At 42.1% G+C, this 72,089-nt stretch overlaps 1 pseudogene; it reads left to right on the forward strand.

Annotated features, from left to right (window-relative positions):
* Window positions 1–4,393: 4,393 nt before the first annotated feature.
* On the forward strand, window positions 4,394–30,461 carry LOC144256021 (two pore channel protein 1-like; annotated as a pseudogene).
* The last annotated feature ends 41,628 nt before the right edge of the window (window positions 30,462–72,089 follow it).

A 72,089-nucleotide genomic window follows, 5' to 3' on the forward strand; every position in this document is an offset into this window, starting at 1 on the left:
AGAGGCATCCAGAGGAAGCCCATTTTCACAGGAGAAAATCCCCCAGTGAAAAGCATCAGAATAGATACTAAGAAAAATACCAACAAAAACAGTGTGCTCCCACTATGTATCTACTCCACATGCAAAAGTTAGAAAGCTAGATAATACAATCCTGGCCACAGGTAGAGCTATTCAGAAGAGCCACCTGGCAGTGCTTAGTCAAAGAAGTAAACATGCACACTTTGACCTAGAAATTCCACCTGTGTGTAAACCAGGTGGTGCTTAAGCAGTTTCACAAGGGTACATGCACAGGGAAATTTATCCTCAGGTTCCTTATAGAGTTGTCTATGCTTACAGAAGGTTGAGGGCTGTCAGGGTGCCCACAATTGGGAATGTGAAATGCTTAAAAGGTAATGGATGCCAACCTGGATATATTAATAGAAATCAATGAAAAACAATAGATTTACATGACAGTAAAATCCCTGAGTTCAAGTTCTTTCTATCCTACCTACCAACAATCATGCTTGGTTAAGACACTGACATACTTCAAGGCAAAAAAAGGAGAAAATATAATGTCATTATTACTTTTCTTAAATGCAAAAAAAAAGGAAATGGTAATATTTACCCAGCCATGACCTGTTATGCATAATATGTGAGATTATTGTGGACATGTTGGTAAATGATTATCTACTCAGATACGTTCCGTGACTCACCAAATGCAAAGGTCCATGAAGAATTACCGTCTCCATACATGAATTCATCGTCAAAAGCCTTGACACAACAGGGGCTTCACAAAATGGCTTCTTGGCCAACTTGATGAGTGTGTCCTCGGACAATGCTTCCACCTGAAAGATGTCACCAACTTGTTCTCATTCACATTTCCACAGTGCCCCAAAAAAGAAACAAAGTCTGATACTCTATTGAGTGAATCCTCAAGTGGACCAAACACCATACTTCCTTCCATATTTTAGAATTAACAAATGCAACTTCAACTCAATAACTTGCATTAGGCAACATGCAACCACAACCTCTTACACGTACTCTTTTACACACTCACGTGTCCTAGGTTCTGATCTAACTGTCCATTGAGCAGTCAGAATATGTGCTACTTCACATTCCTTACAGGCGACCATCCCATTCTCTGCCAAGCTGAATACAAATCCCTGGTCACAGGAGAATGGAAGCCTATCTCCCACAACAACATGCATCAGGAAACATCGGGGTTCTCAATAAAAACTCTGGGGACACCCTTTTGAAAATCACTTAACCCCTGAAAAGGCGCCTGCCATTCTCCTTGCTGTGGGGGGCGGCGTATTTGATTCGATTTTCAAACACCTCTTCACAGTTAAGAATATCACTGCACACACACAAAATAACAACAATTATTATTATTATTATTATTATTATTATTACTTTAAAAAATCACTGCAGAATGGCACAGAGTAGGGAAGCAGCTCAGGACAGGACACCTGGGAAGTTGAGAGAGTGCTCCCCTCACCAGGACAGAGTAGCAACCCCAGGGGCAGTCCCCAGAGACCCACCTCCTCCAGCCACACCCTACTGCCTACAGTTACCACCCAGTTAGTCCCCACCAGGGGTTCAATGCACTAATTAGGTTAAGGCTCTCCTCACTTGCACTGTCTCACAAGGGAACTTTTGAGGGACACCAACAAACCATCACATCTGTGAGCTACAAACATCTGTACCCTCACCCTTTCTCATAGGATGTATTCCTGAGCTGTCAGCCCTCAGGCCTTCTGTAGTTTCATGGATTGGAAATCTCACTTATAAATGGTGCATTCAACTGAACACACTGCTCTACAGGGAGTCAGGTATTTCTGGTCCTATATACACTGGACAGAGAGATGTTGAGGTCCTACTAGGTGTCAGGTACTGTTTAACATTCCGGGATACAGCACAGACCTGGCCTTGGCCTCCCAGAGTCTGTCATTTAGCTACTTGTTTATGTGGAGCCTGAGATTAAGCAAGCTTTGAGGGGAGGGGAGGGGTATGTGTGTGTGTGTGTGTGTGTGTGTGTGTGTGTGTGTGTGAAGATTGTCACCATTCACAGATTACATTTAACTAATTAGTGTTGGGAGCATCAAAGGCAAATGAAACAAAATCTCTTCCCCAGGGCAAAAGAGGGGAGATAGGGTGCATACTCAAATTTTAGTAATTTTATAGGTTACTTCCGATACACTCTTATAATTTTCCTCGAGTCTCTATGGTTCTACCCCTCATAAAAGAAGTCTGTATTTGTTGTAGAGGGATCTTTAAATAATATATTATGGAAAACATCAAAAGATAATGCCTTGCTTAAGAAAACAGCAGGCATACTAATGACCATTATAAAACATTGGGGTTTTTAAAGTCAGCATCCTGTTTTATACACAGTCTACTGGTAAGAATTACGCTTCCCACCTGGTGTGGTGGTGCAAAAAATATGTGGTTGGCCATTATTTTTCACATCCAATGGACTGTTTTTTTTTTAGTGGATTGATGTTATATTTTTATGAACAAAACTTCAGTTTTCATGAAGTCCAATATTTCTATTTTTTTCTAGTTGCCTGTGCTTTTGGCATCTTATCAAAAAAAAAAAATCATTGTCAACTCCGGTGTCCTGAATCTACTGCCCTATGTTTTCTTTTGTAGGTGTTGTATTAGGTAAGAGTTCAACTTCATTCTTTTGCATGTGTATGTCCAGTTTTCCCCAAAATGATGTGCTGAAAAGACTGTTCTTTTCCTCACTGAATGGTCTTGTGTCCCTTATCAAGAGTTATTTGATCACATACACCAGGGCTTACTTCTGGGCATTCTATTCTGTCCCTTTGGTCTCGGTTTGGCTTCCTGTCAACACCGCCCAAGGAGCGGAGGCCACACAGTCGGCACTGCGGGCCAGCCTTGTGACTGGAGAATGATGTGAGCTCTGAGGCGCAGGCCAGTGTTCTGCCAGGTTTCCACTTAACACACTGAGGAGACTGAAGTACATTCTCACACAGCTGTATTGCCAGAGGTCCGTGAGGCGAGGCCGCATCCTCTGAGTGGGGTCTCACAGGCGCCCATAAATGCACAGGCTGAGCCTTGCTCCTTCCTGGAGGCCTGGGGCTGCCCTGCAGGTGGAGGTAACAGCTTTCCAACCTGCCCAGGGTCCTTGGTGGGCTTGGAGCGGTTCACCTCCTCTTCTGTCCTCTGCTGACATTAAGAGCCCTTGGGATTCCATGGGGCCAACACAGGTCATCTAGGGTGACCTCCTTATTTTTAAAGTCACTTGATTAGGAACCTGAATTACATCTGTAAACTCCTCATTTGTCTGAAAAGAAATAGATTATACACTTCCAGGGATAAGGGATAGAATCCTTGGGGCTGTAATTCTGCCCATCTTTCTCTCTCTGACCTTGACCTTGCCAACCATCAGGTCCTAGCAGATTCCTGCTGAACCATCCAGAAGGACAGTATGTGCCTACAATCCAACCAGCAGACAGACAGACAGTTTTAGCAGCTGTCTCCTGACAGAGCATCTCTCAGAGAGGGGAAAAGGCGGACTTGCTGTTTAATCATATTTATTTTACAAGCATTGAAGGATATAAAATTTGACAGTAATGGTAGCCTAAATTTAGACGGGTTTTTTTTTTTTAAATGGAAAGCTATGAGAGGTATTTCTAGATATTCTGCTCTTAAGTATTGGAACCCACTTTCTATTCTGGAATCTTCTCTGAGTCTTGATTTAAGGGCCTGCTCTGTCTTTGGGGGGGGGGGAGCCGTGGTGGGTTCTCCCAAGCACGCTCGTCGTCGTTTGGCCACAGGAAACAGGAGAGGCAGGTGATCAGCAGTTGGCATCGCCGTACCCTCCACGTGCCAGTTCTTTGCCTGTGTGGATGCTGCAGTGGAGGGAAAACCTGTGTTTCTTTCTGGCGTCCTGTTTGTTATGGATCTGCCTGGTTCCTGGGGCTGAAGTGATGGAGCCATGCTGCTCTGAGCAGAAAGCCCTTCCAGAGTGTGGGCGGGGCTCTCCCTGCACAAGTCCCTGAAGTGCCTGGGGAAGGGGAAGGCATCTGTCATGGAGTGATGGGCAGGACCTTCAGTGTAGCTCTCGCTCCTTCTGGGGCTGGCCCTGGTGAAAACATAAGCCAGGGAAGTCCCTGTCCTGCTGTGTTCTCGTGGGTCTTTTCTTCCAGCCCTCCAATCCCTCCTGTAGGAAATCCAGTTTCCATGGAAGTGGTTTAACTGTCGCGTCTCCTCCTGGCCAGGCGTTCACTGTGGGTGCCCCTTTCATTCTTGCTGACGTCGGGGGAATCTATGTTCGCCTCCCGCCATGCAGCGTGACCATGCTTCCGGTTCCCTCCATCGCTCAGGGCAGGTGGCTCTCCTCCTAGGTCTCCATAACTGCATGCGAGGGAGAGAGTTGGACAGCGACATGGCTCAGGTCCTGACCATGTTGAATGCTGGTGCCTTCCTAAGGCACCGAGAATGTCAGAAGGGCAGGTTTGGAGCGAGCTTCAGCATTAGGGACGGGGATGGCTCTGAGGACCCTTCGCAGCCCACAGGGGAGAGGTAGAGTGGGCAGGTTTTCCAGGGCCTGTGGGAGGGGGGATGTCGCCTGAGGCCAGCCTGAAAGGCCACAGAACCAGGATGGGCACTGGGAAACATGACCCAATCCTCCTAGGATGCCTGCCTACACCTTGCATTGGTTGTTCTCTTCGTACTTCATGACCTGCATCATCATCAACAGCCACATCTTCATGTCCGTCTTCCTGGCCATGGTCTACAACAATGACCTGCAGGTAAGTGCCTGAACCTGGAGCTGGGGGACGGGAGGTGGGAGCGCCTCTGCTGACCCTTTGGAGGCGTCCCCTATTGTTTACTTGGGTGGAGCTGAGGGCTCCTTTGACGTCTTGCTCCTTTCTGCTCCACGGAAGTCTCTTACCAGTCTTCCTGGTGGGGCTCAGGATGTATCTGAGGAGATCCGAAGGACAGTGGTTAGCCAGGATACCTACCCTTGTGTGGCAAAGCTCCTGGCTCTGCTTGTTGCTTTTAATGCCTCCTGAAGCTCATGGCTCTTTGCAGTGTGCATGTGCAATGGGACTGGGGATGTTCTCCAAGCTTCCACCCCTTCCCCCTCAAACAGAAGGGAACACTCTAGAGCCAGCCCTGTGTGCTCTGCTTGTGACCAATGGCCACCTGTGGGCAGAGGCTGGGCAGAGGTTTCTGAGTGCCCGGGTGGTAGGGAGCTGCATTTGCCTGGAGCTGCCCAACGCCCAGCCGTCCCACTCCCTCACTGCACGGACCTTCTTTTACTGTAAAACTTACTGCACAGAGAAACCTTTCCTGAAAGGTCAGTTTTCCTTCTGGCTCTTGACTTTTTGGTCCTGTTTTGAATTTCCTGTTGCTGAGGGGTGTCCCCACTGGGGGCAGGTAGAAAGTTGGGGAGAAGGACAGGGCTTGCGGTAGAGGGCAAGAGAGCAGTGGAACTGAGTCTCAGAGCTGGACTTTGAAGACATTTGGCTCTATCAGGGTCCCAAGGAACCTCGGGGCCTCCTGGTGCCAAGACCAGGCCTCCCCTGGTGGAAGAGGCTGCTCCTCAAGGTCTGGGTCTCTCTTCACTTGAACTGCTGGACAAACAGTTGATGTGCCTCCTATGCCTCGAAACCAGCCTTCCTTAACATGCATCATCCAGCACACATGTCTTAGATGTGCTTTTTGTGCCTGGAACCACCCAAGGTTCTGCGGAATCCACAGTGACTGAGACCCTTTAAGCTGGTACCGTCCAGCTGTGGGAGCCCATCACCTGGTTGCCGTGTTGCAGGACAGCCTCAGGGAGCAGTAGGACTGAGCGCAGAAGCTGGATGGCTGGTTCTAACCTGAGGGGCGTTGTTGAGTTTCCTCTCCTTCTGGAAAGTTCCCTGTGGTCAGACCAGATGGCAGCTGTAGGAGTCCAGCTCCCACAGGGGGTCTCAGGAGACGAACAGATGGTGAGGAGTTGTCGAATGGGGGTGGAAAGACAACACAGACACCAAGATGAAGGTGCTGAACCCAATCTTTACTTGTGAAGTTAATCATATATACTTTTCATTTTGGCAGGCTCACAGTACTTTGTGGTTACAAAACAGAAATCATTATTCAAAGAAGCAAAGTATTACATAGCTACAATTAGAATAGAAGAATGTATCTTGGCTTATGCATAAGCAAGCATTTTTACTTTCAGTTCACTTTGCTTTGAGCTGTTTCCACTTAGTTTTTAATAAGTTAGAAATGTCCCAGACTACTGGCCTACACCTTGACTATTCTTTCTTGACTAGAATTGGTGCCACCGTTATGGTAAGCGGTTAACTTTGAAAGAGAGGCTACTAATTTTAATCAAACAAGAGCAAGAGCACAAACCATTGTGCACAGGAATAAGAACAAGTTGCCCAGTACTAAGCACTAATCTGTCTTCTTAACATTAATTCTTCTTCTTTAGATTTTAATTTAATTTCTCAAAAACTTCCTCGACTGTTTTTCCTACAGGGGGTTTCTCATTAAACATTAACAATTTACGTTCCACAGTTGAATCATTGCATTTAGAGCAAACAGATCTATTCTTTAGAAGTACTTGCATTAATTGGGAAATTCATGTTTTTTTCCTTCATACTTAATGGTCATATGAGAAGTCGCAACTAGACTTATTAAAGGAATACAAAACCAAACCAGCCCATTCCCAGAAACATACTGCGCTCTTCCAGATGATGGACGCCTGGCGCCATCCACCTCAGTAGGGCCTTGCCATTGCCTGAGTCAGGGGAGGGGGCAGCAGGCAGCCTCGGCTGTCTCCTCGTCTCTCTGGCTGTCTTAATGGAGCCCTGTGTCCCTCTCCCAGTGTCTCTCTCCCCTCAGTGGTGCCCCAGCCCCTTCCTTTCTGGAATCCTTCCTCTGGGGCGGAGTGGAGTCTGGAGCCTTCTGCTGTCGGTCTGTTTCTCACCACAGATTGTCCTCCACAGGTTCCCTCATTGACACTTGGTAAGATGAGTCTGTGACCGCAGGCGTGGTCAGCAAAATTGACGTGGAACAGGGAGGGTGACGTCCTGGTCATTGGCTGACCCGTCAGTGACTCTCCCTGAACTCCTCCTTGACCCCCACGTGTTTGGTGTTGAAGAAACGGACATTTTCTTGAATCTTCTCTTAAAATACCCCACTCTGCTTTTCTAAGAATGGGGTTCGAAAACCGGCCTCTCTGAAATGTCCCCAGGTGCTGGAGGCATTCCGCCTTCTGAAGTTCAAGGTGGGCACCAAGGTTTCGGTGAAGGAGGCTGTGTGGAAGCAGCTGGTGAAGGTGGTGGTGCCCAACATCAGCACCTCCCACCTGGAGCTACTTCTGAGGACCTCAGACGAGGGACAGAGGGACACGTGGGTAAGGAGCCATCACCTCTGATGGCCCTCTTCACTGTGCTTCCCAAAGCGATGGGAAGCTGGGGATGTGGCTCAGTGGTCGAGCACCTGCCAAGCGTGGGTGAGAGGCTGGATTCAAGTCTCAGCACCACATAAAAATAAATAAATAAAATAGGGGTATTGTGTCCATCTACAACTTAAAAAATAAAATAAAATAAGCGATAGGAAAAGCAGCAGTGCTGCACAGTCACTCAGGATCTGAGGTGTTGGTCCCAGGATCCATGTAGACACCAAATCCCAGGATGTCAAGCCCCATGGGGGGTATGGCAGAGCAACTGCACAAAACCCAACACATCTTCCTGTACCCTCAGATCATCTCTAGATTTCTTCTAGTAGTTAATGCTGCGAAAATCCTTGTTACACTAGTAGTGACAGGAGAAAAAGTCTGCAAGTGTTCAGTGCAGACACATTTTTTTCCCTGAATATTTTTTACTTGAGGTTGGTTGAGTCTGGGAATGTGGAACCCACAAGACAGAGGGATGACTGTTATTTTAATTAAAAAAATTTATAAAAAAATGGTAGTGAAGATTGAACCCTGGGGTACTTAATCACTGAGCCACATCCTCAGCCCTTTATCTTTTTTATTTTAAGATGAGATAGGCAGAGTTGCTGGAGCTTCACCATGATGCTGACCCTGGCCTTGGCCTTGTGATCCTCCTGAGTAACTGGGATCACAGGTGTGAGTCGGCAAGACAGGTCCTCAGCATTTAGCCGGCTCTATTTTGTCACTTGAATCATGATTATAAGTTAAATGAGACCAAGGTTCACCTGATTTGCAAAAGGAATTAGTCATGGCCTTTTTTATAAAGATCCATCCATGTGGTGAGGAGAAGATGCCAGCAAGCTGCTGGGTTGAACAGACTCCCCAATATTTTGCCTTTAACAAACAGCTGCCTCAATTTAAACATCACTCCTGGGCCAACCTGTTTTTGAGGAAGATAGCGAGTCAAATTTGCTGGCTTGCGGGTGGTTGATTATGTTTTTCAGGCTACAGCAGAGCTTTCTGCTGACTGGTGGCTCCTTCCTTATGTGCTACTTTCAAAAGACAGTTTTAATAATACAGGTCTTCAGTTACACACCTCACACGGTCTCACCTCGGAACAGGTGAAGGAGGGAAAGTGTGCTGTGGAGCATCCCACATCCCCACTGGGTCAGCAGATGTGAGGACTTGTGGATTCCAAGGCTGACATAGGAATCCTGTTAGCACCCAGAGTGTTGGAACTTGAATCCACTGTTAAACAGAGAAGCATAAAATATAAGGGCAGAAAAAACGGGTAGAGTAGAATTATTTGTTTTTCCTTAGTGATATTTACTTTTTGTGGTCTCAAATGTTTTCTTAATCTTTCCTTTTTTTAAAAAAATTGATTTTTTTAGTTATAGGTGGACACAGTACCTTTATTTTATTTTCATGTGGTGCTGAGGATCCGACCCAGTGCCTCATGCATGCGCTCTACCTCTGAGCCACACCCTCAGCCGACAGCTTAATCTTTACTTTTTAACTGATACATAATAACATAAAATTGTGTATATTTATGGGGTACCCTCTGATGTTTTGACACATGTGTACATTGTGTAATGTCTTATACTTGTTAATAAAGAGAGTATGAGGCAGGCAGTGTGGTCTACACTAAGGATGGGCCAGCCACAGTCCACTGGCCAAGTGGGGCTCCCTGTTTTTATAAATGAAGTTCTATTGGAACACAGCCATGCGCATCCATTCATGTGCTTTCCATGGCCTCTTTCATGCCCTAATGGCAGAATCAAGTAGTTCTGACAGAAATGATGGCCTGAAAAGCCTAATGTAGTTACTATTGGACCTTTTAATAAGAGCTTGCTGATGCCTAAACTATGACATTACATGGCAGATGGGTACAAATTCCTTCTTAACAAAAAATTACTACGGTCTTGATTTTCTTTGGTCTGTCCTATCTGCTGAATCTTCTGGATTAACACATACACATTCAATTCCATCCACTGATGGCATTTCTTTAAGTTATATGCTGTCACTGGACATTCATTCTTTAACTGCATTGGGAACTGGCCAAGTGGGAGAGAGGTGACAGGGTGGTGGGGACATAGGACCCCAGGCATTCAGCAGCTCTTGGGACCATTGGCTCATCAGTCAAGTGGGTCCAAGTGGTTTGAGAAAACACACCTGCTTTTCGGCCTGGGCTAGAGGGTGAGCGTGACAAGGCCATGGGTTTGAGAGTTCGTGGGAAAGGACAAGGCAGTCAGGTGGGTGGAGAAGAAGGTCGGGGCCCAGGTAGAAGTACATGGGTTTCACCAGCTGCCATGGTGCATGCCTGTAATCCCAGCACTCAGGAGGCTGGGGCAGAAGATCGAAAGTTTAAGGCCAGCCTCGGCAATTTAGAGAGGCCCTAAGCAACTTAGCAAGACCCTGTCTCAAAATAAAAAAAATAAAAAGGGCTGGGGATGTGGATCAGTGCTTAAGTGCCCCTGGGTTCAATACCTGGTACTAAAAAAAGAAGAAGTATATGGGCTTCATACGCTTTGGAGGTGGGGAGAAGGACCGGCAGGACACATCAACGTGGGCAGCGAACCTAGGTGGGGGGGAATGAAGGGACAAGAGACACGAGGGAGGACAGCAAGACAGGAGTTCTGATCAAGCTGCAAACTTTTATTGTTCACACAGGGGTATTTATATGCTGGGGATGGGGAAGCTCTCTAATCAGCAGTTGCTGGATGTGGGTGGTAAAACTGCCAGCTGCAAGATGTCTGATGATCCTGATAACTGCAGGATATTCCAGGGAGATAGGTAGCTGCAGGATGTCTCCCAGGCAGGATGTCTCCCAGGAGGCTGTTTCTTGTAAATGTCAGGCTATTCTTTGAAGGAGAATTTCCTTCTAACCCCTGACAGGTCAGGGGATGGCCTGAGGGCACAGTGAAGGGCACTGAGTGAGTGGGTAACATGCAAATGAGCAGAATACTGTCCTGCTGCCTTAAGTGGGTGGAGGGTCTGAACAAGGGCAGGCAGGTGGGACGCTGGGGGACAGCAGTATGGCTTCTTGCCCTCGGGCTCCCCCTTGTGGGGGCTTCAGGTCTTCCTCTGTGAAATGCAGAGCTCAGAGTCTACACCAAATTGACTTCACCCTGGACCTTAGTGAAACACGGATTTGGTGTCATTTTTCTGTTGCACACAAAACGAACTTTCTCCGCTTGGCTGACCTCCTCAATGTCCAGGTGGTCACCGTCAACATCAGGAGACATCTGCTAGAAGCCTGGGTGCCATGGGTGTACCAGTCATCTGCAAGCCTCTTGGTCCAGAGGATGGTCTGGCAAGGTGAATGACACAGGGACAGTTTTGCTTTAAAAGAAGATCCTGCCCACACCACCTGCGCTGAGCATGCCGCATTGCTGAAAGGACAAACCTACAGCCTGTCACTGCTTTGGCTTCTCAGGGAGGCCTGGAAAGGGGTCAGGACACACTGTGTGGGCTCTCCTGGGAGAATAGGCTTCTAGAATGTGCTTCTTCCAGTGATGTCTCCCAGGACACTCAAGGACCATGGAGAGGTGTGCTCCCTGAGCCAGGGAAGCTGACCCCTCTCTGAATTCAGGAGGTCCTGGCCCCACCAGCGTAATCACGAAGTTGACACAAATCTGGCACTTGATTCTGTGAATTATGGTCAGGACTGATGAGTCAGCTTTGTTGGGATAACTGCTAAAGGAGGACTGTGTATCCCTTAATTTTCTAGCCGATGGCTTCTGGAAAGAGCCATTTATCCTGGTTTAAGGCCTTACTTTTAAAGTGTGCGACCTATTCTCAGCCATAGTGGCCTCTTGTTTTCTTTACATTTAATGTTTCATAAAAGCAAATGGCTCCAAAGCCCCTGAGACAGGTGAATGTCCCTGTTAGTTGCCTGCATTTGGAATTTATCAAAGATCTTTACACGGAGACTCTTTTCTGTCAATTCCAATCTTGAATCACAGAAGTGCTCCTCACAGGGGTGGCCTCTCCATGCTGTCCCCTACCTGTGCATATGGCAGGCTCCCTGGGGCACCTGAACACCTGGGGCAGCTGTGCAGGAGCTGGAAGGGGGAGCTGAAGTGGGGCTGGCAGGCTGGCTTGTTCACCCACTTTGTCTCTAAACTTAGGAAGCTAGACCGGCGGATCACCTGGAAGGTGTGCATGGGGAGTAGGTTTTCTGAAGCTCTCTTATTTAAGGCTGCAATTTTTCCTGGGGACATCCTGGACCGAACCCTAATCACCTCCCTGCCCCCTGATTCTGCCTCAGCTTTCATCTGACCCAGGTCCTGCCCCCTAGGGGAGCCTGGGGAAGCTGCACCTCTCTCCCTCCTTCTTGGTTCCTCTTGGGAAAGGAAGGCTGCACCAGGGTCAGCAGAGGCAGATGAATTACAGCTCTGCTAGAACCTTCCTGGGTGAGGAGTGGTGTGTGTTGGGGATGCTGAGAAATAAAGTCTCTCCGGTAGGGCCCTAAAGAGGATCGCAATCCTTTCGCTGAAATGTGGGGTGACAGGGTCTCTCTCTCCCCCCAAGGCAGGATCTTTGTCTGGGTTTATGATGCCATGTTAATTGCCTTGTATGAGAAGAACCCATTCGTCTCCTACACTGAGTGGCTTTTCCTTTCTCTGTAGTTCTTTAGATCCTCCTGAAGTTCTACTCGCATGAGCCCAGAGCCTATTTTGAAAGGAAGCAATTCTGGAACTGGTGAGTGTGTGTCCTAGGGAGGGGGTAGGGGACTTCCTGTCACAGTTCAGAGACATGGCTGCAGGTCTCCAAGCTCCACCTGTGTAGAAGCATCTTATAATGAGCTCTTGGAGGGGAACCCTCTGCGTGGGTAAAGGCCGAACTTCCCAAGGTCAATTTGAACTGTCTAATTAAAATGAGAACCACAGACCTTGTCATCTTGGAGTTGGGAAGGATCTTTAAAAGAAGGAAGCCCAATGTTTTTCTATACTTTCTCACAATACTTCTTTTTTAAAAAAGTATTTTTGTTCTTTTTAGTTATAAATAACAGTACAGTGTATTTGGACCTATCATACATACATGGAGCATAATCTCCCATTCTTGTGGTTGAACTTGGTGGTATGGAGTTCCACTGGTCGTGTATTCATATATGAACTTAGGAAAGTTACGTCCAATTCCTTCTACTGTCTTTTCCATTCCCAGCCCCTCCTTTCCCCCCACTCTGCCCTGTCCAATCTGGTGATCCACCCCTATCCCACCTATGGTCACTCACAATACTTCTGACACCAAGTGTGTGTTATTTTTTCTCACACCTACCAACTGTCCAACTCTCTGGTCGTCAATTTTGTGTCCTGCAATTCAATTAAATTTGGACACAATTTGTCCACAGTTAGCATCAAATACCACAGGTTGAGCGCTGAGCCAAGACTCTCTCCAGACACCAACTGCATGTCCAGATTAACACCTGTGCTGCTGACTGATCGCCTATAAATCAGAGGTGACCAGAAAAACACTTCGGTTACTAGATTTCTGGTTGTTGTACAAGGGTACAGCTCAGGTCAGCCAGACTGAGAGGTGCAGGGTGCAGGAAAAGGGGTGCGCAGCTCCCATACCCTCTACAGGTGCGCCCTTCCCTGCCCCTCAGTAACCCAGAAGCTCCCCCAACACTATTGTTTTTTGTGGAGGCTTCGTTATGTGTGCATGACGGATTACACATTGGCCATTGGTCATCAACCCAATCTTCAGCCCCTCTGCCCTCCCCAGAGGTAGGGGACAAGGATGGGGGTGGGGCTGGAAGTTCTAGCTCTCTGATCCCCTGGTAGGTTCCCCTGTCGATTCACATCCCCATCCTGAGGGGCTTTCCCAGGGCGACCTCATTAAGCTCAGGTGGGGTTGAAAAAGGGCTTGTGATGAATAGCAAAGGATGCTCCTTCCACCTCTGTCACTTATCACTGGAGGGACAGGGCTCTTAGGCGTTCAGGTCTTGAGACTAGGGATGAAGGCCAGGCATCCTAGAACATCATGTCCAAGGAGGCAATTCCTTTGGCAGCTTCCTTGGCGTGCTCCCTAACCTCACTGTCAGAAACTCAGAATGTGTGGCTGGCCAGCAGGCTGTTGGCCAGCCCTCCCCTGGGCGGTGGATGTGTCTCCCATGAGCCTTCGCTTCTCCAGGCCGCTGGTCTCCACCCTTGGCCCTGGTGCTGTGCGCCACCCGGTGCGTCTTAAACTGCTGTGTGTCGAGCCCTGCAGGGCACAGAGATGCAAGCCGCAGGCTGACATTGGTGGTGCACAGCTAGGCGGGGTCTGACCCCTGTGACCACTGCTCTTAGTGCCAGGAAACTTCTCCCGAAGTGCACGTGGCTGGGGGGCACCTGGTCGGTGTTTTCTTCTCCTTTAGCACCACTGTCAGGAAAGTCATGGCACGATGAATTCTACTTCCATTTAGTCTTAATGCACATAGTAAAATTAATACCAGGAAAGACCTACTGTGCATTCTGCAAGTATTCTTCACCGGATGGGCACAATGGTGCATGCCTGTGGTCCCAGTATCTTGGGAAGCTGAGGCAGGAGGATGGTGAGTTAAAGCCAACCTCAGCAACTTAGCAAGACCCTAAGAAACTCAGTGAGACCCCGTCTCTAAATAAAATATGGAGAAAAAAAGGCTGAGGATGTGGCTCAGTGGTAAAGCACCCCCTGGTTCAATTTCTGGTGCCCAAAAAATAGAGAAATAAAAATGTTCTTCACCAGTATAGACTTTTGTGGAAGGCGAAGTGATGTGGGTTAGTGATTCCTGCATCTCTGCGGGTGACTCAGAGCAGCCAATGGATGATCATGGGCTGGTTCAAGCCTAGTGTTTCTTGCCTCCCATGCAGTGACCTAAAAGTTCCAGAAATGAATTTCAGCACTGGCTAGTTATCTCACATAAGCTGTTGGTTAAGTTTTCTGGGGACCCATCAGAGCCTGAGCTTGACATGCCTCTCACTTGATTCTTAATGGACTTTGCTTTTGCCATTAGGTTTGACACGCTCATCATCATCGCAGCCTGATGGCCATGGTGGCTGATGCCACCATTCAGTCAGGTCAGTGCCTCCAGCTCTAGGCTTCACAGAGGATCAGGTGCTCACTCAGTTCTCTGTTGAAAATCCACCCTGCACTGTGGAGATTTGGGGTCCAGGAGGGGGATCACCAGAAAATTATTAAAAGTGTTCCGTATTCAGGTTGGAGGTGTGGTTCAGTGATAGAGCACTAATCTGGTGTGTGGAGTCCTGGGTTCAATCCCCAACACTGGGAGGAAATATATGTCTCTATGTGTACACACACACACACACACACACACACACACACACACTTATATCCAATGCTCTTGAGAGGGATGGTGCCTTTGTGTGTGTCTAGCCATGCAGTATTTTAGGGATTTCGCGTGTAGGAGTCCATCACACCAGATTCTTACCTGGTCATCTCTCCAACACTGGGCCGTGTCTTGGGGCTGCCCTCTACCCTTCCATCTCCTGCCTGCCTTGGCCTCCCACCCAAGTCCTCCCCACAGCAGGAGCCTGCACCGACCCTGCCCCCGCCTCTTCCTACCACACCTACTTCCACCCTGTGTGGGATTATTTAAGACTTCTTAAGGGAACTTGATGAAAAGAATTCTGGGGGAGGAAGGCTCGCTTGCAATGTGCTCTGTAGAACTGGAGCCACTTCCTGAGGACAGTCTGTATTTGCTCGCACAGCTCTGGGGCTGGGGGTTGGGGGCTGGGGACAGGGAAGCCTGGCCTCCACACTCACCTTGGCTCTGACTTGTAGGGATGGTTCCGGATTCAAGGCAGCACTTCTTTGTTGGTGCTCAGACCATTGCTCTCTTCTCTTTTCAGTGCTGGGCCTAGAACCCAGGGCCACCCACATGCTAGGCAAGCACTCACCACTAAGCCCCACTCCCAGCCCCCTTTCCCATCTTGACCGGAAGTTGCATCACTGCCCAGGGACCCACAGTCCTAGTCCCCCCAGGGCAGAGACTGAGGAAGCGCATTATTAAAGGGTTGTGTCTCTTACCAGCAAGAAAATACAACAGTCAGCAGATCCTAGATATTGTCTTGATACCGAGCATCCTCTGGCTCCTAAGGGTCATCGTCAGCATTCAGAGGTAAGGGGGCCGTGGCATGAGGTGGCTGCACTTGGGTGGTTCCCCTGGTCAAGCTGATGGAAAACCGTCTTACATGGGAGCTTCAAACACTCCCAACCTGGAACCAGGGATATAACTCATGTGAAGGGTGTGGGGTCCTCTGGGAACTGAGGAGGAGGGAAGCAGAGAGGAGCCAGAGGCTGGGTTAAGAGCACTCGGCTGTCAGCTCCCTGGGGACGCATGAGCCACTTTCATCCCTGAGCCTAGCCCTGCATGTGACAGCGTGAGAGTCATCGTGCTGGTGGCTAATGCTAACCCAAGTGTGTTAACCATTTCTTATTAAATCCCACCCACAATCCTTGATGTAGGAACTTTCTCTATCCCTACTTTATAGGTGGTGATTTGAAGCATAGAGAAGTTAAGTCACTCTTCCAGTGATGCACAACCAAGGTGCATACTCAGGAGTTGGACCCCAAAGCCCTAGATAAACCCCAACCTCAGTTATTATTATTATTTTTTATACTGGGGGTGGAACCCAGAGCCCTACACATGTTAGACTGAGTTACATCCACACCCCCTTTTTAAAAATGCTGTTTTTAAAAACTTTTTCTTAGTTGTAGAAGGACAATATTTAGTATTTAGTATTTTTTATCTGGTGCTGGGAACGAACCCAGTGCCTCATGTGTGCTAGGCAAGCACTCTACCACTGAACCACACCCCCAGCCCTAAAATGCGATTTTTAATAACATTTCAGTGAGGGGCTTTCTAAATTGCCCATGCTGGCCTCAAACTTGTGATCATCCTGCCTCAGCCTCCTGAGTAGCTGGGATTCCAGGCCTGCACCAGCACACCTGGCCCAGCCTCACTTTTTGATTTAGGGCAGCAGCCCTTCCGGGGATGCCTGGCAGCCACCTCCGTCCAGGACTGGCCTGCTCCTCCAGGACAGCTTTAAATGGGGTCAACTTTGGTGGAGAAAAGCAGATGAGGCCAAGCAGCTCTCCATTCCTCTTCCACCTGAGTCTCACTGGAGTTCTAGGTTATCATTGCTGCGGGAAGCTGCTCGTGACACCCATTCTGTGAGGCTGGCTTCTGCTACTGGCCAGGGCCACCGTGTGGACAGCTGCAGGACTAGGGAGGGGCTTTATGGAAAACGGGCTGGCCTGGCGTCAGTTTTGTTCTCCTCCTTCTCCTTTGCCTCCTGCCTGGAACTTGGTTTGCTCCTAGGTTCCGGGTGATGGTGACCACTCTGATCAGCACTGGCCCTCGATGATCACATTTGTTGGACTTGCCTTCGTGCCCTCCTTTGCTATTCAATGTGAAATCACTCTAAGCCTCAAGGCATGGGAGTATTATACTCCAGTAGGGAGAATAAGTCAATGAGTGGTATGGGTCTCCAGTGGCCAGTCTTACGGAATACCAAGTTTCTAGAAGCACTGGGCGCACTTCCTGGCTGCCATGTGGAATGCCAGCCATCCATCGGGCTGACCCAGGCAGTGTTTTCCTCATCCCTGGCCCAGGGGAAATTCTTAGGCCCAGGGGGATATTCTTAGGCAGCAGAGGGCTCACAGGGACATGGGGTCCTTCCAGCTCATGGCTCTGCCCCCGCCCCAGGCCTGAGACCCTGTGTTCTGCTTGTGGAGGGAGCCCCCTACTTCTCTCTTTTTTTTTGAGAGAGAATTGTTTAATATTTATTTTTTAGTTTTCAGCAGACACAACATCTTTTATTTTAATTTTATGTGGTGCTGAGAATTGAACCCAGCGCCTCGCACATGCCAGGTGAGCACGCTACCGCTTGAGCCACATCCCCAGCCCCCTCCTACTTCTCTTGTTTAGTGCTGGTGAGAACAAGGTCATAAGAGGCCATTTGGGACTGGGGGCCTCTTGCTTAGAGCTGTTGAGGGAGCCTGAAGGGGTGCACACTGCAGAAGAAGGGCATTTGCTTTTCTTTTTCTGTGTAACGACAGGTCCATTAGCCTAGGAGAATGGAAAGTCAGCTGTAGGTCCCCCATTCCCAGCTCTGGGATGCCGCTTCCCAGAGGCAGCCGTCAAAGCTCTTGTAGCTCTTCCTAAACCCTTCCACGTGTGCTGGTGTGTGGTGCACACCCCCAGTTCATTGTTCAATCCAGTGGTGTGATCCATGCACAGCGGACTTGGCCGACTTCATTCTATAGCACATATTTGTCACATGCTTTGGAGGTACCTGCATCCAGGGAAGGCCACCATGATGGAAAGTGCCCCAATGGGATGTGGTGGTGCACACCTGTAATCCCAGGAGTTTGGGAGGCTAAGACAGGATGATTGCAAGTTCAAGGCCAGCTTCAGCAATTTAGCAAGGCCTTAAGCAATTTAGTGAGGCCTGTCTTGAAAATAAATAAATAAATAAAAGGGCTAGGGATGTGGCTCAGTGGTTAAGTGCCCCTGGGTTCAATCTCTAGTACCAAAAAAAAAAAGAGAGAGAAGTGGCCCCAAAATAGAAGACTCTAGAACATCACTGACCAGTGGGTGGGCTTGCCTTTCACCTTCAGAAACCATGTGGTAAGGCCATCCTTGGGCATGCATCTTTGTGTCCTCACACGAGTGTGAGTGTTGGGTGCTCTCCTAGAGGTGAGCAAAGGTAAATGGGTTCATGATTTGGATTGATAGTGACAACTTGCTTTCACAAACATGCTCTAGTATGGATTCCAAATGACATGTGGGATGTATGTTTCTCTGCTCACAGATGGATTTATTCACTGTTTCCATTCTCCCTAGATCTGATAAATGAGAAAATAGCACCATGCTGTCTTGACATGCATTGCTTTAGTTGCTCATGAGACTGAGCATCTTTTCCATGTGATTTTGGCCATTTATGCATATTTCCAGTAACATCTGTGGTTCTATTTCTCTATTACCTTCACTTTTATTATTAGCGTTATTGTTTTTGGTACCAGGGATCCCAGGGGTGCTTAATAATGGAGCCACATCCTTAGACTTTTTCATATTTTATTTTGAGACAGGGTCTTGCTAAGTTGCTCAGGCCTCGCTAAATTGCTGAGACTGGCTTTGAACTTGGAATCCTCCTGCTTCAGCCTCCTGAGCTGCTGGGATTTTAGTCGTGTGCCCGCAGGCCCAGCTGGTACTTTTACTTTTGATATGATTTGTAGGACTCTTTGGCCTATTAAGGAGACAGGTCTGTGGTAATCTATGCATAAGACAATGACTTTTCCTTGTCTGTCACTTTCCCCTCTCCCCATAATCTTTTTTTTTGGGGGGGAGGCGGTGTGCGGCTATACCCAAGTTTAAATTTATTATATAGTCAGACTTGTAGATCTTTTTATAGTTTCTAGGTTTCACAGCATGCTTAGGAACCCCTTTTCCTGCCCCACTTTCCGCCTTGCTACCTTTATGGGTTGGTTTTTGTTTGTTTTGGTACCTTTGCAGTTAATTTTGGTGTAAAGAACAGGTAAAGATCCAACTTCAGTTCTCCTTCACTAGGGGACTAACCTGTTTAGTGGGTATTTATCCCACTGCTGCCTTGCCAGCAGCTTAGTTTCTGACTTGGTAAATGTCCTGGGAGGTCCAGGGGGGTCCACCTAGCTGTGCCTTAATCTCTCCACCAACTACCCAGGCTTTTCTGGGGGACCGGCAGAGCAGCGATCCCTTCCCACTCACTCCCCTAAGCTGTGTGGCTCTGGGCTGGAGAGACCACCATCCTTGTGAACACCGCTGCCCTTCTGTGGGACCTTGGGTGCGTCTAGCACTCCATGCCCCTTGCTTCTGCGACTTTGGGTGACCCCTGGTGTCCGGCGCCTCCTACCCTAGGTGGTCTACTATGCATTTGCTGTCATCAGGATGGAATTGTTCTGTGACAGAATCCGGTCCTTTGACCCAAGTTTCACTGATGCACTGGTGTGTGGCGACCTGCCCTTGAAGGAGTGGCATTGGCTGGGGCAGGCACTGCAAAAACAGCTTCAGTGATCTGGCCGCTTCCTCCATGCTGCTGGAGGAGCTCATGGTGGTGAACCAGTGGTACCATCGCCTTTCTGGGGAGCTGGTGGTTTGGGCGCCTGCCCCCAGGGAAGTGTGTCCTGCTTAGTGACCTTGGGGTGCAGGAGGGCACCCTGAGCTCGGGCACCCGCAGTTTTCGAGTGCTGCTTCTTTAGCCGCCCGCTCATTGCAGGCGGCTTTGCCCTGGTGACCCATCAGGTGGTGAAACTGTACTGCATCCTGTTCCATGTCGTGGTGGTCATCCTCATCATCAAGTGAGTGTCCCCACAGGGTTCCCTGTGTTACAGCAGCTTAGCCTGCCATAGCCTAACTAACCCAGAGATGGGTTAGTCTGAACATTCCAGAATGAAACAAATGGGAGAGATGCACAGACTTGAAGGATGGGAGAGGAGGACCAAGGACGCGGGCTCCTTGGATCAGCGCAGAGAAGGTTGCACGGAGGCCTTCCAGGTTTGCCGTGTCATGTAACCATGCCTGGCTATCCAGCAGCTCTACTTTCGAGAGTCACAGGCCACCCTTGGGCTTTTCTTTGGGGAGAATGAATGTTAGGACCATTGCCTTAGATCAGATTAAAGCCAGCCGGGAAGGTGCTCAAGCAGGAGTCTCTGTATCCCCTGAGTAAAGAGTCTAGTTTCTTAGCTGGAACTCGAATGTGGAGCAGGGCTCAAGAATGACTAGGAAATGCCTGGGCCCGAGAAAGGTCTCACTCTGGACCAGGAGCTGGGTCCAGCCAAGGTTTGCACACTCAGGAGGAGTTGGGGTCGAGACTCAGGTGAAAGCACCCCAGCCAGCTCTGTCCTGCAGGGAGGGATACCTGCAGTGGAGTGAGCCAGAACTCTGTGCCCTCCCTGCACAGACCTCACTTTCCTCTCAGGTGCCCTCTGGACTCAGGGCTTCTTCCCTGGTGCTGATTAGCTACATGAAATCCAGACCACTGATTACAACTAAAGGAAGGTTTTTTTTTTTTGTTGTACCAGGCATATGTACAAAAAGCAAAACAATACCTACTAACTGAAATGATTAAAATAACTAGCTCTGTTGAGATTTGTCCCACCCTGGGGACAAGCCGTTGCTAGGAAATCAGATTGAGAAGTTTAATTTAAAGGAAGCCCTTGGATTAGATCACAGACCAGACAGGCAACAGCAGACACGCTGTTGGTGTCACATGGGGATGTTTCTGAGTGTGATCCAAGTTAAAGAGCCAGGAATAGAATATGGGCTGGCAATGACACTGGCCATGCCACCCAGGGCCTAAGGCCCCTGCAGCTGTCTCCCACAGATGAACATGTGCAGTTTCTAGCTGTTCAGTCTTGGTTTCCTTTGAAAACAGCCATTTTCAAAAGGAACAAAATCCTGTCAATCTGGCTTTACGGATGCTCAGTTGTTTAGACACTTCAAGAGGAAGTTTGGTATTGGTTTCCCTGCTGAGGTCTGACCCTGGATCATTTTCAGTTTCCAAGTTTGATATGTGTATGTGTGTAACTGGTCATGTAGGTTACAATCTTTATTTTCAAAATATAATTGCATTTTGGGGTCCCTAACCTAGCAATTTATCCTACAGATATAGTGGCACTCACACTCACTGTTTTGTAGTAATAAACTGTGAAACCAACTAAGTGTCTCTAAATCGGAGATTGGTTAAATAAATAACAACCGGTTCCAGCAGGGGAATGAGGTATAACTGGGTCAATATAGATGGAAATGGGCAAGAAAACTGTGAAGTAATGATATACTTCATATTTGCTTATAAAAAGAACAGATAGATACCCAGCACCTCAAAAGCATCTTACCTCAAGCCAGTATCATGAAGTGAATGGATATGCACTGGAAAAGCTGCCCTTAGAACAGGGGACAAGGATGTTGTGTGTCACCAGTGACCTCTTTCTCAAGGTATCATCAATGACAAGGAAAACCACAAACAAAAATTAGAACAATATAAAATAAGAATTGTTTTCATAAGGATGATTATTTGAAAACTTCAAAAGAATTAATTGAAAATCCTGTTTATAGAAATCAGTAGGCTTCATATATTCAAATTACCAATTGGGGGAAAATGATATGACTTAAATAGTAACCAGAAAAGTTTAGTCCCAAATGCTCAAATTAGTACTAATTTTTTTAAAAAAAGGAACATTTTTGTGTTTTTCAGTTGAGTACAACATTTAAGACAAAGTCAAAAGCCATTTAAGACTATGAGTCTGAGTATAAAGCAAAACTTTTTAAAAAATTCTTCATAGCAGTAGAAATATTTACTAGTCCAGAGAGATAACACATTGGGACAAATATGTGTGCCTCATATACAAAGGACTCAGATAAACGAATAAGCGGAGCACAAAGTGGGTGGAGGACAGAGAACACAGAAGAGCACACATGTGCTATAACACATGTACATGCACTTGTCTATGTATCAGAGAAATGCCAAGGAGAGTGCCAGCAGGTATGGTCTCTCACCTGCCAACTGGCAAAGGCCAGAGCCCCATCTGTGCTGTCAGGGAAGGAGGGAAAAGGACATTCACAGTCTGGGGAAAACCCTCGGGGGCTACCAGCAGACACAGATTCAAAATTTTAAGTGCACTCACCTTTGACCCAGCAATTTTGCTTCTAGGAATCCATACTACAGATATGCCACAATCAAATATCACACAGCCACTAAAAAGTATGAGGCCATTCTACAGTTACATTCCTGATCAGATATTAAGTGAAAAAAAGCAAAATGATGCTAGTTCTATTTAAAAAATACAGTTTATAGAACCAATTTTAGAGATTCACACATATAAAAAAATGAGCCATGGTTGCCTCCGGAGTCGGGGACATGGGAGCTGAGAAGCGTGGGAGGAAGCAATTCGCCTGTGCTCCTGGATGGTGTCGCCTCAGATTTGTTTTTCATGGTGCTAAGGACACAAAGGGAGGGTGGAGGAAGCCCAGCGGGGTTACAGGCCCTCCCAGGTCCTGGCCAGGAAAGGCTAAGTTGGTCCAGTGGTCTATACAGCTCATGAGAATTCTTTTCAAGATCTGAGATTTTTTCCATTGATGGTACTTTGATGTAATAGGATTAGAATGCATAATTCATAGATAGCAAACAAAAATGCACCATAAAGGACATGAATGTCTGTCTGCCAAGAGGGCCGGCAGGTCTGCCCCATAGGGCTTGCCACTTTGTCTATTCTGCTGGATAATTTAATAAAAATTAAGTCACATGGATGTATTTCGTGAACTTTATTTTTAACAAACATTTATATCAACAATACATCTGGAAGAACATCAAGGTTCAAAGAAAGAGAATAGTATTTACAAAATGATTTCTGGGAAAGTGTCCACAGTTAATTTTATTTTCTCAAACGCTTATATTCCAAGAGCAGCACAATGAGCCTGTTTCACAGAGTCTTGATTTTGTTGGAATAGTGCTGTTGAAACAGACTATTCAGCTTTTGCCTTAGCAAATCCAAAGGTGGAAGGTGATGGCAGTCTGGGATATTCAACATGGTGTGAAAAAACTCATCCCACATGTCCAGATGAGGAAGCCTGCAGAGAGAAAGTACCGGCCACGGATGGAACGCAGCCTGCTCTGGCCCTGACTGCCGCAGGTGGGTAGTGAAACAGAACTCTCACCTAAGAGCACTTGGCCATCAGGAGTGGACACATCCAATCTATCCCACATTAGAGAAATTAAAGTTCCAATTAATTGTCTCAACACACCTGGCTCCCAAAACAGGATTTAAGATAAGCAGTCTTAGCAATAACTCTTCAGTGAAAAAAAATCTATTTTATTTTTAAAGGAAATCTATCTGTGCTGGGTGTTGTGAGTGTATGGAACCCCAGGGGCTGGGAAGCAAGAGGATCATGAGTTAGAGGGTGGTCTGGGTAACATAGTGCTACCTCTCCTCATTAAAAAAAAAGATCAATTTGCTTTTGGCTCCTGTGTCTACCATACTGTCAGCATCTTGTGATCTGGACACGTAGTTCTAAGGAGCCAAACTGCACATGTGCCAGACCAGGTGGACAGGCCGTCCTACTCAGGAGAGAGCTGACTGAAGAGCTCTGGCTACTCTAGTGGTTAAAGTCAACTAGAGGAGCTACAGAGCACAGAAAGATGGCAGCAGGGCCATGCAGAGGGCTGGCTTCAGGCTTTCCTTTACACAAGCGGCCAGAGGTGGAGACCTTCTGGATGACCATCTGGTCCTTCCATTATGAGCAAGAGGAAGCATAAAACACTTGTCAGATATAATGGCTCATTATGCAGAATAAGACATAACAGTTACCAAGTTTTCTCCAGGGACTGAACCTAAGCTTCACTATGTATGGCACAGGCATTTTATAAAATTACTGCCAATTTTCTTTTTCTGTTTTGGAAGTGGGTAGGGAAGGCCAGGGGAATCACAGTTGAAATTATTCCCAGAAGGTATATATGCACATAAGATTCCATTTGGCTGCGCACAGAAGATGAGTTCACTTTTCTGTATGTTTTAAATATACCTCAAAAAAGTTAAGAGAAGAAAGTGTAACTGGACAAGGAACAAGCATATAACAAATACTTCCTACGAATTTCCTTGGCTTCTTACAGGAAAGATCTGAGGAAGGCAGGATGAGTACTATTTGCATCTCCACACACAAGAAAACAAACAAGCACAGCCCTGAGGCTCTGGGACACCTGCCTGGGCGGGATGCCTGTCACCACCCAGGAGCTCCCAGGGGTTCTGTGGGCTACTGGGGGGTGGGAAGCCCTGTGACCACTCCCTGCCCTGGTCCAGCCTTGTGCTGTGCCCACACTGCCTAAGGGATCCCCTTCTGCCAGATGGAACCTGTTACTACCCTAGTTATTCTCTTCCCTCTGTAGCCCGATGCCGACACCTACCTTCTGAAAAGACCTTCAGGCTTCCAGACTCCTCCCTCGTTCTTCACCCTCATGTAAGTCCCAGCAGCATGCAGTACACCGTGGCTGCCACTCCAAAGTAATCCACCTGGCAAGAAAGCGAGGTTCCATGACTCATGGCGACGCACACGTGATCCCATCACCATGTGCTAACATAGGCAGCAAGCTAAGTCACAGGAGTTTATCCTTGAAGAATTCTGGAAGTTGATTTCTGGTGGCTGGGGATTCAAGCAGCAGGAATGCTGTTTCTCAGTGAGGTGAGCAAGAGGGATTTCACTAAAATTCAATGCCAGACAGTCCTAGTGACTAAGAGACTCAGAAATTCAGGTACACCAAACAGAGACAGCACTGGAGCTGAGCTGGTTGCAGCAGTGGTGATGGTTCACCAGATGGAGGGAGAACGCAGAGAAATACAACAGGGAGGTGTGCTGTTAGAAAACCTGAAATCAGAAAAGCAGCCTGCACTGAGCTGATGTGGAGGTGATGGAAAGTGCTCTGATTCTCAAACAGCCACGGGGAGCTGAGGCGGGGAGCCTTGAACCTCCAGCTGCAGTTCCTGCTGCTGAACAGGGAGAGCAGCGCCAACACTGCCACGCTCTCAGGTGAGCGCCCACCTAGGGTCTAGGCCTAGGGTCTTCCTAGCAGAACGTGAGGGAAATGGACACCAGGATTGTACCCAGGCGGATCCACATCAGAAAAGTGAAGGAGAGCTGAACTCATCTTCTCTGTGCGTCTGGTGCTCACATGACCAGCTTAGGAGGGTCGGGACTCAGAACAGGTGTATGTGAAGACGCCGAGGGATTAAGCCTGGGCAGGCACGTTCACAGGCGAGAAAGAGAGAGAGAGAGAGAGAATGTGTGTGTGGGGGGGTGTGTATGTGGGGTGTGTGTGTGGAGGAGGGGTGGCTACCCTTCCTCAAGAGTAGAATTTTTGTGAGGCTCCTGAGATTCAGATCCCTTGACAGAGCTGGGCAACTGCCATGCATTAGCAAATACTACCAAACAAAGTCCCTGAGGCCCTGTTAGATCTAAGCCACAGGGCCCCTCATAGAACTCTGCGGCAGCACCCCTGGAGTGACGGGCCTGTGCAGACAGACTCCAGCTGGGGAGAAGGGAGCTGAGAATGGCTTCAGCCAGCTTTAGTCTAGGCCACTCCAACCAGCCGCTCAGGAGCAACACCAAAGGTGTAAGGAGTTAACAATCCCAGGCGCTGCTGGCCCCCTGTGTCAAAGCCCAAGAAGAAACAAACACGGGTGGGCACAGCAGTGACCACACATTCTTGTTGACCATTTTGATCACCTCAGTGGAGATGATTCCTTCTTCTCCTTCTCCTTCTCCTTCTTCTTCTTTTTAAATTAAGAATCTTTTCTCTTTTTGGGGAGTGTGTGTGAGAGAGTTCTTGATGTGAGAGAATTCTGATTGGTTCATGGACATACACACATATTTCTTTCTTTCTGTTTTCTTCTCATTTTTAGCATGCTTTTAATGTTATTTTTCCTTGCCTTTTGAGGATTAGGGCTTGGGGTTCGTATATTTCAGTTTTGTTTTCTTTTCATTGGTTTCTTTCTCTCTTATGCTGACAGTCAAATTCTCTTGTTTTCTTTCTCTTCCTTCCTTAAAACCATCACCTGCTACATCTCGTCTTCTTCCTGTGTTCACTTTTTTGAATTATAAACACTTTGACCTTCCTATCATGTTTTCTTTTCTCTTAATTAACTGTATTTTACCAAATTTAGCACTAATTGGTTATATAACTCCTTTCCCACCATTAATGCTGTTGTAATGATTACTGCTGTGGATGACATAATTGGCACCTGTTGTTTGCTTTATTGCCAGATATAGTTCATGGCTACTTATTTGTTTGGCAATAGACCACACCATTGTTTTTTTGTGGTAATTAACATTAAATGTCATAGTAGATATTTATTTTAACAGAAACAGATATCTACTTTAATGCTGTCTGTTGTTTGCATCAGTTGTTACTATTGTTTGTTTTACCCTATTCTGAGAGATGCTGGGAATCTACAAGGCACTACAAGTTCACAGGGTGGAGATTCTGCTGCTGAACTCAACTCGGCAACAAGACAGCACACCTTGCTCCATGCACACGACAAACATCAGCTATACTTTAACACAAAGAATAGAAGAAATAAAAACTCAAACTAATGATCAGGCTCTGAATAGAAATGGCTAGGGGTTGTCCTTCAGGTCCCACTACAGACATCCACTGCTATACGAAAAAAGAGAATTAACACAGAGTCTGTGGATACCACATCTACAAGGGTGTCTCAGTCTAGATAACTTGAGGACACTTTGGCAAGTAAAGACTGAGCCCTAAAAAGGCCTACATGTAAGAGTGGCAGAGAAATCCACCCCAACAGATGTAAAAAACCCAACTCAGGAATACAAGAAAAATGAAAAAAACAAGATAACATGATACATCCTAAAGTTCATAATTCACCAGCAACTTACTCCAAAGATACTGAAGTGGATGAAATATCAGATAAAGAATTCAAAAGAATGGTTATAAAAATGACCAATGACTTCCAAGAGAACACAGAAAAAACAGAATGAATTAAGGAAATCAGTACAGGATATGAATGAGAAATTCAACAAAGAGAGATAATAAAAAAAGAATTAAACAGAAATCTTAGAAATAAAGACATAATAAATCAAATAAACTGTCCAGCTAAAAATCTCTCTAACAGAGTAGAAGATTCTAAGGATAGACTCTTAGTGCTGGAAGACAAAGTGGCTAGTATTGAACATTCAGATAGTGTTAAAGAAAATACATACTGATATTCAGAATAGACAACATTAAGAGACCAAATTTAAGAATCACTGGAATTGAAGAGGGTTGTGAGATTCAGGTTAATAGGATGGATAATCTTTTCAGGGAAATCATTATATTATTATTAATATAATAATTTGGAAATTATTATAACAGAAAATTTTCCAAACCTTGAGAATGAGATGGACATCCAGATATAGGAGGCATTCAGAACCCAAATAGACATGACTGAAAAAGAACCTATCCATGCCATAATATAATTAAAACGACTAACACAGAGAACAAGGATAAAACTGTAAAAGTCTCAAGAAAAAAAAATCAGGTCACATTTAGAGGTAAGCCAATCAGAATCACTTCTAATTTTTTAACAAACTCTAAAAGCCATAAGGTCTTGGAATGATGTGGTCTAAGTTCTGAAAGAAATTAAATGTCAACAAGATTGCTAGAACCAGCAATACTATCCCTCAAAATTGAAAGAGAAATAAAAACCTTCCAAGATAAGCAGAAACTAGAAGAATTCAATACTACTAAACTGGTAATACAAGTACTCCACAGAATAACCAACCCCAGAGCTCACAATTAAACAAATCTCACTGGAAGGGTAGCTCTAAGCAAATGAGAAACAGGATCAAATTAAACATTATAAACAAATCAAAATGGCAGGAATTAATAAACATCTCTTTATAATAATATTGAATGTAAATGGTCTTAACTCTTCAATTAAAAGATATAGCTGGCAGAATGGATTAAAAAGCAAGATTCAATTATATGTTGTTTGGAAGAGACACACCTTATAGGCAAAGACAGGCTGAAAGTAAACAACGAAATTGATATACCATGTGCATGGAGCCTGAAAATAAATAGGAGTAGCTACTCTATATCTGACAAAGCAGACTTCAAACCAAAATTAATCAGAAGAGACAAAGACGGTTCATATTGGTAAAGGGACAATTCAGCAAGAAGATATAACAGTAACAAATATTTATGCTCCAAATTGGGTGCAACTAATTACATAAAAGAGATACTACTCAAAGCCTTAGTAAGACCCCAGTACAGTAACACTGGGTGATCTCAACACAATTCTCTCACCAATAGATAGGTCATCAAGACACAGACTCAGTATAGACTCTTAGGACCTGCAAGATATTATAAATCAAATGGACTGAACAGAGATCTATAGAGTATTTCATCCAACATCAGATGAATATTTTTGACCATGGTTCATGGAACCTCCTCCAAAGTAGATTATATTTTAGGTCACAAAGCACATCTTAGAAAATACCAAAAAAAAAAAAATTAAAAATTCTTAAATAAGAATAGTGATAAAACAACATCCTGTGGAATACTATGAAGGCAGTTCTAAGAGGAAAATTTAAAACCAGCCTAATGATATATCTTAAAGCCCTTGAAAAATAAGAATGAACCAATTCCAAAATGTGTAGGAGAAAACAATTAAAATCAGAGCCAAATCAATTAACTTGAGAATTTAAAAAAAAAATCCTTTAGAAAGGATCCATGAAACAAAAATTTGGTCCTTTGAAAAGATAAACAAAATTGATAAGCCCTTAGCCAAATGAACCAAAAGAAAAAAGAGAGAGGACACAAATTCACAAAATTAAAGATAAAAAAAGAGAAATCACCACACATGTCAAGAAATCCAGTGGATCATTAGGGACTATTTTGAAAACTTCTACTCCAATAAATTGTAAAACCTAGAAGAAATGGATACATTTCTAGACAAATATGATCTGCTAAAACTGAATCAAGAGAATATAGAAAACCTAAACCAGCCAATAACTTGTGATGACAAAGAGCAGTAATAAAGTCTTTCAACAAACAAAACTCCAGGACCAGACAGATTCTCAGCTCAATTCTACCAGACCTTTAAAGAACTAATGCCAATGCTCCTCAAATTATTCTATGAAACAGAAAGGGACAGAACGTTTCCAAATTCATTCTATAAAGCCAGTAACACACTCATACCAAAACCAGATAAAGACACATAAAGGAAAAAAAAGTGCTAATCCTTCCATGGGGAGTCCGTGGCCACTCTCTGAATATACTGTAAGACCTTTGGATGGCTGAAAAGAACAGACTGAACTCCTCCCCTTCCCCTGCACTCCAGGAGATGCCAGAACAGCATGTGGTCTGATATACTAGACCTGACTCCCAACCTTTCCCCTCTATCACAGGCTTCTGGAAGCCACAGTCCTCACTTGGTAACCAGGCATCTGGTTTTATTAATCCAGGTTCAAAACTTTACATTTATCCTATTAAGTATTCTTTATATTTGTCATCTGTATTCTAATTTGGTGAAATTTCTGAAGCCTTTTATGATAATAATGATCCATTTCTAACACTGTTTGAATCAGGTCCTGCACCTGAGTTTCTGTGCTACTCTCACTGTCAGAACCACCTGCCCACTTGCAAGACATGCGGCTGATTCCCCTGGGGGCAGTGGGGTGGGTCTCTCTATTAACCATGGCCATAAAGAAAACCATTTGCTCTGTTTTTATCTCCCAATCCAAGCTGGCTTCATGTGGCAGACTTTCATTCTGAAGGGTTCACAGATCATTAAATACCTTTCCTAGGGTCAAACTCAGAACATATCTGCTTTCCTTCTTGTGAATGATAACAGGAACAGAATTTCATCCCTCCTTTCCCCTGAGCCTTAAGTCCCATCTCTCCTTTACTACCTTCTCTCTCTTTGAATGCTACAGAGTCAACCCAGGACCTCATGCTTACTTGGCAAGTGCCACATCCCTGGCCCCCATCTCTTCTTCAACTGTGTCCAAGAGACCAGTTCAAACTAACGAGATTCCAAATTCATTTTGAAAATCTGGTAGGTACAACAGAGGACAATTTTCCAAACCTCTTACTTTAGGTCCGTACCTGGTAGTTTCATGGTTTGTTACTGAGCATCTCAGTACACTGGAAGCCAGATGTTTGACATTTTGCTGTAAAGGCAGTTCCTTTTGGAAAAAGTTTCATATCTATACTCTGACCCAGGTCAATAAGTGCCAAACCAGTAGACAAATCGCCATCTTCATCGTTCTGTTCCAAAAACCTAGATTAAATACAATTCAGGATAGGAAATGAGCACAAATGACAAAGGGCTGCTAGATGTTCAGGAAAGAACCCTGTTCAGAGGTCCACACTTGCCTGTTTCCCAGTATGAAATTGTCTCGCTTAATGTCTCCATGAATGATCTCACAGCTGTGGACGTGTTCAATCATGTAGAGCATCCTGATAGCGAAAGAGATGACGAGAGCCTGGGGCATCACTTTTTCGGGGGTATTTTTGTAGAGGTTAATGGCATTCTAGAAACAATGCAAATGGTATCCTGAGTTGGATGAGGATTAATGAAATTTCAAGTCAAGGACTTTGCCCCTGTTTAGCACCCCAACTAAAGCTCTAACCAGAAAATATATGGGTAAGGCACAAACCAGAAATGCACTTAAATTCATATCCATATTATAAAAACAGAACACTTACTACTTGAGCACAGAGCTCAAGTAATTTACACCAGAAATACCGAGATGGAGATGCCCCTGTTGCTGTGCAGATGCACTAGCAGGTCCAAGTAACTGTGCATTTGGAAAAATAAAACTTTATTAAAACAAAACAAAAAAATTAAAATAAAAAGGGCAAAATAAAACTATAGCAACATTTGTAATAGACAATTTAAAATACTTAATTCAACTTTTAATTTTACATAGTTTTTGATTGATAGAAAAGTGGCCAAGAAAGCGGAGTTTCTGCATCCCCTAGCCCACATGGCTCTTATGTCACAGACAAGGAACCAACCGAGGAATGCTGCTGCTGACTGAAATCCACACTTGCAGACTCACTAGTTTTTCTGTGTTTCAGGATACATTATATTTAGTCATTCTATCTCCATGGCTACTCCTATCCTGTGACATGTCTCAGACTTTTCTTGTCTTTTTTTTTTTAATTGACCTTGATAGTTTCAAAGAGTACTAGTCAGATGTCCTTCAAATTGGGTTTGTTTATATTTTCCTTGTGGTTACACTGGGGTTATTGATTTTGGAGAAAAAGACCATGGTGATGTTGCATTTGATTCTTAAAAATTCTAAAAATAATCCTCCCATTCAAAATCAAATGTATATTTAAAAAAAAATCTGTGATTTCCAGTCTAGCACATAAGCAGCTTGAAAACTGTCACTCCACTTTTATGGCAAGAAAGTAACTGAACAACTGAAATTCAACAGCTCTTCTTGAACTATTAAAAAACTGAGATCAGAGGGAAAACTGCTGCACCCAAAGTGGGGAGACAGAGAGGAAAACACAGAGATTCACAGCAGACACCACGCTGGAATTAGCAATGGGAAGGACAGTACTCCTCATATTATCTAAGAAGATGACTCTCGGTTGTTTGGTGCATGCGTTTGGTGCATGCCTGCAATCTCAGCGACTAAGGAGGCAACTTAGTGAGACCCTGTCTCAAAATAAAAAATTAAAAGGACTTGGATGTGCTCAGTGATAAAATGCCCCTGAGTTTAATCCCTAGCATAAAAAGAAAGTCTCTAGGGAACCTTAAAGGCAACAGGGAAGACAACACAGCTTAACTTCTAGCCAGATAAAGGTTACACCAAAGCCTAACTATCTCAGTTCCATTTACACAGTCCATCAGGTCTGGCCAGCAACAAAATTGACAAGGCATATTAAAAGACAAAACACAGCTTGAGGAGGCAGAGCAAGCACTGGAAATGGGCAGAGATTTCAGCATTATCAAACCAGGATAGTTTTTAAAATTGTTATCAATGTGCTAAGGATTCTAACAGAAAAAGGAGACAATTTTCAAGAACAAATAGGTCAAATAAGCAGAAAGAAGCAAAAAGAAATGCTAGAAATAAAAAACCCACTCGGTGACAGAAACCAAGAATGTCTTTTAGTAGACTGTATACGGCCAGGGAAAGAATCAGTGAGCTCCAGGACACACTAAGAGGAAAACTGAAATGTAAAAAGAAAAGAAAAAAGTGTGAGTTTTCAAAAATTCAAGACCAACACCAAACCACAGATCCTGGAATCTCAGAGAATACCAGGCAGGACAGATAGAAAAACCTACACCTAGGCATATCACAAAGAAAATGCAGAAAATCAAAGACAAAGAAAATTTTGAAAAATGCTACAAAATAGAAATAGCTATAAAAAGAGCTTACTTCCGGAAGAACAAGGATAAGTACATCAGATTTCTCCTTAGAAACCACACAAGCAAGAGTGTGCAGTACAACATTTAAAGGGTTGAAAGAGAAAAACTACCAGCTAGAATGCTCTACTTCATGAAACTATCCTTCAAAAGTGAAGGATAAAGACTTTCTTACACAAAAATGGAGGGAATATGTCACTGGTAAACGTGCACTGTTCTTCAGAGAGAAGGAAGATAATATAGGCCAGAAACTTAGACTCAAAGAGTGTTAAGTAAAATATTTGATGTTTCTTATTCTAAATTATCTAACAAAAACCCATTTGTTCAAAACAATAGCGTCCACCTAGTGGTGGCATACCAGTGGATAAGTGACACCAACGGCAACAATGAAAGAAGAGGTGGGCAGGAGGGAAGGAATGACACCCCTGCTGCATGGTGTGGGCCCTGCTGTGAGGGGGTGAGGTGCTATCGGAAAGTGGACTTGGACTGGCTCTGAGTGTATATATACTGCACACTCTGCAAGAATCCACTTGCAAATGTGACAAAGATAATATTATTGATATGCTGAGAGAGGAGACGCAACAGAATATGAAATAACTCAAAGCCAAAGAAGGCAGAGAGTGGGGAAAAAAAACAACACAAAGAACAAGTGTAATGACTAGAAAACTAACAAATGAGACATGAGTCCAGCTATATCAATAATCACTCAGAACACCAATGATCTTCACCCACCAATGAAAACACACATATTGAAAGTATAACGAGGGCTGGGGATGTGGCTCAAGCGGTAGCGCGCTCACCTGGCATGCGTGCGGCCCGGGTTCGATCCTCAGCACCACATACCAACAAAGATGTTGTGTCAGCCGAAAACTAAAAAATAAATAAAAAAAAGAAAGTATAACGACAAATGCAGATTAACAGTTAATAAGATATAGGATGCTAACAGTTATCTCAAGAAAACAGAAATAGCTGTATTAATTCCATACAGCAGATTTCAGAGCAAGGAAAATTAACAGGCATAAAAGGGGGCATTACAGAATGAAAAAGGTGTTAATTCTCCAACAGGACATGCTGTGTATACATCTCATGAAAGAATGTGAAAATATATGAGGCATGCATTGATAGAAATGCAAGTAAAATGAGTGACTTCACTATTACACTTGGAGATTCCTATATCCTTCCATCAGAAATGGACCATTAAGGGGCTCAGGATGTGGCTCAACTGGTAGAGGGCTCGCCTGGCATGCGTGAGGCACTGGGTTCAATCCTCAGCACCACATAAAAATAAAAAAATAAATATATTGTGTCCACCTAAAACTAAAAAATAAACATTTAAAAAAAAAAAAAAAAGAAATGGACCATTAAACAGAAAACCAGCAAATTGGATCTGAATGACATTTACAGAATATATGATATTCTCACACTGACTTGGAACATTCACCAAGACAGACCACATTCTGTGCTGTAATATACACCCTCACAAATTTACAAGAATAGAAATCGTATAATGTCTGCTCTCAGACCAGAGTGGAATTAAACTGGGGATCCATTAACGCAGACAGCTGGAAAGCCCCTACATCTTGGGAGATTAAACACACTTCTGAATAACACATGGATTGAAGAAGTCTCATAAAGGACTTAGAAAAGAAAAAAGAGTATATAACTAAAAATAACACATTTTAAAAAAGAATTGTTTACAAAAAAGTAGGAATAAAAATTACAAAAAGAAAAGATATAAAATTAATGATTTAAGGTTCCACCTTAGGAACTTAAGAAAAAAGAACTAATTAAATGTAAACAAAAGAAAATATTATGAAAGAAATCAATAGAGAAAAATAAGAAAACCCCAAAAGTTGTGTTTTTGAGAAGATTAATAAAATTGATAAACATCAAGTCAGGTAAGCTAAGAAAAAAAAAAAGACACAAATAATGAGAAATGAAAGGCTCATGGATGCTAAAGACATAATAAGAGAGTATTCAGAACATAATGTTCACAAATGAGAAAAAAACCTAGATGAAATGAACCAATTCCTTGAAAGACAAAATCTATCAAAGCTCATAAAGAGAACTAGATAAGTGGAATAGTTCTTCATCTATTAAGGAAATTGCATTAATAACTAATAACCTTCTAAAGCCGAAAGCACCAGGTTCAGATGCACTCACTGACAGATTCTATCAAATCTGTAAGGAAGAAATTATAGAAATTCTCTATAATCTCTACCAGAAAATAGTGGTAGAGTATACTTCCTAATTCATTCTATGAGATCAGCATTTCCAGGTTACCAAAACCAGATGGAGATATTATAAGAAACACTACAGACAAATACTTCTCATGAATGTAAAAATCTTGACAAAACATTAGCAAGTAAAATCCAACAATGTATACAGTAAGTTATATACCACGACTGTCTTAGTCTGATTTCTGCTGCTATAACAGAATACTATGAACTGGATAAATTATAAAGAAAAGAGATTTATTTGGCTCATAGTTCCAAAAGCTGACAAGTCCAACATTGAGGGGCTAGAACTGGGGAGGATCTTCATGGTCCATCCTAAGATGGTGGGAGCATCACATGGTGAGGGTGAGGCAGGAGATGGCCTGCCAGAACCCCCATTACAACTAACCCACCCAGCAACAATGGCCTCAGTTCAATCCTAAGGGTATGCCTTCATGGCTTAATCAACTCTTAAAGATCCCCCCTCTTAAACTGTGACAATGGCAATTAAATTTAAACATGACATCTGAAGGGGACATTCAAACCATAGCAATGATCCAAGAAACACAAGGATAGTTCAACATCTGAAAATCAGTTAACATGACCTATCATACCAACAGGCTAAGAATAATCACATGATCATATTAACATATGCAGGAAAAACATTTGATAAAATCCAACATCCGTTCATAACAATTCTGAGCAAACTAGCAACAGAGAAACTTCAACTTGATAAAGAACATGTACAAAACCTATAGCCAGCATCAGACCTGATGGTGATACACTACATAGATGCAGCCCCAAGGTCAGGAATGAGGTGAGGATGTTCAGTAAGTGGTGCCAAGCATTCAGACATGCACAAGTGACAATGAACCTAGACACACACCTTATACCTTGCACAAAGGTTAACTCAAAATGGAGCATAGACCGATATGGAAAAAATAAAACTATAAAACTTCTAGAAAATAATACAGAAGACTATTTAAGTTTCCACTGGTGCAATGAGTTTTTCGATGTAACACCAAAAGCATGACCTGTAGGGGAAAAAAAACCTGATAAACTGGACTTCATTAATATTAAAACTTCTGTGCTTTAAAAGACACAATTTAAAAAAAAAAATAGAAAGACAAGCCAGACTGGGAGAAAATCTTTGCAAAACAAGTATCTAATAAAGAACTGCTATCTAAACTATTTGAGAAATTCTTGATATTTAACAATATGACAATTAAAAAATGGGCAAAAGATCTGAACACATAGCTCATTAAAAGTATGCAGACAGCAAGTAAACACATGAAAAAATGTTCACTGTCACTGTTGAACATCACTGTTGTCACCCTGAAATAGTGAGACACTATTGCACACCTACCAGAAGGGTAAAAACAACAGCAAAAGCTGCGAGGGTGTAGCAGAGAGTTCTTGCTCACTGCTGATAAAGACACAGATGGTATGGCCACACTAGCAGAGCTTGGCACTTTCTCATATAAGCAAACACTCAGCCCTCTGTATATGAGGATCCAAATCTATAAACTTTTTTTTTTTTAAAGAGAGAGAATTTTTTTTAATATTTATTTTTTTAGTTTTTGGCAGACACAACATCTTTGTTTATATGTGGTGCCGAGGATTGAACCCGGGCCGCAGGCGTGCCAGGCGAGCGCGCTACCGCTTGAGCCACATCCCCAGCCCCCAAATCTATAAACTTAACCAACTATAGATTGAATATGTACAAATATTTTTAAATCATTATTCCTTAAATAATAGAGCATATCAACTACTTACTCTGTGCAAAGTATTGTATGTAACCTCAAAATTATTTAAAGTATATGTTAAGTTATATGCATGGCTACCCATTTTATATGAGAAACTTGAGCATCATGGACTTTGGCACCCACTGAGTTCCTAGAGCTAGCCTGTGCAGACCTGAGGGATGAGTGTATATTCATGCCTCGTAATCCAGCAATCACAGTCCTTGGTATTTACTTGAATGGGTTAAAAATACGTCCATAGAAAAACCTGCATACAATGTTTAAAGCAACTTTATTCATAATTGCCAAAAGTTGGAAGCAACGAGGTGGCCTTTAGTAGGTAAATGAGCTGGGTGGTACAGGGCCATCCAGACGGTGGGGACTATTCAGTGATTCAAAAAAAGCTAGCAAGCCATGAAAAGGCAGAGAGGAGCCTTAAATTCTGTTGCTAAGTGACAGGAAATGGCCTGATGGGCTACAAACTGTAATTTCAAACACATGACATTCTAGAAAAGGCCAACTGTGGAATAAAGGGCCCAGTCAGTGTCTGCCAGGGCTTCTGGGGTGCAGAGGAAGGGGAGAAGGGGAAAGCACAGGAGACTCAAGGCAGGCCAGTTATTCTGAAGTGCCCTGCAGCGAGGAGATCTGCCAAGCGTTCCAAACCCCAGAACGCACAGTACAGGGAACCTTGAAGGAAATCATGGACTTTGGCCACATACCGGTACTGGCTGATCACTGTCACAATCAGCAGGTACACTTATTCAAGATGCTAACAGAGGATCTGGGTGAGGGGCAGGGAGGTGGGCATGGGGAACTCTGATGGCCCCTCAATTGTTCTGAAGGCCTATGGTGGCTCTATGTGTGAAAAGCCTTGCTCTCGAGTTATCCACACCCACCCACTTTCCCACTCCCACTAAGCCAACCATTTTAGTTTTGAGTATTCTTCAAGAGTTTTCCAGAAATATTATCAAATAATTATATAATACTATCCCTCTTCTTAAGAAACATGTAACACACACTGTCCATACAGAATTAGTTTCCTCATTCTGCCAGGTGTGGTGGTGCATGTTGTAATCCCAGCTACTTAGGAGGCTGAGACAGGGGGATCACAAGTTTGACACTGGATTGAGCAATGTAGGGAGACATTGTCTCAAGATAAAATAAAAAAGGCCAAAGATGTAGCTCAGTAGTAGAGTCCTTGCATAGGATGTGTGAGGTCCTGGGTTCAAGCACCATTACTAAAAAAAATAACCAAGTTTCCATTTGGATGATAAAAACTTATAATAAGATGGTGGTGACAGTTGCACATGTGCTTGTTATCAACGTCCTTAGTGCCTCAGTATATTGAAAAGTGGTCAGAATGGCAAAAAAAAAAAAATCCTCATTTTGTTATCAATGCCTGTTTTTGACTATAAAATCTGCAAGAAATTCTTAAATAGTCTAACTGCATTTTTAAAATTTTGCAGTTCTGGAGATCAAACCTGCAGCCTTACACATGCCAGGTTAGTGCTCTGCTGCTGAGCTGCCCCAGCCTAAGCACATGCATTTTTACTTTGATAGAGATCTCTGAGTTAAATGTGTTACAGTCCAACAGCACTCATGGTCCTATAGCCATGGATTAACAAGATTTCTCAATACTGTAGCTGTAACTCTTTACTGGGGCTCGGGGACAGGAGGAGAATCTCATATACACATGAATCACCATCAACATTCCATGGATGAACAAGAATTCAAAGCTATATCACCCATAAAGTTCTTACCCAATTGAAATTCAGCCTTGGGCTTGATGGCCGGAAGTTTACACTGCCACTCAAAAGTATTTGGATAGGAACTCACTGGTTTAGGAAGCCCAGATAGAAGTTTGAGAATCAACTTATCATCCCATGGATTCTCAATAGTGAAGTCTTAAAGTAATAGGAATAAGAAAAAAAAAACATGAGTTCAGTATTCAAAAATTTTACTTAATAAATTTTAGATAAAGCAAGTGGAGACATTCATTCATTAATTAAGCTTTCAAAAGTCTCATCCTTTATAGAGCATTGATTCAAGTAATAGAGAATTGTTTCCAAAAGCCAGAACTAGGAGTTGTGCAGTTGACCATCTGCCATTTTGGATTTGAAAGTTTAAATCAACATTCAGGGTGACAAAGGGATATCAGCTGCATCTCACTCCACTCACCTAAAATGCTAGGTCCTGCCTTTAGCAGTTATGGCTGCACATTTAAGGCACAGATGGGGTTGGTTAGTGACCTCAAATGTGCTCAGACAGATACACAGTCTTTAACTGCTTTCCCACTTACACCCACAAAACACAATTTGCACATAAGTTGTACTTTGGTCCAAGATAGAAAACAATTTCTAAAGGGAAAACGAAGGTTTCTCTCCAACTTAGAATAATAACGTATTCTTATTAGTGGCAATTATGAAAGGACTGCTAGGGTAGAACCTAGCCTTGTCCCCTAGCCACTCCATCTCTGGTCCATATTCTCTACCAGTAGGTGAGACTGTCTGGGTGACAAGGGGTGGGAGGAGGGATCTCTTTAATCTTGACCCTCTGTTGACTTTTCTATAAAGTGGGGAAAACAGCATTAGATTAAATGCCTGACACACAGTAGGCCCTTGAATTCCAATTCCCTCTTCCAACAGTACTTAACTTGAAATCTAAAATTAAAATGGATCGATTTGCCCTTCAAGTACATTCCTGCTGGACTGCACTTCAGTACAGTGAGAAGTGTCTGACTGTAGGTTCTACTTAGTGGCACACCGGTCCCCCTCTGAGTTCTTCCACAGAACAGCTCTTCCTATGCTGTGGTCCTAATGGCATGACTAAGCCTGAGCCTCTGGGCACACCTGGAGCACTGACATCCCCATGGGGACCCATCTGCATCCGGTCTTCTTGGGGCCTGGCACTGGCATCGGACGGGTCCTCCACAATGGCTCGGTCAGTGTCTGTGAGTTTACAAGCTTCAAGGCCCCGTACAGCTTCCTGGGTGAGTGCAGCACCCGGGGCAGGCCAGCTGAAATGGTGCAAGGATGCCAAAGAGAGGTCTCTGGGGCATGTGCCTTCTGGGTTCTTCTCTTGAATTGAACTGGATGTGGAGAAAATTATAGAGACAATAAAAACACCCTATTATTAGAAGCCTAATGGACTTGATCACACAAAAGTTCTGCAACAGAGTTTCCTTTTCATTCTAGGAATATCACTTCAAAATTGCTGCACAGTCTGACTTGATTAAATCATTTTCTTACACAACTATAGGCAGATACAAAGCTAGTCCAATATTAATAGAAATAAAAATCAAAGACATGATGATATACTAGATAAATTGGGGTGGTGATACGCTTGGTATTATTTAGCAGGGAATGTCGGGAGAAAGGGTATCTCAGCAGCACTGCTATGATCTAACTTCTTTCTAAAAATGACTTCTTTTATAACATTCAGACAACAAAAAATGTCAACCACAATCTAACAAAATCCTACACATTTCCATACATATGGGTGTGTGTATATACATGCATACACAGCTGATTCCCATTCATAGGTTTCAGATTTGTGAATGCACCTATGTGTTAAAATTTACTTAAACATCCAGATCAACATTCATATAATTTTCAGTCATTTGCAGACTTTAGAGAAATGAAAAATCTGGGTGCGTGTTCCCAGGCCAGGTGGAGAAAGTTGAAGCCTACAGCTTATGCTCCTCACTGCCCTGCTTGGAGTCTAATGCCATGGTTTTTGCATTTCTGTGCTTTTTGTTGGGATTTCAGGTGTTTTGCTGAAGTGTGTCTATTGTTCCTAAGCATAGAAGGCTCTGAGATACCTTACAGAGAAAACAGGTAAGCCTCATCCAGGCACAAGTGCAATGTAAGTCATGAGTAATATGTGTTAAATAAGGTGACTTTAAACAAACATGGCAACAGAGGCCCACAGGATAAGCATGTATTTCCCCTGGACGAGTGTCCAGTATACACTACAAGGAACAATGAGATTCAATCATGTATATCTCTACACCCACATTTAACCCTTACATCTATACATATATAATCACAAATAAATATGTCCCTTTCTCAACTGCGACAATTTCTTAGTGTTCCCTAGTTTCCCAAGACCATGATAGTTCAAATAGTACCGGCCACTATTTGGCTTCTCAAATAGACACTAGGGGAACCTTACCTGTACATTGAAAAATTGTTTCCATACCTTATACTACCGATACTAGTAACATGGGTATCCAAATTACTGTCAATGAATAAATGATTAACAAAATCTTTCTCTCTTGTCCATAAGAATCTGAGTCTGTTAACTGCTAGCTCTTTTCCCCTAAAATCTTACTCTGTCACCATTGGTTATGGTTAAAAATAACCCTTACTGGTTAACTGTATCTGGAGTAGAATTACAAATATCTGCTAGGAACCCATAGTTTCAGTTATTCATTTTTCAGAAAAAAATGAATTAGCATAAGCATGTAGAAAATGGTTAACTCACCAATAATAAAATAATGCAAATTCAATAAATTTTGGTTTTTAATTGAAATTGTGCCCAGTGGGTTTTCTCATGGGCACCCTGGGACCTGATGGAGGTGTTGCATAAGGCTCTTAAGCGAGGCTCCTGCACTTGGTTCATGTGAGCCTTGCTTCCTTGCAACTGAACTGTCACACGGGGACAAAGACAACAGTTCCTTGGGTAGGATGCACCCAGCCAGCAACTGGGATTTCTGCCCTATGTACTTCTAAGTTAATCTTACATCAAGGATGGCTTATGGCATTCTTGTGAGTCAAAGGTCTAGCTGGGCTTAGCCACTACTGATGGCTCTTGTTATCAAAAACTTCATTCAACTGTGACCCAAATAAACAAATGATTGGATAAAAGATGTGAACAGAAATTACTTAAGAAAAAAAATAAATGAACATAAACATATAGAAAGTGATTAACATCAATAATAAAATTAATGCAAATTCAATATATTTTTGCTTTTTAATTGAACTTGTGCCTTGTGGGTTTCTAATAAGAGGCAGTGAGAAGAAGGGGTCAGCACTCAGACAAATACAGGTTCACACTCCAATTCTGTAAATTTGCAGCCTTATGACTTTAAGTCAATAATTTATCTGAGACCCAATTTCCTTATCTATAATGGAAAAAGAAAGAATAGTCCCCACAACTCAGTTATTATAAGGACTAACTGAAAGACAGAGTCCAGGAAAAGCGTAAGTACTGTGTCTAGAATAAAATAGTTACCCAGAAGATGGCAGCCTTGGTTAGGATCTCTGAGGTTTACAGCCTGCGCAGACATGGTGGGGTTTACAGTGCCAAATCTGCCTTTACTGCTTATTCCTTAGGAGGCTTAAGTACCCTCTCTTCTCTTAAAAGGAAGTCATCAATTTTCTCAATTTTACTGGGTATGAAAAGCAATTCTGTGTTTGCTCAGTTCTGCAACAGTCTTCACATGGCAGGGTCTCTTTTTGGTAAAAGGCTTTCCAGTTCTAATCTCCAAATGAGTACAAGTCAATTGCAGACTCGGTCACCCTAGCTGCTTCTCTCACTGTCCTGATACCAAGAAGGGGGCTCATTACTAGGCTTAGAGGACCTTCTGACTAAAAGCTGCCAATTGATATGCACTTTATGAGTTGTTTAGGATGGGATTAGGCATTCTCTTACATCTGGAAAAGGAAAGCTCAAGTGGAAATGCAGAGAAGGGCACAACTGCAAGTTACCTGAACTTTCTGTCTCTCAAGGGCTCCAACACATTCTCAATACAAGAACTCAATGGCACATGGGTGCACTGCGTTGCTATCATGTTTTCTGAAATACACAAAAAACGAGAGACACAAACATTACATGCATGTATATGCACGCGCATACCATTTGACATGGTTACAATTCTAGAATTCCTTTATATGATGACTTTCATTATAATTTCAAAATAGTGTTCCATGGCAAAGTGCGATAAGATGCGGAAAATCAAGATCACTCAACCCTCTCTTACAGGGGAGCACTTCAGTTTTGACATCTGATCTATAATGATCCTTCAAGAACAAAGAGTCCAGAGAGCAGCAGGTCCACTCCAGACAGGATGACCACACAGGTGGTCACTGGCATGGGTGACAGGTCACAGCCAGGTTCAGGAGATTAGTGAAGTGAAATTCCTTGGCAGTTATTTCATTTTTGCTTTTAAGAAGTACCAGCAGTGACAGAGTTTGGCTGGTAAATTGGTAGTCACTGAAATGGTACCGAAGTCCCAGATCTCATAGTATGTATACTGTAGGTTGATAATAAAAAACTAATAATTATCTGTGCTCAATGTAATGCCACATACCAGGGTTCAATTCAGAGATATATATCTCTTTTATACAGGGTGCTATATTTGGGATGCAGTAGAAATAAAAGACTATTTGTGAGTTTTGTCATTATTCCCTTGAAGCAAAACACTAAAAAACAAAATTATTTTATGTGTAATGTATCCTTGGCTGCATGTCGGAAATAATAAAAATTTATAGAAATGTATCAAGGACCAAAATTGGCTATTTTTTTATTCATTAAATTAAAAACCATGTTTAGTATTTTTAGCATTCAAATAATTATCTGTAGTGCTCCCCTCTTGACTTTTGAAAAACATAATCATACTCCTGTACAAGTGGTTTGGACTTTGTATATTTGCCTTTATATGCTTTTATAAGTTTCCCCCACTTCTACCTATGATCTGTTATTAAATTTTCAAAATATGTGGACTTTATGAAGTTAGTATGCCAAAGAAAAAAACAATTAATGGATTCCAAGCCCCTTTATGGTTTTCAAACGTCCCCCTTAGAATTTTCAAGAACACTATAATACTAATGAACCGACTAATACTAATGTTTGTAGAAGACAGACACTGAAAAAGTATGTCGCATACCTTTATCTTCCAAACTGTTCACTGTGTCTGCTGGAAGCTTGTGGAAGGGGGTAGCTGCAAGCTGGGCAGCAGAGGTGAAGTCCCCTGTGCTCTTAGGACTGGGTGCCAGGGTTCTGTTGCAGCGAATACCCCAGACGGTTGAATCATCCAAAAACTCTTCAGAATGAGGCACTTCCTACAACAAAGGAGGAGCTGAAAAATAATTGCAATCTTCTTGTTTTGTCTGTGAAATTTAAGACATTAAGACTTCAAGCTGGGTGCAGTGGTACAGAATGTATCCCTGCCATTCAGGAGGCTGAAGTGAGAGGATCACGTGAAGTTTGAGACCAGTCTGAGCACCACAGCAAGATTTTGTCCCCAAAAAACATTTTACCCCTCATCTTTAATACATCTCAGTGGAACTACAACACAAGGGTCACATTTTTTATTTTAATTCTACATTTTTCTTTAAATTAAAAAAAAAAATTCCAGGTTTATAGAAAGATTACAAAGGTAGCAAAGTCTCATATAACCTTCATTAAGCTTCCACTAATGTCAATTTCTTCTAGATCCTGGCACATTTCAAAAAGTTAAACACCACTTGTAGCTATCAGTCCTTATCCGGATTTCACAAGTCCCCTCCAATATCCCTTGGCTGTCCCAGATCCAGTCCAGGATGGCATGTGTGTGCCACTGTCCTGTTGACTTTGTCTCCTCTAGTTTATGACCATCTATCAGTCATTCCTACTCTTTCCTTGCACTGAAATTTGTGAACACTAGTCAGGAACTGTGCAGAATGTCCCCCTAATTTGGGCTCGTTTTCTCACACGTAGACTAGAATTATAGGTTTTGGGGAAAACTTGAGGTAAAGGACCTTCTCATTATACAGTGGGGGATGCATGCTAGCTAGCCACAAGGCTTGTTCCTGGTGAGGTTAAACCCAATCACTGAGAAGGCATCTGTGAGGTTTCCTCACGGGAAACCATTTTTCCCATTCTCTATTTGTTAGAGAATGGGAAAAATGTCTTACCCAAACTCAAGGGAGGTAAATTAAACTCCACCTTCTAGGATGTCATTAAAGCATTTGTGGACAAATGTTAAACCACCGCAGAATCAACAGTGGTGAGATATTTGGAGGCTCCAGAAGTACCTGTTTCTTCCTGAAGTTTTACTCACCAATGTCTGTTCCTTAGTGGATCTTGCCTATAGCATTTATTTTATTGGGACTCTAATGATGCCTTCCACATCACTTGGAATTCTTCTCTAAGGAAGAATCATCCTTTGCTCCCTTTTATTTATATCAATTTCTGTTTTATTTCTTGGGTTATAATTCAAGATTACTTTATTCTACTTATTGTTCAAATTTTTCTAGGTTTAGCCATTGGCTCATTCAGGTTGGCATCTATATTCTTTTGATATGCCACATCTTTCTTGGTTTTCTTATAGGAAAAAACAAAACCCAAAATTCTTCCTTAATTTTCTAGCACAATATGCTCCAGACTTATCTTGTATTTTTCTTGCCCCAGCCCCTAGAATCAGGCACTTCTCCAAGAACAGAATTACGGGTCAAGTTTTTTAGAGTCTGTAGGGAAAGACAAATTGCTGAGTCAGGTCCATAGCTCATGACCCCCTTTGGTTGCCCTTACAATGCCACCCATGTTTTTTTTTTTAAATTTGTTTAGATACGCATGACAGTAGACCGTATTTTGACATATTATACATACATGGTATACAACGTAGGATTCCATTCCTGTGGTTGTTCATGATGTGGAGTTATACTGGTTGTGTATTCATATATGAACATAGAAAAGTTATGTCAGATTCATTCTGTTGTCTTCCCTATTTCCATCCCTTCCCTTCATTCCTTTGTCTAATCCAATGAACTTCTGTTTGCCCCCCACTTTTATTGTGTATTAGCAATCCACATATCAGAGAGAATATTTGACCTTGGTTTTTTGGGCTCGGCTTATTTCACTTAACATGATAGTTTCCAGTTCCATCCATTTACCAGCAAATGCCATAATTTCATTCTTCTTTATACCTGAGTAATGTTCCATTGTGTAAATATACCACATTTTCTTTATCCATTCACCTGTTGAAGGGCACTTAGGTTGGTTCCATAGCCTAGCTATTGTGAACTGATGTGGCTGTGTCACTGTAGTACTGTTTTTAAGTCCTTTGGGTATAAACTAAGGAATGGGATAACTGGGCCAAATGGTAGTTTAATTCAAAGTTTTCTAAGGGATCTCCACATTGCTTTCCAGAGTGGTTGCACCAATTTGCAGTCCCTTAAGGAATGCATGTAGACCTTTTCCCTCACATCCTTGTCAACATTTATTGTTACTTGTATTCTTGATAATTGCTATTCTGACTAAAGTGAGATGGAATCTCAGTGTAGTTTTAATTTGCATTTCTCTAATTGCTACAGATGTTGAGCGTTTTTCCATATATGATTTGACCTTTCGTATTTCTTCTTCAGTGAAGTGCCTGTTGTGTTCCTTTAACTATTTACTGATTGGGTTATTTCATTTTTTGGTGTTATGTTTTTTGGGTTTTCTTTGCATATGCTGGAGAAATGCTCTACCTGAGTGGCAGGTGAAGAAGATTTTCTCTCATTCTGTAGGGGAGAGAATTCTCCCTCTCTCCATGTTTTCAATTGTTTCCTTTGCTAAACTTCTTAGCTTGGCACCATCTCATTTATTGATTCTTGATTTTGCTTCATGCATTTTAGTTGGTTCCTAAGTGAACATGATGAAGAGTTGGGCCTACATTTTCTTCTAGTAGATATGAGTTCAATTTCATTCTGCTATAGATGGATTTCCAGTTTTCCCAGCACCATTTGTTAAGAGGCTATCTTTTCTTCAATGTATGCTTATGGTGCCTTTATCTAGTATGAGATAACTGTACTTATGTGGGTTTGGTTCTCACACATAATTTTTATATCTTCTGCACTGTCTTCATAAAATCCACCATCTCTTCCAATGGAGGCGAAACTGGCAGATTGCTTCTTCAGACGATACAAGATAAAGTACTGGCTTATGTTTAGCATCAGGATATATGGAAAATGCATTGTGGGTTTGGTAAAAGTAATAGTTCACCAAAATGTACCTTTAAAGTGATGGCACTATGTCTGAAATTTACTTCATTATTTGTGAAAATTTTAAGCTCAATAGATCATCAGAGGGATTAGGGAGCCAGGCAATAGTTCATCCAAACAACCCCCCAAGGGACTACAAATAGGAGCCAGGGCTCGGTGTCTTAGTGAGGTGCTTGGTGAGCCAGTGGCTCTCAATGGTGCCTCACTGCCATGGGGTCAGGCAGGGGCTGGGGATCGAGCACACTGTGGGGTACACTTAGGGCCAGGGTGGAAGTCAATGAGGACGGACACAAAGGCCACCGTAGTGGAATGCGGTGGGCTACTGGGCAGTGAAGGGTGCCTGCTGAGTTGTGCTGAGGATGGTCCATCTCAGCTGGATTCAGATTTGCTGGGTTTCTCACTGATATTCCACTGTAGGCCTCACTTCCTCCATCTAGGAAAAACAAATATCCCCAGGTGGCTTGTTCTTACTAGAGGGAAGGCTCTTGATCATATCAAATACATTTTTATTTCCTATACAAATTAGATATCTGGCACATCACAGGTATTCAAATAGTTGTCAAATAATATTCTAGCAATATTAGAACAATAACAAGTATTCTAACAAGTAGAATAACAATTTTCTACTTCGCACAATATATTGTGGTTTTATATACATCACACCATTTGAGTGGCATAATCACTTGGCAGATCTGTTTCAGATGAAGTAGAGATTGGCTTACGTTTGGTTTTGAAGGAAGTCTGCTGCTAGAGCGTTCTCCAAAGGTCCTGGCTCCTGTGGGCTTGTTTTTAGGCTGTGGTAACCTAAGGAAAAGATTTATGAAATTAAAAACAGTAAAATATGGTGATGAAATAAATGCTACTACTTGATCTAATGTTAGAAAGATTCTCCCCTCATTTATTAAAGGGTTTCTTACTATTGCACTTCCAGAAAAAGTGAATTGACTATGTAAATATAAGTTGACTAACAGTTACCAAAGAGAGGGTAGAAAATGCAATTTTTGTTAGTTTTTAAATTGTTACCTTTTTTTTAGGAACAAAAGAACAATTAGGAGCATGGCCAATAAAATACCTTGGATGCCTTGAAACTCCTTAGCTCTTTTCCCAGTGCCTGGCTGAGATAAGGAACTTCTCTCTGCATGCTGGTCATGCTTTCTCCATTCTGCCTGGGTGTGAATTTCCTCCATACCAAGACACTTGTAATTCACCCAGATATCTCTTTTTCCATAGTTTAAACTATTAACTACTCTCTAGTATCATGTGCCTCTGCCTTAAAACATTCTCTCTGCAGCGTTACCCAGTGTAAGCCGCCTCCTTTCCCACTTATCAATCCTGCAAATGTAAACAGCACAGTACGGACACCTGCACTGATTCCTCTACATTCTGAAACAATTTCAAACCAGAGAATCCTGTTCTTTGACAAATTCTAATGCTTTCCTTTTTCTACTGTGCTTTCACTTGGAGCTCTGCCCTCCTGGAACTCATGCACAGCACTGTGGCTCTGCAGAACACTGACAACAAGCTCCCAGCTGTTGGTGGAAAGGCTTATCAGTGCAGAGCTGGGCCAGAACCAGACCGTCCTGGCACACAGTCCAAATTCCCTCCCTGCTGCCTCACCATCTTGAGTCCTGCAGGCACCTCCAGACATCCTGTGGCACTATGACATGCGTCCCCCCAGTGATATATTAACTTGATGTTTCTTTACCCATAATTTTCTTTGTTTCCATCTTCAAAAATAGGAAAAGCAGATGTCAAAGCAACAACTTTATTGACTCCCCAAGCCCCAGAAGAATTTGCAAGAGAATAAAAAAGAGAATAAAAAATGTATTTCATGACTGTTCTAGGAAAAACATGACCCTTTACACTAAAACTTCAACTACAAATGAAGTGGGAGGTAGAGGGGAGAAGCTTATAGAAAAGAACTGGCATCAGTTTTTAAATACTAGGTGGTAAGGCAAGTCACTTTGTAGTGGGATGAAGTGATTTAACTATAATCACTGGGCAGCCTCAGGTCCCAAATTACTGCCACACATCAAGAACACAGCTCATCATTTTCCTATGACACTTCTATTATCACCTGACTCATTCAATAAAAGCTCTCAGTGGTTTCAGTTTTCATTTGCTTTAAGAAAAATCTCTTCTCCCAACTCCAAATGGATCCTACTGATCTTTATTACAATCTCTGGCTCCCAGCATGAATCCCCTGGCCCTAGGTAAGAGGGCTAGTTGCTGGCCTCCAACCACAACCTGCCCACTTTTCTACCAAGAAGGCCTCAAATCACTCCTGGACTACTCAGCTCTTCCTGATGTACCTCCCCATGGGGATTTTATCCTCCTTTAGATATCACTGTTATAGCAACCCAACCCACCTAACCCAACCCAACAAACAGCAAACCCCAACTCTACCACATGCATGGAAACCTTGTCCAACTCTGCCACACTTCTATTTCATGCACTTTCTGTGATGACCAAGGCAGGGCCACATCTTAGGTAATCCCTGACAATGCCTGGGCTCTGCCCACAGTACAATGCACCAATTAGCTTTCAAATAAATTATTACTTTGAAACTGGGCTTCAAATGCATCTTCATTTTGGTCTAGAGATGGCCATTCATCTTTGTCATCAGAAACATCAGGAAGTGTAGGAGCCTGGAACATATTCATGATGAAACCTAAAAACCAGAAAGAATATCCATCAACAGATTGCAAAAGAGTTTAAATTTTTTATAGTTTAAGGTGCTACACATTCAAACAAAAGGGTTTACCCAGTGCTTCCTTGGTGTGCACCGTGGGCGAGGGCTGAACTCTGGAAGATGTTGCCTGAACCATTCCCAGTGATGTGTTTGGAGTCACATGGAAAGAACTTGCGCTGGCCACCTTGTGCGTTTCATACACTGGCAAAGGAACAGGACCAAGAGCAGGATCATCAGGTCATTTAAAACATGTTAGAAGGCACACAACTGCAATAACTTACTACAATTAGGCCAGGTTACCGTGGTAACCATAATTGTCAATAATCATCACTCCAGACCCACATACTTATCTTTGTAAGAATACATGAAGTAGGTGAGGCAAGAATCATAGTTTCACACAAAATAAAGCTAAGGCTCAAAGACACTGGGTGTTTGGCCTGAGATCAAACCAATTAGAGTTTTGTCACAGGTAGCATCCTGAGCTCCACCATGTCTCAAGTACTGTCTGCTTGTGGTCGGAGTATAACCCCCACCCCCCCACTGTCAGTCCTAGACCACTTTCCATCCCACTCAGCTTGAGCCAGTGGTGTACAAGGCCCTCACAGCCTGGGCCCTGCTTGCTCAGGTTTCAGTGTATTCCTCTTTGCCCTGCTCGCCCTGAAGCTCTGGCCTCTTTACTGTGCTTAGAACACCAGGGATAGTCCTACCTGGGGGCTCTGCATCTGCAGTTCCTCTGCTTGAAAACTGGTTCTCCGAGGTGGCTGCATGAGTAGCTCCCTCCCTATTCCTCTATGCAGGCATCACCCTCACCAGCATCTTCCCTGTTCACCTTCTCTGAAATCTAACCCCTTACTTCAATATTAGCCCTTTCATTCCTGGAGGGATTTTCATTATTTTGTCAAGATTCCATCTCTAACGATGTAGAATGGTTGGTGCCCAGCATCTAGCAAGCACACACCAAGACTCAGTTGAATAGAATGAGTCTCCAGCTGTTTCAGAGGACCCACCCTCATTAATAGTCAATGGAAAGAATGCCACAGCCACCTGCAGGGGGAAGTGGACACCCACACTGTCCCAGGTAATTTAATAAACTATGCACACACTTCCACTGTGGTGCCAGACAGGAGAACAGTATTCATAGTTAAACTTTGAATCACCTTTCTTACTCGACCCAACTAACATGACTCATTTTAGATTAATGTACTGAGAAAGTTAATAGAAAAACTTGCATAAATTAATCTTTCAAGGAACTCTGAACTGATAAGATATTTACAATTAATACCATTGTTTTCAATAGTCTGGGGCTGAAATAACCCCTGGATTCTAATAAGAGGATTCCTAACACTTAGGTTTAGTAAGGTCAGAAGGCTTCCTGTCCCATAGCCCCAATACAGCCCAAGGAGTGTGCCCCAGCAGGCCAGGATGAAGAGACCCCCATGAAGCTCACCTTCTTTGGTCTCTGTTCCACTCTGTGGCTGGAATCCATGAGCAATCTGACTCATACATCTGGAAGAGAAAACCCTGAGACACACAAGAATCAACATGTCTTACAAGAGAGTTTCTCATTAACTCTCAAGAAATAATAGTAAAAGAAGCTGGTCAACAATCACAGCCTATTGCTGAAACACAGATGGAGCTGCTTAGATCCACGGTGTAAATAAATTAAATGTTTTTTTCTCTTCAGTTCTTTTTGAGGAAAACACTCTTACAGATAAAGGCCAGGCATGGAACACTAGTATGTCGTGTCACTTCTGTGTCTCGGCACCACAACAACCAGCCCTCCTTGTGGCAGGACAGGACAATGGCTTCCTAATTCCAATGGGCTCATTTGCTGTACAGCATAAGGGGCTGACTGGGCACTGATGCCCAACAAGGTGGAGGCACCAATGTGCTTCACCTGAGGGAATACCTTTCTGATGAGCCCACAGCCACAGGCTAACATCCATATTTTAAAACAATAGCTACCAACAAAGATAATAAAGCTATGCAAACTACTTGCATTAAAGCTGTGGTTAAGTACACTAGGGGCAGGGGCCTCGCCTCATACTGCCCAGGATTCCCTTAAGGAATGGCATTAAAATGTGAAGTAAAAAGCACAAAGCACTTTTAATTAAACAATATCGTATCAAATCACAAGTTGCAAGACAGTCAAAGTGACTGAAGATAAAAACAAACACAACAAGTGATGTGACGTTAATTCTAATATCTGAAACCCAGAAAACTCTCAAAATTGGGGAAAAAACTTTCACAATAGTGTGGAGGTGGCTTGTGACATGGAGTCACAAACATCGATCCCATACTGCTACGTGGGAAGACAAAAGGAGTACGAGGGCATGCCAGCCACTGCCTGGAGTAATGTCCCCTGCAGGCCTTGGCCACAGCCAGGAGGCAAAAGGCAATTCCAACTATAGGTGTTTATTCTTCAAATACAGAGCGACTTGCGTTTCAGGAAATTTTAATTTATAATTCAGAAGAAAAGTATGAAGACAAACAAATCTAAAATCTAGAAGAGGGATAGATACCTCTAAAGAGGTATAAAATATACATGTTTGAAAGTTTTGGGCTCAATGTTTTGATAATTTTTTTCAACAACATATTCATGTAAATCATTTTAGCTGGGTATGGTGGCACACACCTGTAATCCAAGCTACTCAAGAGGCTGAGCCAAGAGAAGCCCAAGTTTGAGGCCAGCCTCAGCAGCTTAGTACATACTCTCAGGAACAACAAAACCAAAAAAGAGATGAGGATGTTGCTCAGCGATAAAGCACCCTCAGGTTCAATTTCCAGTACTGCAAGAAAAACATTTTTTAATAGAGATACGCCATCTCTTACATAATGCTCTTGATACTGCAGGTCATAAAAAAGAAGCTGACAGATGCCATTTACACCACTCTCATCTCCAGGACTGGCTTTGACTTACCTGGACTCTGTCACTGGCTGGGCTGTCAAAAGAGTAGGAGGAGCTATGCTCTGGCACACTGCTGGGGACACCAAAGCAGGAGGAACAGCATCTGCCGCAGGAGGAACAACAGGAGGCACCTCTCTGGGCTTCTCGCCCAAGTTCTTTGGGGTTTGCTGATTGAGTGATGGAAGACATTGAGCACCAAGTTCCCACTGAGCACCTGTGCCTAGCCCCACACATGCTGAATCCACCTTTCATGCCAGACAAACAAAGGAACAAAAATAAACCACAAAGACCAGAATGTTATTATCAGGTATTAGAGCTTTCAAAGCATGTGACCCTTATCCTTCCAGGTGCTTTAAAAAACCTGGAAATTTTCAACAGTGACGAAAAAAGACCACTCTAAAACATAACGAATGCTTTGTTGCTTCCAACCCCGGCTCTGACTGCCATTCACACATCTAACCATTGGAAAATAACCAGCCTCTGCAGTCATATCAGTATTTAAGAAGTGTCTTGTTTCTCTTTATTAAACTGAGGAAAAAAAACCAATAAATCAATGTTACCAAACGCTCACAATGGTGTTCTCTTAAACTACCCTTGATAGGCAGCGTCGTCTTCCTGAATAGGACATGTGTATATGAACTGCCTCAGAAACAGGGTTCATGGTGGGAAGGATTAGACTAAAGGTCTTTTTCTACTCACAAGTACATAGATTAGAACTAATGTTACCAACTTAAAAGACAGAAGGGTTAATTCCTGGCCCGAAAAGTATCCTTACAAATTGTTAGGAAAAACATCAAATGTCTAGAATATTGTTTTAAACAATAACACTAGTTATCAAAGAATATCACTTAAAACGACCTACATCATTTCCTTACCTACTAAATTAGTACAGATCAAAAATAATTGTACACCCCAACTGGAGGAGGAGCCCAGCCTCCCGCCTGCATGGTAGGCAGACCATGCGACCCGGAGAGGGGGCCCAGCTGCCCACCAGAGAGGTAGACAGACCACCCCAACTGGAGGAGGGGCCCAGCCGCCTGCCCATGAGGTCACCTGACCGAGCTCTGGACAAACATAGGTCTCCCCAACACCCCCCACCTCATCAAACACCTTATGAGAAAAACTGATGGAACTCATCTCGGAAACTCCCACCAACCCTTAAAACCCATCAACCGGTGGGCGTGGCTACCAGTTTAGTTCTTCAGCGGATCAAGCACCTGGTTTACATCTCAGAGAATAAGAGTGGAGAGGCCACAGGTGGAAGCTCAAGTCCTCTCATACTGACTACCACCACCACCCTGAACCCAGAGACTCAAGCTAGGAATAGACAATGCCACCAACTGGAAGAAAAGAAAACAGAGTTCTGAGAGACATTTTTTTTCTTTCTTTTTTTATCTTCTCTCTCTCTTTTCATCCATTCATCCAGTCTCCTCTACCCTTCCCCCTCTGGTCCTTGAAACCTCAACATATGTGAAACCAAGAATTGTGCATGAAAAAGGTCTTTAACAACTGAGTCACCAGAATAATTTAATATAGAGGAATTCCATATGCCCCACCTCCCTCCCCCCTTTTATTACTTTTTTCTCTTATTTTCTTTTTCCCGCCCTCTTTTTACTCTTTCTTTCCTTGTTATTTGTTTTTCTCCTTCTTACTCCCTCTATCCCAACAGACACAACATAATCTATGGGACACAATGAAAGCAGTTCTAAGAGGAAAATTCATTGCTAGGAGTTCATTCCTTAAAAAAAGAAAAAAACAACAAATAAATGATCTCGCACTTCACTCAAAACCCTAGAAAAAGAAGAGCAAAACAACAGCAAAAGTAGTAGAAGGCAAGAAATAATTAAAATCAGGGCTGAAATCAATGAAATCGAAACAAAAGAAACAATTGAAAAAATTGACAAAACTAAAAATTGGTTCTTTGAAAAAATAAATCAGATCGACCGACGCTTAGCAATGCTAACGAAGAGAAGAAGAGAGAGAACTCAGATTACTAGCATACAGGATAAAAAAGGCAATATCACAACAGACACTACAGAAATACAGAAGATAATTAGAAATTATTTTTAATCCTTATACTCCAATAAAATAGAAGATAATGAAGACATCGATAAATTTCTTAAGTCATATGATCTGCCCAGATTGAGTCAGGAGGATATAGACAACCTAAACAGACCAATATCAATTGAGGAAGACAGGGATGCCCTCTCTCACCACTTCTCCTCAAGAAGCCATCAAAAGACTACCAACTAAGAAAAACCCAGAACCGGATGGGTATACAGCAGAGTTTTACAAAACCTTTAAAGAAGAATTAATACCAATACTTTTCAAGCTATTTCAGGAAATAAAAAAAAGAGGGAGAACTTCCAAATTAATTCTACGAGGCCAACATCACCCTGATTCCTAAACCAGATAAAGACACTTCAAAGAAAGAAAACTACAGACCAATATCTCTAATGAACCTAGATGCAAAAATCCTCAATAAAATTATGGCAAATCAGATACAAAAACATATCAAAAAGACTGTGCATCATGATGAAGTAAGATTCATCCCTGGGATGCAAGGCTGCTTCAATATATGGAAATCAATAAATGTTTTTCACCACATCAATAGACTTAAAGATAAAAACCATATGATCATCTCAATAGATGCAGAAAAAGCATTCGATAAAGCACAGCATCCCTTTATGTTCAAAACACTAGAAAAACTAGGGATAACAGGAACATACTTCAATATTATAAAAGCTATCTATGCTAAGCCTCAGGCTAGCATCATTCTGTTCGGAGAAAAATTGAAGGCATTCTCTCTAAAATCTGGAACAAGACAGGGATGCCCTCTCTCACCACTTCTGTTCAACATAGTTCTCAAAATACTGGCCAGAGCAATTAGACGAAAGAAATTAAAGGCATAAAAATAGGAAAAGAAGAACTTAAATTATCACTATTTGCGGGTGACATGATTCTATACCTAGCAGACCCAAAAGGGTCTACAAAGAAACTACTAGAGTTAATAAATGAATTCAGCAAAGTGGCAGGATATAAAATCAACACACATAAATCAAAGGTATTCCTGTATATCAGCGACAAATCTTCTGAAATGGAAATGAGGACAACCACCCCATTCACAATATCCTCAAAAAAAAAATAAAATACTTGGGAATCAACCTAACAAAAGAGGTGAAAGATTTATACAATGAAAACTACAGAACCCTAAATAGAGAAATAGAAGGTCTTAGAAGATGGAAAAATATACCCTGTTCATGGATAAGCAGAACTAACATCATCAAAATGGCGATATTACCCAAAGTTCTCCATAGGTTTAATGCAATGCCAATCAAAATCCCAACAGCATTTCTTATAGAAATAGATAAAGCAATCATGAAATTCATATGGAAAAATAAAAGACCCAGAACAGCAAAAGCAATTCTAAGCAGGAAGAGTGAATCAGGTGGTATAGCAACACCAGACTTCAAACTATACTACAGAGCAATAGTAACAAAAACAGCATGGTACTGGTACCAAAACAAGAAAAGGGAATGGAAGTGCATCTGATGTATTGGATGTGATTGATGAATATTTTAAGTTTCTTTAAATGGTGCTGGGAAAACTGGAAATCCATTTGCACCAAAATGAATCTGAATCCCTATCTCTCGCCGTGCACAAAAGTTAACTCAAAATGGATCAAGGAGCTTGATATTAAATCAGAGACATGGCATCTGATAGAAGAAAAAGTTGGTTATGATCTACACGCTGTGGGATCGGGCTCCAAATTCCTCAATAGGACACCCATAGCGCTAGAGTTAACAAATAGAATCAACAAATGGGACTTACTCAAACTAAAAAGTTTTTTCTCAGCAAAAGAAACAATAAGAGAGATAAACAGGGAGCCTACATCCTGGGAACAAATCTTTACTCCACACACTTCAGATAGAGCCCTAATAACCAGAATATACAAAGAACTCAAAAAATTAGACAATAAGATAACAAATAACCCAATCAATAAATGGGCCAAGGACCTGAACAGACACTTCTCAGAGGAGGACATACAATCAATCAACAAGTACATGAAAAAATGCTCACCATCGCTAGCAGTCAGAGAAATGCAAATCAAAACTACCCTAAGATACCATCTCACTCCAGTAAGACTGGCAGCCATTAGGAAGTCAAACAACAATAAATGCTGGAGAGGATGCAAGGAAAAGGGCACTCTTGTTCATTGCTGGTGGGACTGCAAATTGGTGCAGCCAATTTGGAAAGCAGTATGGAGATTTCTTGGAAAGCTGGGAATGGAACCACCATTTGACCCAGCTATTCCCCTTCTCGGTCTATTCCCTAAAGCCCTAACAAGAGCATGCTACAGGGACACTGCTACATCGATGTTCATAGCAGCTCAATTCACGATAGCAAGACTGTGGAACCAGCCTAGATGCCCTTCAATAGATGAATGGATAAAAAAAATGTGGCATTTATACACTATGGAGTATTACTCTGCATTAAAAAATGACAAAACCATAGAATTTGGAGGGAAATGGATGGCATTAGAGCAGATTATGCTAAGTGAAGCTAGTCAATCTTTAAAAAACAAATACCAAATGACTCCTTTGATATAAGGGGAGTAAACAAGGACAGGGTAGGGACGAAGAGCTTGAGAAGAATATTTACATTAAACAGGGATGAGTGGTGGGAGGGAAAGGGAGTGAGAAGGGAAATTGCATGGAAATGGAAGGCGATCCTCAGGGTTATACAAAATGTCATATAAGAGGAAAGGAGGGGTAAGACAAGATAATACAAATTGAAGAAATGATTTACAGTAGAAGGGGTAGAGAGAGAAAAGGGGAGGGGAGGGGAGGGGAGGGGAGGGGGGATAGTAGAGAATAGGACAGACAGCAGAATACATCAGACACTAGAAAGGCAATATGTCAATCAATGGAAGGGTAACTGATGTGATACAGCAATTTGTATACGGGGTAAAAGCGGGAGTTCATAATCCACTTGAATCAAACCATGTAATATGATGTATTAAGAACTATGTAATGTTATGAACGACCAATTAAAAAAAAAAAAGAATATCATTTAATTGCCAAAAAAAAAAAAAAAAGAATTTGGGGATAGATGACTGATAAGTAGCAAGAAAATACATAAAAACAAAACAATGTGATAATTATTTTAACAATTGCTTATATCTATCAAGGGAAAACACAAATTACATAAAAATTGAAATAAACATTAAAAATGAAAAAACCCAATAGAAAAAGAGACAAATCCATCAAAGTCAATTTATTTGATTGGTACCAGGGATTGAACCCATGGGTGCTTAACCTCTGAGTCATACCCCCTGCCCTTTTTATTTTGAGACAGAGTCTCCCTAAGTTGCTGAAGTCAGCCTTGAACTTGTGATCCTCCTGTCTCTGTCTCTGGAATCACTGGGATTTTAGATGTGTACCACCACACCTGGTTTTATGGTTAATTTAAAGAAAAAAGAAGACAAAAAGCCACTAAATCAATTAAAAATGTCCAGTACCACTTGTAATTAAAGAAACAGGTGGTTGAAAATACTTAAGATAACTAACATTATCAAAGTGTATGTGAGAAACAAGTAATTTTATATACTATTGATATGAGGTAAAATGAAATTTTTTAGAGGACAGTATTTTAGGTGCACAAACTTCAAAGGCAACAGTTATACTTCCATCTTTTCTAGAGAAACAATCTTGTATCATGTTTGTAACAGTCTCTGTATGATGTTGGTACCTACCCTGCTGCAAGTATGACAGAAGACCATGCTGCAGCGGGTAAACTGGGTCTCTGTGCAGTGATATTGAAAGATCTGTAAGATATGTTTGTAGAAAAAGCAGAAAATAAGTCTTATTTATATGGAAAATTCAACTGTGTTCATTTTTATGTGTGTTCATGCATAGCATATATCTGGAAAAAAGATAAACTTCAGCAATTAGCACTGAATAAGAACATTCATGGATATTCATGTATGTTTGAGTCTTCCCCCGACCCGTGTGGGCAGCTGAAATTAAGGTCACTTGTGTGAATTTCCAGGGACATCAAATAAAACACAGACACACGCTTTACCTTTAAATAAGCTTCAGGACACGGCTTTTCTGCTCTCGGCCTCAGGCTCCCCAAATGGGGGAGCAAGAGAAAGTCACGAGAGGCTGGCGAGAGAGAGCAAGCACATTCGGAAGTGGGCTTTTATTGGGGGGGACCCTTATTCTTAGAAAGTTCCATTCAAAAAAGGCCAGAAGGGGCAGGGTTACAAGGGACAGATGAGTGTAATTCAACCCAAGGAGCCATGGAGCAACACACCTACATCTGAAGGCACGCCCTCAACTTCCTGGACCGGGGCAATGTCCAGGTCACTATAAGATGTAGTGACTGGTCAAAGCCTCTCGGCTCCAGGATGGAAGGTGCAAATCATTCAGAGTGGCTCCCCATAGTTGGGTATACATACTTATATCTAGTGAATGTTCTGGCATAGATTTTGCATATATATATATATATATATATATATATATATATATATATATATATATATATAACACACACACACACCTTTCATTCAATATTAAAAAAAAAATCATTGCAGTCATGAATTTTCTATCATTTTAAAAACATGCATTTAAATAAGCTTTACCTTTAAAGTATCCTATGTCATAGACAGACATATACAATGTGGAAGATTAAGCAAACATAATATAGCTTAAATTATTCCCAATCTCTCCCATTCATAAATAATTTCAAGAAAATATGTGGCTGTAATATTCATCCCTATTTCTTCTTCCCACACAAGACAATGGCAAACGGAAATATGTCTAGATGACAAATTATTGGAAGTCTATAGTTATTGTATGAAAGCCAGAAAAAGGACGCTAAGTGCTAATGTGTGAATATATAAGCATGGACACACACATACATGAAACATCAGCCCTCTATTCTCTAAATTCCTTTGTTCATTCTTCATTTGAATGTCTTTCTGAATCACACAATTTTAAATTTTGGAAAGTTACTAGCTAGAATTAACTCTAAAACAGGGCCTAGAGAGCCAACAATCCCCACCGCTGGGCACAGGACGCCCAGGTCAGAGCATGTCTGTACCTTAGGCTTTTCCTGGACACTGGGCAGGTCCTCCTGGGACAGCTCCACCACTTGATGCAACTTCTTATGAAGCACATCCATTTTCTGCTTTAATAGCTGCTCTTCAAAAGCATTTGCTTCTTTCTTTTTCATATAATGTCTGTCTTCATTTACTTAAGGAAAAAAAAAGTTTTATATGCAAAGCTTAAATTCAGTTCATCAGAGGAATACATAACAAATGGATAAAGTCCAATTTTAAGATGGCAAGTCCTATTTTAAGATGGCAACATTTTTTAGTCTTTTCCATATTTACAATCTTTATATGCCCTTAGCACAGTAACTATTAAATTCAGAGTATAAGTTGTAAAAATTTATGATGATCAAGTCTATCTGGTAATAGCACAGTATCTTATTAAATGCTTCTCATAAAATAATTGGGGTTGTGCTAATCATTTGAAAATAATTGATCATTACAGTTTTTAAAAAAGATACAATTCTCTAGGAAGTAAAAGTAAAAGAGTTGGGGCATCAAGCATGCTGTCAGTCACACAGCCCAAAACTGGCTCATGAGACAAAGTAGACTCTGGCTGGACACTTTCAGGCTGTGGCATGTGAAGGAAAAAATTACCAGGCATAACTCAAAATGGATCCTCCAAGAATACTGATTGACTTTTTGTTGTTGACCAAATATGAAAAATAATGAGCAAAAAAAAAAAAAAGGCTCACGGAGTACATATGGTCCAACACTATAGACAGTATAAAAGTCCCGAGTGGAGCAAGGGTCCATCTTCCACATGGTTATAGCAAGAGCCAAGTGCAAACGCTGGTATTAAGGCACACCCTGTTCCCTGTAGGGAGCAAATCTCAGTCTACTCTGCAGTCTCTATAACTAACCCTAACCCTAACCCCTAAGACAACACTTTGATCAGGGGTCTCCTTCAGCATGTTTTGTTTGTAGTAGGTGCAGAACTTGGAAAATCTCTTCTGAACTTCAGTTCCTTTCACAGCACAAATGATTTACAGCTTTAGAATAACTATATACAGAAGTTCAACTCCATACAGATAATATTGAAAACATTTAAAATACTATTTGACTAAAGCTAAGGTGACACTGGCGTGAATATCTAGCTCAGGGCTGGTTCAGCCTTGGGCTCGGCTGTCAATAAGTGAATACAAGTCTTGAACAAACATAGCTGCTACGCTGGTGTTTAACAGAGACCGCTAGGCTTCTGACAAGACGAGCTAGAGACATTTTTTGAAGTCTTTCAGTATAGTCAATTATTTGACCAAAAATGTAATTACTCATTATTTTAATTGACATAAAAACAATTCAAAATATAAGACTATAAGACCAAATACCCCATTGTTCATGCTTCCTCCGTTGATTGTATTTCTGGGCTCTCAGTTCTTCAAAGGAAAATTCTGATTCTCCATGAATAAGCTTTTCCTTCCAATACATAACGACCTGTTGAACATCAGCTCTGGCTGCTGAAGATGAGGGCACAGAGCACTCTGATTTAGAAATCACGATCACCCTTTGTTCCCTACAGGGGAAAACACATCACTTACAACAGTGTATGGAAATAATTCTGGAAGGAATCTAAGTAATAGAACTATGCAATGATTGTACTTGCATATTTGACTCTTTATCACAAGCTGAAGGTATTGCTCCAGACACTTCTGAACCCTAAAATACAGAAAACAAACAGAAGCATTAACTTACTGAAAAGAAAACTTTACACAAATTACCTCATAAATCAATATGACAATATATGAGTAGAAAGGCTTCTTAATCTCCAGTAGATTTCTACATGTTCTTGGTAAAATTTCAGTTAATAGCTAAAGCTTTAGTTTGCATCATCATTGGTAGTATAATTTTTGCAACAAAAAGAGCCCATAAATCTTTAAAAAAAATCCATTAAAATTTTCTTCTGGTATTACTGAGGTTGTGGATGCCAACAGCTGAAGCTCTAGGTTTTTAAACTGGCTCCAGTTGGGTATGAATCAAGGTAGGAATCCTGGGCCTATGAAAGAGGGAAGCAGAACAAGGAGGAAGAGGATCTTGGTAGGAGAAAAACTGCTGGGGAGGAAGTGAACAGGAGAGGTTGTATGGAGGGGGCCCTTAGGTCCCATAACAAGTTATATTTGTGAGTTGAGTATAAATTTAGGTTAGATGGCCACGGGCCCAGAAAGCTGACATGGGAACGGGCAGCTGACATGGATGTTAAGTCATAGGAAACAATGTTAAAGAAAAGAGATGCCAAGGTGGATACAGAAAGGAGCCAGGAGGACCGTTCAATACCACTCCTAGTTTCTGTACAACCTATAATAGTCACCATTACCTGATTCTTAGAGATAGAGGCTGAGTTCTTTCCTTGACTTGATTTTGATGGTACCATTTGGTTTAAAATTGAAGCATTATGCAGAGGTTCTGAGGTCCTAGCTATAAGGGAAAACAGGATAAAATAAGGAGAAATAAGAGAAAAATCACAGTAACCAAAATTATCACACAATACATCCCCTTGATCTTTCAGTAAGCAGCACAAGAAATAAATCAATTCAATCACACTGTCTCGGAAAATGGAACTAAAATGTTTTGTAAGTAAGTATTTTAGAGACAATTTCTGACCAAATCAAAATGTTCAAGAAGTACCCCCAAATAACTGTAAAACTGGTTGTTTAATCAGGATAGGATAGTCAATGCAAATTGCTGAAATGTAGTATTTATTTCTAAGGGAAATAAAGCCCTGCCATGTTTCCTAAAGTTGCCATCAAATACATTTGATTCAATTCAGAACAGATGGAGTTCAGAGTATCTCTTTTTGATTTTGTTTTTTAAATCCCCAAAATAGAGTGAAATCATCAAGTAGATTTGTCTCCTTTAAAGTGCATTATTACCAAAGTGTCTTCCCCAGTACCTGAGACAGTATAGTTTAGTTTTCATTAAATACTAGAAGGATTTGCTTTTTAAAGGGAAAAGAAATCAGCAAAAATTAGCAACTAAATTACCAACAATCTGACAGTGCAGAAAGTATTATTTTACCTTGAGCTGGCAAATGGGTTTCAGTGAGACGTGTCTGAAATAACTAAATGATAGAAAAGGCATTAGCATAGATTTTAAGTTTACAGTCTGATATATACTGTATTAAAGTAGAAATTAAAGGTAACAACTTACTATATGTTAATAAAGACCAAGGTTGAAGTAATATAGTCAGACAAAATGCTAGGAATATTTTCATATCTGATGTACATATATTAAAAAAATTCCTCAAGTCTGTAAATGTTATAATAGTGTTTGGACTCCTACTTTGGATATTTTACCCATTTGGAACAAAATGAATATTAACATTTGGGAGAAAGAAGTGAAAGTACAAAGCTTAGACCACTTATTCAAAAGGTATCTAGATCCATTACTGCCCATGCTCTGTGAGGACATCTCAAACGGGCCACTTCACAGCATTTTTACACATCAACTCTGTGGAATTATATGCAATTCCTAAGCCTGACATTGGGGAGTAATGCAAGCAAGAGTGCATACTAAAAAGAGAAGAGATCCACAACCAAATGCTAGACCTTGTTTTGCTCTTAATTCAAACAAACTAATGGTAGCAAAATCATTTTACATGATGGGGAGAGACTGAAAATTAGGTGATACTGAAGAATTACTTTTAATTTCATAGGTGAGATCATCTACTAAGATTCTGTAAGAAATAATCTTTTGGAGAACTTATTTAATTGGGATAAACTATTTAGCTAATTCGAATCTCCTATAAAAGTCCTTAGCACAGAAAAAAACATGATCAAATGTAATAATTATGGAAAGTAGGTAACGGTAACATTTCTGAGCAGTTTCTTTTCTTTACTCTGTAGTGACCAAATTTTCCACAAGGTTTCCCCATAAAATAGATAACAATACAATGTAAAAGCAAACATTTCCTCTCCAAGTAGGAAATGCCAGGAGGAGCTGTACATAGAAGCTACCTGTACTGCTGTTGCAAGAGCTCTTGAGGTTCAGCCTGGTTTTGAATTCCTCTCCGAAACACAGCACTGGCCTGCTGCAACTCCCCCTGGGCTTCCAGATGCCCTGCCCAGGAAATGTACAGAGGAGATGACTGGATTCCAATCCCCTGGTTGTACAGAAACTCAAAAAACTGATGTGGGTCACTGTTGTATTCAGCCTACAGGAACCCAGAAGAAAAGCACAGAAGAACAATGAGGCAAGGGTGGAGGAAGTATGTTAAGAGCTGGGCTGGGGCTGTGGCTCAGAGGTAGAGCACTTGCCTAGCATGTGTGAGGCCCTGGGCTCCATCCTCGGCACTATATAAAGTAAAATAAAGACATTGTGTCCACCAATAACTAAAAAATAAATATTAAAAAAAAGATGTTAAGAGCTACAGGGGTGCAGTTGGATAACAAGAATAATTTCTAATGTTTTAGAGCATAGTAGGGTAACTATGGTTGGCAAATAATATTTCAAAATAGAGGGGTGCATGCAGGAGACAGAGCCAAACTGGCATTTATGAATGAATGTTCCCAACACAAAGAAATGATAAATTTATGAGGTGATGGATACTGTATCCCATAAATGTGAACAATTATTATGTGTCAACTAAAAATTTTAAAAATATATAAATGCCAAAATAAATTAAAAAACAAAAAAAAAATAAAACACAAAACTGCTAATCTGGGTCAGCCCAGAATCTAGCTGGCCCTCCACCTTTCTATATTTGTGGAGGCTTGAGGATATACTATGTAGGCAAAGGTGTGTATGGTTCTCTGGTCACAAGCCTAAGTTAGGATCATTCCTTTACTTGACATTCAATATCCCCAAAATTACCCAAACTATTTCCTTAGACAGTAAGTCTATAAAAACCCATCACATGAAGTATTACTTGTGTCTTGCTCTGAGCTTGCTCAAGGTCCATAGGTGCCTCCAACCAGAACTCTGTAATTCAGCGAACGAATTCATGTTTGCCTTATCCACTCCACTCGTGATTTTTTATATCTCCAAGCCTTTAACTTCCAGGTCGAAGAGATGCAATCTTCAGGCCTGAGCCTTCATTCTCCCCTTAGTACTAAGTGTAGTTCCTGAGAGCCAGAATGCTCCCCACTGTTTACTCCCTGGAGCTCTCCTGGCACCTGGGAGTTTCCTGCTCATCACGTTTCCTACCCAACAAACCCTCTTTTACTTTTTGGTTTCTATTCCATGTTGGAACATGTGCAAACTTGAAATAAAGGAGAATTTAAAAACTGAATCAATGATTCACTATACAGAGCCAAGGCTATACGCATCTCTAGTAATCCAACTTTTAAAAATTTATGACTGGAAACAAGGAATTAAAATAAAAGGCAGTCTAAAAGATCTTAAAATATAGGTCAAAAAACAAAAGTTCAACATTATTACAGATTTGATTATCGATATGAAAGTATACTCACAAATTTTAAACAATAATTGATGAATCTTGGGTCATTGTGTTATCTCTTCGTAACTAAAAATTCCTTCATTAAATGTTCTAGTAGCATTATCAAGTAGTCTTTATTATCAGGAAAATTCTCTTCTACCCACTGCATATAGCTAGAAAAATATGGATAATGTTAATTTTCCATAGTACAACATATAGTTGGTTTAAAGGAAAAAACAAAAACAATGCCCCTACCCCCCAAATCCAAATGCTAACCTTTCCCATTCACCAAGTGGGTCATTTCCTTTGTAGCTCTGCATATGGGCTTCAAACATTCTAGAACAAATAAAAGAATGCACATGAAAATTATGGATAATTTATAAGAGCAAAATATTTAATTATATATGATTTATATCATATATTATGTTTATATTAAATATTTATCATATATCTATATATTGTATTATATTATATAATATATATGTGATGTATATACCTTAAAATAGAAACCTTAAATACCAACCTAAAAGCTATATAAAATTTAAAAGAGCTCTCAGAGGTGGTCAAAAAACTCAAAACAGTATTTTTCCAGAGGAAAGTTCATCCCTAGCTCTATCCCAGAGTCTCCTGCTTCTGTCCCTGGTCCCCAGGGTTGCTAGCCACCCTGAGGGTCAGTGCCTGGAAACTTGCTGCCCCTTCTCCCAACAGTGGGATATAAGCTAGACCCTGCTCAGATCCCTTCTCTTGCTTTCCAGGAGCACAGCGGAGACTGAGTTGGAATAAGATCCAATAAGGGCTTGCCAGCAGGTAGATAGACAAGATTCCACAACTGGACACTCTAGATAGAGTTCATTTCCTGGGCCCCAATGTAACACAAAGTTCCTGAGGAAGAAAAGGTGATTGGCAGTTTTCATGAATCAGTCACTAGAATTCCCATAGAACTGTTTCCCTGACTTCCAAATACCCAAACACATCTTAAAAAAAAAAAAATCAACCAAGCAAAGCAAAACTCTTGTGGCAGTTCAGGTGCTAGTGGGGCAAACAAGCAAAAAGAAATTAAATAGTGTCAGGTTACATTAAGTACCAAGAAGAAAAAACAAACCAAATAGAAGGGGTAAGAGTTACTATTTTCAGGTAGGGTGGTCAGGGAAGGCCTGCCTCTGAGGGCACTGACGGGATACCACCAGAAAGCCACAGAGCTATCTTGGGAGAAAATGGTCAAGGCTGAGAGAACTTCAGGAACCAGCCTCTTCCAGGAACAGAAAGTGAGCCAGTGTGGCTTTAGTGTGATAAGCTGGGGAAGTTCTAATTTGCATTTTAAAAGTCTTCCTTCCTCCATGTGAAGATGGTAGGGATAGGAAGCTATTGAAACACCCCCGTGACTGGTGGTGAGTTGGACTACATGTGGGGAATTCGGCACCTCTCTTAGGGCAAGGAAAGGACTTCCTGATGGGACTGTGTTCTGGGTATGAATCAAGATGAGAAGGTCTCCTAGGTTTTCTATATGAGAAATCATTAGATTTTTTTTTGAAAAAGGGATTTTAAAGAATACTTTGGTAAGAGACAAGAACACCCACCTCAAAATACTTATTTGGCATATTTCAAGGTGGATAGTCAGAGAATTGCAGGCAGAAATGGCTCTGAAAAACTATTCTAAGAAAAACTTGCATCAATTCATATTAGCAAGGTAAACAGATCGATTTTCTCTAAGTCCACCTTAACTCCTCATTTCCCTTCTGTTTTTTATTTTGATGCTCCCAGGGTCTTGCACAGGATAAAATCTGTATACCTTTCCCCTTATTAATCTATTTATTGTCAATTTATTCCACACACTCAATTAAGGACCCTCAGAAAGTAGAGAATCTTAAATTATATTCTAGCTATCACCTCCACAGACAAATGAAATCATTGTGTCTTAAGACTAAAAATCCAGAAGCCATGATAGGAAAAGCCAGAAAACTTCAACTATATAGTAATGAAATGCTTCTACATGACAAATAAACAAAATTTTTTAAAACTTTCCAAGTCAAAAGAGAAATGATAAACTGGAAAAACAAAAGGACTTCTAAAAATTGAGAAGCAAAGTTATAAACCCAATTTTTTAAATGAGCAAAGGGATTAAAAAGCATTTCACAAAGAAATACAAATGGCTCTTAAACTTGAAAAGATGTTAAACCTCTCTCACAAGAGAAATTCACTGATTTTGCAAACAAAAATTTTAAACACAACAAAAGTACACAGGTAAGAAATGGAAGCAGGCACACTCAAATCTTGCTTGTAGGTATCTTACCAATATCTCAGATGGATTTGCTCTTCATCCAGGTAAAACACTTACAGGAATCTAGAAAACTGTTACATCTGGGTATATGCAAAATACCATTGCCATTATGTACATTTTTTTTTTTTAACTACAACACTGTTTGTAACAGCAAGATATTGTCAACAACCCAAGTGTCTGTCATTGAGGATTTTTGGATCAATTATGGTACATGCAATATTAAACAGTTGTCTAAAAAAATTTTTAAAAAAGAGTGCTATGTATTGATAAAAATCTCCAAGGATATCTTAGGCAAAAAAAGAACGGAGTTGCTCTGCTACATTTCATGTGAGATGAAGGCATGAAATGTACACATACAGACACATACATATACATACACTTTAATAACGTTAAGTATTTATATGTCTAAGAAGAATCACTTTAAAAAAAACTAATAAATAAATAAACAAAGGATACATATGATAGGGTGAGAGTAGACAGGTACAGGAATTGTCAGTGAATACTTTCCAAATCTTTCTAAAACCATACAAATATATTATTCATTTTTAAACCTTAAAAATGATTATTTGTAAATTTGAATCTTTCTCATGCCTCATAACAGAGGAACAAATCCCTATAATGCCAGAACTCTTCCTCCAAAATGTGTAATAAACATAACCTTTTCCCAAAGTAGTTCATGTTCACACCAACCACATTCTCCAGGAAAATGGCTTAAATAAACTAATAACAAATCAACCCGTTCATTAGAGCAAATTAGTCTTTAGAAAGTCAAAATAAGGGCTGAAATACATATTTCCCTTTAAAAATGGGGGTACAGGGATAGGACTTCCAAAGAAAAAGTCTTAAAAAGATTTTTGTTTTGAGTATATTGACAACCTCGGTCTTGTGATCCCCAAATATCTGGCAAAACTAACCCGTTTTACTTCTGCCACATATGATTTAACCGTATCAAATTTTTTTTTTTTTTTTTAATCACCGGCTGGGCAAGTCACACAGGCTATGGGAACTTGTCAACCGTTAGCGGGACAGAATAGATGAGTCGACAATAAGCAAGGCACTTTTTTCATTTAAGTGCTGTGTACTAAAGACTTTTTAAAAGAGCAGTAGGATTATGAGTAAGAGAGCTATTGTATATTCTCTCCCTCTGTCGTATAATTTTTAAATGAGTGACTTAAGACACGCAGGGCGGGGTTTTGGTGGACCGGACACTCTCCTCCCACAGCAGCGCCCCATGCCCGTGGATAGGTTTCCTTAAGGAACAGCAAGACCTCCAAGGACCTCCCAAGCTGCCGCAAGGCCCCTAAACGCTCGGCGTGGCCGCAGATCTCGAGTCGCCAGGGTCTCAGTGGGACCACCCTCTACTCGGTGACTCGGAAGTGGCCCGCAGCCTTGAGGCGAGGGGAGGCCCAGACCAGGAACGCAGGCAGGTCCGTGCCGAGGGCCCAGGGGCGGAGGGCCAGAGCCCTAACTGTCCCAGCCCCCTCAGGGGCCCAGAGTCGGGGATCATGAGCTCGCGGCGCCCACACTCCACTAGCTGGACACTCACTGAAAGACATTTTCCGGGTTATCCATGGCGAGAGGACGCAGGCCGGCTGCAGGACCACAGACAAGGAAAGCTAGTAGCACCGCCTATTTCAATCTCCCGCGCAGCCGCAGTCGCGGTGCCGAGCGTTGGCAAAGCGCCTGGCCAATGGCTGTGGCGCAGACGGTCTGGCCAATCGCCGAGGCCGTTACCGGGAGACCAAGTTTCTCCCCCTGCCCGCCGGCGGCCCCTTCCCACTTCCGGCCGGCTGAAGCGAGAAGAGAGTGTGCGGCCGCTGGGCGGCCACGGAAAGCCGGTGTGGCTCCCGTGTAGGTATTTCTTTTTCTTTTCTTTGTTTTCTATTCTTTCCTTCCTCCATCCCTCCCTCCCTCCTTACTTCTTTCTTTCTTTCCTTCTTTCTTTCTCTCTCTCTCTCTCTCTCTCTCCTCTCTCCTCTCTCTCTACGCAGCCCTGGAGTCCTGAGAGCCACGCCTCCCTGTCCCCTTTGCTTAAACTGCAGTCCTTGTGCCCCGTACTTGAGGCGAGGAAAAGCGGTCCCACCCGCTCCAGGCCGCTGCGCGGGGAAACGCCCGCCTGAGGATTAGGAAGGAGGAAAGGAAGCCGTCGGGGTGGAGGCCTCCCCTCGTAGAGGCGACTTTCCATCCCGCGTCCCGGGCTGTCGGGAAAGCACCAAATGACCCAGCCAATGAAGGCCTCCTCGCGGATCCTAAAGTGCTGTGCACTGGAAAAACCTGAGTGGTCTTGGTTTACTAACTGTAGCATAAGGGCACGCATGCTTTTAGGTAATTTTCTGGTTGGCAGCGTTAATTATGCATGGCATGTGAAGGTGGTGGTTTGGGACCCTTGAGACCTCTGGACTTGGCTGATGTAAAAGACTGGGTGCCCAGGAGAGAACGAGGGCTTTGGAGAGGTTACAGAATGCCAGGGAGGAAGTTTTCAGCTTTTTTTTGTTGTTGTTGTTAGGTCTAGGCATTCTGGAGACCGAGTTCTCAGGTATTATAAAATCCTATGATCAGTGTCCAGGTATCCAAGAAGAAGTAGAAAATATGTGATGTTCCTTAATTGAGAGTGAGTGGAAAAAAGTTAATCTTCTCTGCCCCTTGGTCTTTAATAACTTACCACTCTACCTCTCAAGGTTGTTCAAAGACTACTTGACAATGTAAGTGGAATATAAAGTACTGTTCATGTGATTACCTTCCTTTAAGAAAGAGGTCTTGTGAATGTTCTAGCTCCCTTAGGCTTCTCAAGATAAATTCCAAAAACAAAATATACATATCAGCTTCTGGAAATCCAGGTACTGAGTCTGGAATTTCTTCCAGCAGACCCATTACTTTGGAGCTATAAAGTGTCTGATTGTCGGCGGAGTTTATTACTCAGAGAATGCTCACTTTGAAGTCTTTAAACAAGTGCTAGTTTCTACTAACCATCACTAGAACTGAGACATTTTTCATTCTACCAACTCAAGCATCTGATAGTGGCTCAGTAATCAGGAAATGCTGATATTCACCATCTGTCGTGAAGTAGGTGCCATTAGACTTATACCTAATTACAACCTTAGAACTTGAAATTAAGGAACTAGTGATTTTATCTGGAACATGAAGATACAAAGAAAATGTCTAAAAATGGTGTATGTGTATATTAAGAGCCAGGTGAGAAATCAGACCGTATCTGCCAGGGGAGGTCAGAGAAGTGGGGAGGTAATGAGACCTTCATTCATGTAAGTCTTCACCTGGGAGGTAGGGCTTAAATGGGCCTTGGATATAGGTAGGTTGGAGAGAGTCCAGGAGAGGTAATTCCAGGTGTAAATCTGGATTAGAGGGAGATCACCCTTGAGGACTCATGTTAATGAGTAAGAAATCCTATCTTAGGGGACTGGTTTGATATTTTGATGTCAAGTTGAGTGCTAGAATAAGGAGTTCATATTTGATCACATTAGTAACAGGTCCTTCTGGAACAACATGTGTTGTGGTTGTAAGGGCCTTATGATTAGTTATAGTTAGCTCTACCTGTTTTCTGCAAGCCATGGAGATTGTCTGCCCTACTTTTCTTCTGCTACCAGGAGTTCCTCTTACACTAAGCTTGTGCATGGGTAAGGTATTATGCATATGCTTCCACACTACCCTTTATGAAGGCACATTGACTCTCTTTTTGTGTTTTATTTATTCTAATTTGTTATGTACAACAGCAGAATGCAATTCAATTCATAATACACATATATAGCACAATTTTTCATGTCTCTGGTTGTACACAAAGTAGAGTCACACCATTTGTGTCTTCATACATGTACTTAGGGTAATGATGTCCATCTCATTCCACCGTCTTTTCTAACCCCAACTCCCTGTCTTCCTCTCCCTCCCTTTTGCCCTATCTAAAGTTCCTCCATTCTTCCCATGCTCCACCCCCCCCCAACTTCCCATTGTGAATCAGCATCCTTATATCAGAGAAAACATTCGGCATTTGGTTTTGGGATTGGCTTCCTTCACTTAGCATTATATTCTCCAACTCCATCCATTTACCTGCAAATGCCATGATTTTTTTCTCTTAATGCTGAGTAATATTCTATTGTGTATATATACCACATTTTCTTTATCTGTTCATCCATAATGCCAATTTTCATGAGTGTATCTACAAGTAATAGTAATAAAATATGAGGGTTGTCAGTGGTGATTAGAAACTGACATTTTTTTTTTCTATGAGTGACATCTTTGCTTACTTGTTCTCTTCCTTTTGTCCATACCTAGGGAAGTTGCCCTCTGCCATTATTCTGAGGAAGAATGAAAATTATTCTCCTCACAGTGTGTTCATCTTGATATCCCCCTAGGTTAATTAACCCTGTGGTGTCTGGGATTTGGGGGGGATAATGGGAAGTATAGGCAGAAGAGAGTGGTTTGCAGATTTTTTTTTTTGTACCAAGGATTAACTCAGGGGCACTGAACATCCTCATCCCTTTTTATTTTTTATTTTAAGACAGGGTCTTACCAAGTTGTGTAGGGCTTCTCTAAATTGCTGAGACTAGCTTTGAACTTGTGATCCTCCTGCCTCAGCCTCCCAAGCCTCAGGAATTATAGGCATGTACTATTGTGACCAGCTAATTTTCAGATTTTAAATTGGTATTGAGACTAATGGAATGTAAAGAGGGGAATCAGATTTTATGAAAGTAGAGTTCTGAGAACACAATGATGGTTTTGATAACTAAAAAGAGAAAAGAATAAAAAGTCATTTGGGGGGCCTAGAAGAATTGACGGAAACAGTCAATTGGATCCAGAGAAAGCTGTAACTTTGATTGGAGATGTGTTGAATAGGATAGATGTGAGGTTAATCCTGGTTGTCGACCTGACTGGATTGAGCAATACCTAAAGAACTGGTAAAGCACACCTCTAGTGTGTCTGTGAGGGTGTTTGCAGAGACAATTAGTACAAGGATCCGAAAGAGGGGAAAGACCTGCCTGAATGTGGGCCATATTGTCCAATATGCTGGGGATCCGCATGGAACAAAAAGCAGAAGTGGAAAGTTTGCATATGCACCTATTTGAGGCTTCTTGAATGGGTACTGCCATCACCTACAAATATTAGACCAGATTCTTTAGCTTCTGAATGTGGACTTGGAATCTCCAGAGGACTTCATGTCTTCAGCCTTGGACTGGGGTTGGATTATTGGTCCTTCTGATTCTAAGGCTTCTAGTAGCAGCAGCAGCTTCTTCTTCTTCTTCTTCTTCTTCTTCTTCTTCTTCTTCTTCTTCTTCTTTTTAGTTGTAGATGGACACAATACCTTTGTTTTATTTATTTACTTGTATGTGGTGCTGAGGATCGATCTCTGTGCCTCACATAGACTAGGCAAGTGCTCTGCCACTGAGCTACAACCCTGCCCAGCTTCTAGCTTCCTGGACTGAGCAACTGCTGATCTTCCCAGCTCTCCAGCCTGTAGACAGCCTTTGTGGGGCTCTCTGACCTATCCAGCCTCTGACTGTGTAAGC

The sequence above is a fragment of the Urocitellus parryii genome, chromosome 7, assembly GCF_045843805.1.
Source record: "Urocitellus parryii isolate mUroPar1 chromosome 7, mUroPar1.hap1, whole genome shotgun sequence".
Lineage (NCBI taxonomy): Eukaryota > Metazoa > Chordata > Mammalia > Rodentia > Sciuridae > Urocitellus > Urocitellus parryii.